At 37.5% G+C, this 70,020-nt stretch overlaps 7 protein-coding genes across 14 annotated transcripts in view; 3 read left to right on the top strand and 4 right to left on the bottom strand.

The window, feature by feature from the left end:
* LOC133879977 (callose synthase 2-like) overlaps positions 1–19,078 on the bottom strand; it is a 42,242-nt gene extending 23,164 nt beyond the window's left edge. Inside the window, exons 1-18 of the mRNA XM_062318811.1 lie at positions 18,616–19,078; positions 17,873–18,108; positions 17,000–17,100; positions 14,599–14,720; positions 14,403–14,496; positions 14,104–14,214; positions 13,878–13,994; positions 13,691–13,783; positions 13,523–13,614; positions 13,148–13,274; positions 9,381–9,518; positions 8,887–8,963; positions 8,712–8,805; positions 5,628–5,750; positions 5,417–5,534; positions 3,687–4,021; positions 3,477–3,529; positions 3,322–3,382 (exon numbers count right to left, since the gene is read on the bottom strand). Coding sequence (XP_062174795.1) covers positions 3,322–3,382; positions 3,477–3,529; positions 3,687–4,021; positions 5,417–5,534; positions 5,628–5,750; positions 8,712–8,805; positions 8,887–8,963; positions 9,381–9,518; positions 13,148–13,274; positions 13,523–13,614; positions 13,691–13,783; positions 13,878–13,994; positions 14,104–14,214; positions 14,403–14,496; positions 14,599–14,720; positions 17,000–17,100; positions 17,873–18,056 — 2,040 coding nt within the window. The 5' untranslated portion in view covers positions 18,057–18,108; positions 18,616–19,078. The remainder of the gene's footprint in view (positions 1–3,321; positions 3,383–3,476; positions 3,530–3,686; positions 4,022–5,416; positions 5,535–5,627; positions 5,751–8,711; positions 8,806–8,886; positions 8,964–9,380; positions 9,519–13,147; positions 13,275–13,522; positions 13,615–13,690; positions 13,784–13,877; positions 13,995–14,103; positions 14,215–14,402; positions 14,497–14,598; positions 14,721–16,999; positions 17,101–17,872; positions 18,109–18,615) is intronic.
* Positions 19,079–23,190: 4,112 nt separating this feature from the next.
* Positions 23,191–25,519, bottom strand: LOC133879329 (uncharacterized). Its single transcript, XM_062317853.1, has 4 exons — positions 25,169–25,519; positions 24,340–24,995; positions 23,739–23,943; positions 23,191–23,408 (listed from the first exon to the last, which is right to left on the bottom strand). The coding sequence occupies exons 1-4, from the start codon at positions 25,389–25,391 to the stop codon at positions 23,377–23,379; spliced, it is 1,116 nt and encodes a 371-aa protein (XP_062173837.1). The 5' UTR covers positions 25,392–25,519; the 3' UTR covers positions 23,191–23,376.
* Positions 25,520–25,578: 59 nt separating this feature from the next.
* LOC133879330 (uncharacterized) lies at positions 25,579–37,073 on the top strand. Its single transcript, XM_062317855.1, has 3 exons — positions 25,579–25,737; positions 36,381–36,488; positions 36,626–37,073. Exons 1-3 carry the CDS (start codon positions 25,675–25,677, stop codon positions 36,848–36,850), a joined length of 396 nt encoding a protein of 131 aa, XP_062173839.1. The 5' UTR covers positions 25,579–25,674; the 3' UTR covers positions 36,851–37,073.
* A 1,038-nt stretch (positions 37,074–38,111) lies between these two features.
* On the bottom strand, positions 38,112–49,988 carry LOC133879663 (citrate synthase, mitochondrial). The gene is made up of 20 exons (XM_062318323.1): positions 49,927–49,988; positions 49,619–49,679; positions 49,443–49,505; positions 48,727–48,768; positions 48,248–48,313; positions 48,057–48,122; positions 47,783–47,896; positions 47,225–47,288; positions 46,663–46,745; positions 45,719–45,768; positions 45,562–45,639; positions 44,961–45,089; positions 44,778–44,820; positions 44,455–44,541; positions 41,823–41,924; positions 39,942–40,049; positions 39,774–39,824; positions 38,776–38,849; positions 38,613–38,664; positions 38,112–38,523 (listed from the first exon to the last, which is right to left on the bottom strand). Exons 2-20 carry the CDS (start codon positions 49,661–49,663, stop codon positions 38,425–38,427), a joined length of 1,416 nt encoding a protein of 471 aa, XP_062174307.1. The 5' UTR covers positions 49,664–49,679; positions 49,927–49,988; the 3' UTR covers positions 38,112–38,424.
* A 1,346-nt stretch (positions 49,989–51,334) lies between these two features.
* On the top strand, positions 51,335–61,661 carry LOC133879749 (DNA-directed RNA polymerases II, IV and V subunit 12). 5 transcript variants are annotated; one of them, XM_062318508.1, is made up of 6 exons: positions 51,335–51,535; positions 54,238–54,324; positions 57,202–57,255; positions 59,381–59,500; positions 59,756–59,848; positions 61,438–61,661. In XM_062318508.1, the coding sequence occupies exons 4-6, from the start codon at positions 59,461–59,463 to the stop codon at positions 61,458–61,460; spliced, it is 156 nt and encodes a 51-aa protein (XP_062174492.1). In that variant the 5' UTR covers positions 51,335–51,535; positions 54,238–54,324; positions 57,202–57,255; positions 59,381–59,460; the 3' UTR covers positions 61,461–61,661. The 5 variants fall into 5 exon arrangements, with proteins under 5 accessions (XP_062174492.1, XP_062174490.1, XP_062174494.1 ...); XM_062318506.1 differs by lacking the exon at positions 54,238–54,324; XM_062318510.1 differs by lacking the exon at positions 57,202–57,255.
* A 2,371-nt stretch (positions 61,662–64,032) lies between these two features.
* Positions 64,033–70,020, top strand: part of LOC133879542 (probable inactive heme oxygenase 2, chloroplastic) — a 7,317-nt gene continuing 1,329 nt past the window's right edge. Inside the window, exons 1-5 of one of the 4 annotated variants that reach the window (XM_062318141.1) lie at positions 64,033–64,658; positions 64,822–65,045; positions 66,116–66,223; positions 66,323–66,454; positions 67,289–67,460. In XM_062318141.1, coding sequence (XP_062174125.1) covers positions 64,130–64,658; positions 64,822–65,045; positions 66,116–66,223; positions 66,323–66,415 — 954 coding nt within the window. In that variant the 5' untranslated portion in view covers positions 64,033–64,129 and the 3' untranslated portion in view covers positions 66,416–66,454; positions 67,289–67,460. Of the gene's footprint in view, positions 64,659–64,821; positions 65,046–66,115; positions 66,224–66,322; positions 66,455–66,558; positions 67,461–70,020 lie in introns of those variants that run through there. The other 3 variants (XM_062318140.1, XM_062318143.1, XM_062318142.1) reach the window with 3 other exon arrangements.
* Positions 68,689–70,020, bottom strand: part of LOC133879541 (beta-hexosaminidase 2) — a 2,469-nt gene continuing 1,137 nt past the window's right edge. Inside the window, exon 2 of the mRNA XM_062318138.1 lies at positions 68,689–69,771. Within this exon, the coding sequence (XP_062174122.1) occupies positions 68,813–69,771 (959 nt within the window). The 3' untranslated portion in view covers positions 68,689–68,812. The remainder of the gene's footprint in view (positions 69,772–70,020) is intronic.

The following is a 70,020-nucleotide window of genomic DNA, read 5'->3' as shown; positions in this document are numbered from 1 at the left end:
AATGCACACGTTGCAGACCACTTGATTGTGGTGAGCGGGTCCTATCATTGGGATGTTAGCTTCTTTCAAGCGGTCCACGACTGGGAGGTGGACGTCTTGGCTTCCTTCTTCTCTTTATTGTACTCCTCCAAAGTAGATCGTGATGGGGTAGATTAGCTCTGGTGGTCTCCTTCTCACAAAGGGACTTTTGAGGTTAGATCTTTCTATAAGGCTTTTGCTTGCAAAGAGGCTGTCCATTTTCCCTGGAAAAGTATTTGGCGAAGCAAGGTTCCTTTGAAAGTGGCTTTCTTCGCTTGGACGGCAGCGCTAGGGAAGATCCTTACCTTGGACAATCTTAGAAAGAAGCATGTCATTGTGATTGATAGATGTTGCATGTGCAAAATGAATGGGGAGATTGTGGATCACCTTCTTCTCCATTGCGAGGTTGCACGCACTCTTTGGAATGCCATCTTTAGTCGCTTCAGTCTGTCTTGGGTAATGCCTCTTCGAGTGGTAGATTTATTTGCTTGCTGGTGGACGGGTGGTCGCTCTCGGAGTGTGGTCATGTGGAAAATGGTTCCTTGTTGCCTTATGTGGTGCTTGTGGAGGGAACACAATGATATACAGTTTGAGGACAAAGAAAGAACCATAGAGGAGCTCAATGCCTTTTTCTTTCATTCTTTGTACTCTTGGACAGCTGCGTTCCTTGCACCTCTAGTGATTAGTTTTAATGATTTCCTTATTTTGTTTTCTTCTTCTTCTTAATTGCCTTTCTTGTATACCCCATGTTTACTTGATTGCGCTTTGCGTTTTTAATGATATTACTCTTACTTAACAAAAAAAAAATATAAAAAACATACTCCAAAATGTATCCAATTTTTTTACGATTAAAATCATCCAAAAAATGATATTTTAATACCATCATATATGTTACATCACTTGTTATCCAAAAAGTTTAAGCTTGCTTAAGTTGATAGAAAATAGTGAATTTAATTATTCAATTAATATTCTAACACTTCCTCACGTGTGAGCTCAAACTCTCCCTCAATAAGTGAAGCCCAGCACATGAAATATTTAACTGAAATTGGAGATAAATTATGAAATTAGGTTTTAAACTCAAGACCATTGCTTTGATACCATGTTAAATCACCAATTGTGCCAAAAGTTTAAGCTAACTTAAATTGATAGGAAATTGTGAACTTAATTATTTAATTAGTATTCTAACAAGGATGTATAAGTGATATTTAGTTGCCACTAATAAAAAAAAATAAGATATCATCAAATTGCCTATATTTCTCTGAAACAGCTTCTCTCTTTTTTTTGAAGAGAGAGAAGCTCCCATTTTATTTTTGAAAAAATCCCCCTCCCCTAGGGAGGTCTCTCTCTGCCTTGTGTGGTGTCTTTGGGGAAGGAGGGATGAGCTCTTCTCCCTCCCAACTCCCCTCCTCCTCTCCACCTTGTGCAGTATTTTTTCTCTTTGTCCTTAGTCCTTTTTGCTCTGTTTTTTTCCCTTTGTTTTCCTACCGAAATGGCAACATTTGCGCCGATTTTGCTTCTTTCACAGTCCCTCTCCTCCAAATCGAGCCGCCGCTCCACTCCACAATCCGTTCTCGCCAAGAGTGAGCCCCACGCGCCACCCAAGGAAAGTGGATCTGAGTTTTTCCAACTTAGATCTAGTTCCCTCCGTCCACAGCCTCACCACGCCATCGGCACCAGCGGCTGCCCTGCTACTCGACATTGTGCTCCACGTCTTCATCCGGCCACCACGCACAAGAGTGTGGCCTCCGCATGCCGAAGCGTGGCCACCACATGCCGCACACTCTTGCCAATCTCCGCCTTCCTTCCCTGCTTCATCTGCTAGTGTTGTTGTTGTTGGAATTTCTTTTTGGTTTTCTGTTATTATTTTTGTTTTTTTGTATTTGTTTTTGCTGTTTGTGGGTTACAGTCCCCCTTTTCAACCTCCTCTCGGTGGTTGTTTTAGTTTTTACCTAGCAGAGGTTTGGGTAAGGTTGAAAGGTCTTTCGAGGGTCACACCTCTACTTGCGTCCCCTTTTTGGGAGTTCAGGTAGGTAGGGTTGAAGGGTCTCGTGAGGGTAATTCCTATACCCGTACGGGCAGGGTTGAAGAGTCTTTCGAGGGTCATGCCCTTGTCTGTGTCCCTTTCATTATGAGTTTGGGTAGGGTTGAAGGGTCTCGCGAAGGTCACGCCCCTACCTTCTATTTTGGTGCTTATACCGCTTTTTGCGGCCCATTCCTTGGCTTTGGCCCAAGGTTTAAAGGACTAGGGCATTTTTGACCTCTTTGGGGTCATAAACACACCCATTTTCTATTTGTTGTTTCTAGATTCGACGTTGTTTCTTTGTTTTAGGTTTGTTATTGGGGAGCCCATCCATGTTGAACTTTTTGTTGCTTGTAACCCTTCTATTTTTTATTGAATGATGTGTTAAAGTATTGAATAATGATTAAATTTAACTCTTCCTATAAGCTTAAACTTTTGAAATAAGTGATGATTTAACATGGTATCAGAGCCAAAGATTATGAGTTCGAATCATGACTCCATCAATTTGCCCCTATTTAATTAAAATATTCTATGTATTGGGCCTCACCTATTAAAATGGAGTTTGAACCCACACGTGAGGGGGAGTGTTAAAGGATTGATTAATTATTAAATTTACCTCTTCCTATAAGCTTAAGCTTTTGTGATAAGTAGTGATTTAACATGATATACTTACAAAAATAAAAATAAAAAATAAGATACCTAGTGAGCATTTATTGTCCATCCACTACATTTTTGTTGACATACCCCCAGATAGTATAACTATATATCACAAGAATGAATACTAGTCAATACCGAAAACATATTACCATAAATCTGCAATATGCACACCAATGTTTTCCAAAATGTTACTTATTTCTCTGTTAAAGTTTAAACCATAGAGGTAATTTTAGCATAAAATTTTAAATAAAATATCTGATTATTTGGGTAAATAAATCCAACCATCAATTCAATAATCAGCACTTATTTTTTTGAAATATATAATTTAGAAAAATAAAGGCATATCATTACAAGAAGAGAAATCCTAAATACCATACCCTCATCCCCCTCCCATCTCATTAGGTTGACATGGGCAGTACTCATCAGCCCTTTAATTTTTTTTTATTATTATTTTCTTAAATGAGGACTGATTTGGAGAGTTGATGGGTACTGTCACATCAGGCCAGTATAATGGGGGTGTGATATTAGCATTACTCTTGCGAGAAATAATGATAAATAGCAACAATAAAGAAAGGCATTGCAGTGACACTAAGGTCCAACGTTCTGAAGATAGATTAATGAAATACCTCTATGTAGTAACTGAACGCCAATTTTGATACAAGCAGGAGAACCCAAAACAAAGTGTACCTAGAAATGAGAATAATTAGAAGCTAATCAGCGAGAGCATTGGTGAATCTCATTCAAGCCACGCTGACCCAAAAATTCAACTCTGTCCTCTTACTTGATAAGAGAAATTGAGCTCTCATGCATTGCCCTTCCAACATAGAGCCGAGGCTGCAAGATATCAAAAGATTGAAAGAAACAAAGAAAGAAAAATAAAAGATTGTAGAGATAATCCACGGAGTGATAATAAATTAAACAGCCACGAAATGATTTTTCAACAATGAACTTGTGTTTCTTTTAAAAATTTCAAATACATGCATCTGCATACCTGAGACCACCACATCACGAGCATCACAATCTTAGTATTTGATTTTTCAAGAAACCGACGAATGAATGGGAACAGAAACAACAGTGTGGAGAGCATGTTTGGAGATAAGTAAAGGAGAACAGCCAAAATGAACAAAGAAGGTGAACTTGGACTATTTCCAAACCAACTCTTGATGGTCTGTGCAAACCCAGGAGGATTTTTCCAACTATAGGCATAAGCTACTGGTAAAACTACGACCCATCCTGCAGCAGAAACAGCCTTCAAAATATATCTTAGCTTGACATATATTGACATGCTCTGCCTTGCTTTCCAGCTCAAAATTATATCAAGGACAGCTGCAATATTTCCAAAAAAATAATATCAAAAGTAATAACAGGAGTAAGAATTAAGTAATCAAATGTCAACTTTTTTAATAAAGCAGAAAACTGTCAAACGTGATAATTGAATGCAAAGATGTATGTGGAGGATACCATAAGCTTTCCCATATTACTGAGTCATAAAAAAAATACCCAAATGAAATTTTTCCAAGCTAAAACATGTTTGGGCAATGAGGAATTGAAAAACTTAGACAGGTATTAGTAAAACGAGCTGGAAGACTTAAAAAAACCCAAGGCCATGCAACAGTTGAAGAGATTTAATGGTTGCTAGTTAGTTTTTCACCAAATTCTCCTGTAAGACACATCTTGATATGTTCTTTATCTTGCTCAAATTTAGGTTCTTCAATTCTTCAACTCTCTTTTGTGCCCTAATAAACTACATATTTTGTTTTTGTTATTTTGAAAGTATTTGATAATTTTGAGTTCTAGGTGGAGAAGTACATTCTTGTTGGTTCCTTGTATTAATTCTTGCCAGATGCTACTTCCATCAGTAGATCAATATACCATCATTAGTGATGCATTTCTGCAAAATATCTTTGATGTCATTATACCTCAGTTGTAGCATAGGTGAAGAGAGACCAAAACAAATTATTTTTCTTCTCCACACCAAAACTCCTAAATAGCTGTATACAGTTATATATATGAAATATTAATTCCTACATAGCTGATGTTCCTTCTCGATAACGTCATTGACCTGGACATAGACACAGGTCTTCTCATTCAAAGTTGGGATTGGGTGTTGGATTTGGTAAATCTCAAAGTCTAGACACATGAGAACATGACTATTTATGTGACTGAATATGTAAGAGCCATTTATTTGAGTGTTTATTTTCATACTAAAAATCAATAGATAGCGGAACAAGTAATTAAATAACTATGTTTAATACCCTCATTATTCTCCATGTAAGTAAAAAAAATGAAGGCAACATATTTTTGTGTTTGGATACTAGCGTTGGACATGGGTGTTGTGTCCTAAAGTGTCTGGCATGCCACTTTTCAGACCAAAGAATCCATGAATCATAGATAGTCATGAAACATTATGAATCGTATCGGCAGACAACCCTAGCTTGCCATGGTCCTAGATGCAATTCTAAAGAAAACATATGAGTACAAAATTTCAAACTAGAGCAGCTGTGGCTTTCAAAATAATCAAATTTTCAGCAAAAGCATGAAATTAACGTGGAAAATTTTCCAATCAGAACTTGTAAGCATACTCTCAAAAGCTGAAATATAGAGATCAATTACAAATAGAGAAGGAGGAATAGATGGCGATAAAACTACACTTTCCGCTACAGCCATAAGATGAGAACAAAATAATGCACCAACAGAACCAGTTCAACTGGTTTTATGTACCTTGTGCAAGCTTCAATATTGCAGCAGTAATGAAGACACTCAGCACCTTCTTGAAAGCATCACCCTCAAATATGGAAGTTAAATTCCCCGACCCATTCGAAGCAATGATGATCATTGCCTAAATTGGACAGAAATTTTGAAGTTTTATTCATAAGACCAGAAAGACAAAAAATGCACGAAACAAAAATAGCTAAAGTAGAGAGAGGATTACCTGTAAAGACAAAATATAAAAACTCCACATTCTATCAAAACTTCTAAAGATATGCCAAAATGAGCGTATTTCAACAAAATTGGTTTTTGCTATCCATTGTCCCCCAGTATAACGTTTGTCATCCTGAATATCAAGAATTTCCACAATTAGGAATGTAATATTTTAACCAAATCAGGTTGACTAAATTTGGATTCTGAATTTTTTAGATTATAATAAATCAGAAGTTTGTTTTACTTGCAAAGTGTAGTTGTTAAAAAACTCAGCTTTGTGAAATCCAACTATAGAGTTTAAATTCTTCTAAGAGAGAGAACTAACAACATGGTTAACTGAGTAGCTAGGAAAAAAAATGTCAATCCAAGAGTGATATATATATATCAGCTATGTGAATCCCAAAATTAACAGAATGTTGGTTATTAAGTGAACTTGCATAACTCTGTAGTCTATGGTCTTAATCGTACCTCTATGCTAAAATGCAAGCAATAAGATTGAGAAACAAAGTGGTTGACAAACAAATTGTGTATAAAATATCCATATCATTGACTAAGTATGACAGTTACAGTAAATGTAGCATTTTAGCAGGCACTTAGAAAGACATACAAATCTATTAGTACATAATAAAGTATACAGCCACAAAATCTATAGACACATAAATCCATTTAGAACAGCATGTAAACGTATAAATATATAAACAGAAACATATAAATCTATCACTCACAACAAATTTTATAGACACAACAGCAATAGCTGTTGATAATATCTATACTAGTACTACCACTAGAAAACACTAATCGTAAAGCATCACTGCCCTTGAGAAGGACATTTTTTACTCGATTCAGTACTTCTATATCTGAATATTATATCAGCACATACATACGAGATACTTTGTACATTTCACATCCTACATTTCACATTTCACTGTCTTTGGAAATAACACTATGGTAAAATCTGAGCAATGAGTGCCTAAAACAGACTAAGAAGACTTTATGGGATTTTTAAGGCTATTCAACGGCCCTTGTCAGCCACTGCCTTATTAGCCCAGTATCAACGGCCCATTGTCAGCCCATTTATCCAGCAACCGTGTCGAAGCCGGCCACCACCCCAATGCCGAACACTGTCTAAAACCAGCCACTATGCCGAAGTAGGCCACTGTGCCAGTGTGAAACACTATCCGAGGCCAGCCAGCGTGCCGAAGCCAGCCACCATGCCGGAGTTATCGCTTTGTCGTCATCCGCCACTATAAGGTTCAGGTTGGCAACTGCCTGACGCATTGCCGACCATCGTTCAGCCCAGCTTGCCAGCCACCGCCGGGCTCAATTTCTAGCCACACTTGGTCTGGCCCACCGCTGGCCATTGTCCAATCCCGGTCCTCTGCCGGCCACCTCTCGATCCGCCTACAGCCAGCCACCGCTCCGTCGTACCTACCACCATCACTAGATCTCCTCCGCCTGGATTTCTTTTTGCGTCGCACATCATTCTGACCTTGCTGAGTTCACGTCTAGATTTCCACTCCTGCCACACAGGAGCCTGATCTGATTCATCAAGACATCTGAGACCCGAGCTCACGTTGAGATTTCTATCCTTTGCACACGAGATCCACTTCAGCCCAAAAAAAAGAAATCAATTAGTTTTCTTTCCACCTTGAGTTTGAGGGGATGTTAGAATATCTAGGATAATTTTCCATATTAGCCTTGATTTTTTTTCTTATAGGTATTTACCATAGTAGTTTGTCTGTAATCAAATCTCTAAGATTTTATTACCTGTTCTAGCCTACTTCACCTACGGCATTTTCCCTATAAATAGACCATATGGCACAATTGTATAACCATCTCATTGAATAAAGATATAATCCTACCGGGCTCTCGCCAATGGTAGACATAACCTCTAAAGGTGAACCACCCCAAAATTTTTGTGTTCTCTTTCTCTCTTCCCTTCCGCTATTCTTACATTTTACTTTTTATTATAAAATTCTACAAAAACTAGCACTGCAGCATGTAGCTTGTTTATCGTCTTTCCTCTTTCTCTATACCTTTCTCCCAAACCCTAGATTTCTGGTCTCTCTCCCCCTTGGATTCCATCTATCTTTTACTTCATTTACTCAAGTAAGCTAGCCTTTATTTTTTGCTGCATCAAAACCCCCTCCCTATTTATCCTGACCTTATAATTTTCTTCTCTGACTCTTCCTCACCTTGTTCTCACCATTTTCCATTGAAGACAGCCCTTAATATCGAGAATTTGCAGGCTCCTGCATCAGAGCTATAACACAGCTTACAGCTGCACAATGTTTCATCAATAAGGGGCTTGTTTGGCAAGTGAGGGAAAATTCTCCCACTTTATTTTCAGTTTTCCCAAAAACAATCAACTTCAAAACATTCTAACTTTATATCACATCAATAATTTTTTATTACTATTTAAATAAAAAAATTCACTACAATACAAAACTTTTTCACTTTTCCATACAAATTCTTTTTACTTTATATCACATCTATCACTTCTTACTACTACCTCCAAAAAATTTCAACTCACACACTTGCCAAACATACCCAAGATTTTGTGACAAAGGGAAGCACAGTGAAGTGAAAAGGTTTTCCTAAGAATTTGTTAGTACTTTATTGTGAATGTAAGTATTACCCCAGTCAGAGCATGCTACAACTCATCTGAACTAGGCAGTATATCATAAGTAATGGAATACTGTAAGCCACAAGTAGGAGGAAAATATTAAACATAAGTTTGAAGCATGAGACAGAAATTTTATGCCTCACACTTTGAAACACAAGCCCCAAGGGTGAGAATTGAGGCATTTTCTTGGAATCCTCAAGGCTGAGCCTTAATATTCCTTTAAAGAAATTTACTATAAGAAGAAATGTTTGAACCATTTTCAGTGAAAGATAGCTCAGCATAAAGCGGGGAAAACTCAGTTTAGCAATAAGGGACAAGATTACATGATTTTTACAATGAAAGAAGTTAAGGTTAATCAAAGAAAACAAATTCTAGTAACCAAAAGAAATAAGTTGAGATTCATATATTGAAATTCAATATAAACAAGACGGAAAACTAAGTAACATATAATTCAAAATTACAGCATACCGCATTTTTGTCAAGTCGAAGCTGTTCTAGAGGTTGGGAAAAGAATTCAGCATCAGCACGCATGGGCCAACCTAGCCGAAAACAATCAATTGACCTACAATTCACACCGACAGAATTTTTATAATCTACATTCTGTACGTAGGAACATGCATAAAAACAAAGAAACGCATAGTACCAAAAGTATTCATTTAAATCATCATAATTTCTCCATTGAGAATGCTTTGATTTTCCTCCTTTGCTCCTTTTAGCTTCCTTAAAAGTACAAAAGAAATACTTATCAAAAAAAAAAAAAAAAGGTACAAAAGAAATGGGGATACAAAGCTGTTAAATAGTAATTAGAACAATTAAATTTATTATTTCCTATCAGCTTAAGCTTTTTGGACAATTGATAATTTAATACGATATCAAAACAGTGATCTTGAGTTCAAACCATGAATCTATAATTTATCTCCCATTTCAGTTAAATATCCCATGTGTTAGGTCCCACTTATTGAAGAAAAGTTTGACCCACACGTGAAAGGGAGTGCTAAAATATTAACTAATTTATTAAATTCATCATTTCTTATCTGTTTAAGATTTTGGGAAAATTGATGGTTTAAAAAAAACAATCAATTATCAGTAGAACAACAAGATATTTTATGGACCCAACAAAACATGTAGAAACAACACCTTTGCTATCGTCTCATATATTGGAGTTACTACTTTCTTTAAAAAGGCCTCGTCATCACCACCATAGGCTGGCTTTATGGGCTCACCAGTCATTGGACTAATACTGCCAGCCAGCATCCCATACAACTCAAATGCCATCTAGAAGGATTGGAGCACAAGAAGTGAATAATTATAATTAAGTCAACAAAGCTTTAACCTTGACTACTTTGAATTGGATTCAAAATTCAATCATCAATAATACTAAGCAATACAACAAGTATATAAATTATGCGGCTAATATAAATATACAACATTTTTTAAGCAAGTAAAATATGAAACATGTATGCATCAGAACTTGAAAACTAGAGCAAGGCTAGTAAAATCCGTCTTGAACATCCATAATTTATTTTTTAAATTGACCAAAATCCCACTCTCCATGCCTATTCTTGTTGTTGGATTGAGACCCAAAATTCCATATCTCAACTAAAACAAATTTAATCAAGTGTAAAAGCTCAACATATAAAATTTGGACAAATACCAGAATGTACTAGAATTAAGTCTATAGAAAATCCTAAAATACATCAAGGTTCAATGTTTTAGAAACTTTGCGACTTAGTTATAATTCCCCAGCATTCTCCAAATGACCCCTTGTTCGCCTTCAGCCCTATTTTTTTTTTTTTTCTTTATATAGGTAAAGGAAATTCATTAAAAGGGCAATGGGTGCAACCCAAGTACACAGGAAGTATACAAGAGAGACACCCAACAATCAAAAGCGAGAAAAAAAAAAAAGAACAAAAATTAGCATAGCTAGAGACATGGAGAAAGGCAGTAGCAGAGATCCAGTCAAATTGGGATTTAAGAAAATAAGTCTGTACATCCAAGCTTGTTCTCTCTCAATCATAAAAGCTTCGCGTGTTCCTTTCTCTCCAAATGCACCAAATTAAAAAGGACAGAATTGCAATCCGAACAATATTGATATCATTATGGCCAACCCTTCTATTCCAACACGCCAAAAGATCCACTCCCCTTCTAGGCATAACCCACTCTACCCATAGCTCTCTCAGAACATCACAACGAAAAAGATGATGATCCATAGCTCTCTCAGAACATCACAATGAAAACGAAGATGATCCGAGGTTTTCCCACTCTTTTTACACATACAACACCAATCTATCACTATGATGTGACATTTACGAAGATTATCCAAAGTAAGAATTTTCCCAAGGGAAGCTGTCCAAGTCAAGAAAACCATTTTCCCAAGGGAAGCTGTCCACGTCAAGAAAACCAACCTCAAAGGAATCTTAATCCTCCAAATGCTCTTCCAAGGAAAAGGGGAGTCAATGAAGAGCCTTGTAAAAGGATTTGACCTCAAAATGGACCCTCCCGACCCACTCTAGCGGAATACAAAACATTGAAGAAAGAGGAGACAGAGTCCACCTCCCAATCATGCACCAACCTAGTGAAGTTAATGTCCCAATGAACCATATCATTGCTAACACTCCTAAGGTCAGCCATTATTGCATCCATATTCCTTGCAAGGCAAAATAACTCTGGAAATATTCCTTCAAGGGATGATCTCCACACCATATGTCATGTCAAAACCTAGTACAAGAGCAATCACCCACCTTCACCCCTATTAGAATATTAATTATGATTATTAACTGGTTTAGGTTCCTCCAATAAAGTAATTCATAACTTTTTAAACTATAATGGCTTTTCAATTTCTCCACGTCTCTTCCAAATTCTCATAGACTTCTCACAGTGATATCACTACATCTTTTAATCCTTCCAAGCCTTTGAAGGTTTTTTAGTTGCAAGTCCAAGGCTAGGAGTGACTTGAAGTTGGGCCAGACTTTGCCGGAGGCTGCCCACGACTCTGAGATTGCGAGTGTTGATGTCAGGAAACCCTCTCCGGCGAAGGGTCTTCTACGGCGAGGGTTTCTCAACCCAATTGTCTTTGTTGAGGATCATAGGTGCTCGCCTGAGCTGGGTTTGGTTTGCCCTAAGAAATTGCCGGTTGATCAGTTTTCTTCGTCAAGTTCGGACTTGTCGTCTCTTGTTGGGAGGGGATCTTAGGAGATGGTGGTTAGTGATGGGGAGGATGGATATTTTTGGGATGAGGAGGATGGAGAGTTTCCGTACCCTTTGGGTGATTTTCCCCTTGCCACCCTTTTAGATTAGGCTTTGTTAGGGGATGAGGGGATCGAAGACTTAATAGCGGATACCCCTCAGAAGGTTAAGGGTAGAAGGGAGCTTCTGAATTTGGAAGGCTCCATCAACTATGATGCAAAGGGAACATCATCTAGGTATGGGGAAGGCAAGGCTCACGCTTGTTAGTGTTTGAGGGTTTTGGGCTTTAGGTTTGTGGGACTTTTGGGTTGGTTGGGTTGTGGGTGTTTTTGTTGTTTCTTGAGTTTTGGGCGTGTGGGAGCTCCTTGTGTTTATGGCATGTATAGTTAGGGGCGCCTTATGCTTTTTTCTATAAAGTTTTTCATTACTTATAAAAAATAAATATAATATATAAAAAATTACTAAACCTCGACAACATCTCATAATTTGACAAAACCCCTTAAAAGTAAATTTAAGAAAAAAGGTCCCTATCTCCCTATCTAAAATGATAAAAAAGAAAGAGAGAAAATACCTTGGAAAAATTGGTACATACTCCCCAAAATGCGTAGACTTAACAAGCTAGATATTGCTTTATAAATTTATTAGTGACTTAGACCAGATTTCCTACATCTTCATGGAGAGGTTGGAGTAGAGGAAAATTGCTTCAGGAAAGGGTACTTGCGATTCTGCAAGTACCTGAGAGTTCGCTTGATTCTCGCTCGAGGGTCACTCGAGCAAAACTGCTATGGTAGAAAACTCAAGAGTTTGCTCAAGGTTAGCTCATTTGTCTCTCGAACAAGATGCTACGGGAGGAAAAGACAGAGAGTTTGCTCGACCTTCACTAGAGCGGATTTGCAATAATACGTTCGCCCAAAATTCGCTCGAGAGAGTTTGCGATAAGGATTCTTAAGAGTTTTCTACGATTTATTGAACAATTGTGAGTTAATGTGTTTGCAAATTCCGCTTCTCACTATGCCACACTGCATCAATTAGTAAGTCATTCGATTGCAAAACTGAAACTAACTATGAAATCTATGAGAACAGCAAAAACCAAGTACATGAAAGTCTATGGTGGCACCTCTATGAATATGATATTACGTAAAGTAGTATAAAAGAGAAAAAAAAAAAAAGAAAAAAAAAAGAAAGAGAGAGAGAGAGAGAGAGAAAGAAAGAAAGAAGAAGAAGAAGAAAACACCAAGTTAGTGAGTTCAATTACATATTTGTGACGCCCATTCAACCCCTCATATATCGTTCAAGCCACTCCTACCATATAGATCATAAAATTGCAAACAGAAACAAAAGATATAGCCCTTGACATTAAGCTTAGCATTCCCAGTATCCACTACAGCAAATTAAAAATAAATGATGCATATTTTTTCAGTTATATAATATTTTTCTATAATGAAGCAAAAGTAATTGTAAAAATTAATATTATTTCTCTATCTTAGTTTCCTCAACTTTATGGACTCGACACATGGCAATATCTCCATACTATAATTCTCTTAAGTATCTAAATCTCTCGTACAAGTCCTTTTCCTCCCGCTCCCTTATGAATAGAGCCCCCAAAAAAATAAAATTAATTCTTTTAATCTCTTTTTCTAATCTCATGAAGGTTTCAAATATACATACATGATGATAAAGGTTACATACATGATGATAAAGGTTTCAAATATACATACATGATGATAAATGTAGCAAAGGCATTCTGGCATGAATCTCAAGTTCGCAGCCTCCCCCCATATAAGAAGATATAAACCCATATATAGTAATTTTCGCTGCTGCACTTCCTGTTGAATTTTTGGTAACCTGCCAATTAAAAGTACCCACAAATGTCACAATATTATCTATAAAAAAAGCATAGAAGTGGCGGACGATTAGCATCAACTAGAAAAAAAGATATTAGGAAATACGCAGAGTGAAAATAAGGTGCTTCCTAAGAAAAACTAAAGCAAAATAAAGCAGCAGCGCAGCACTGTTGCATGCAACACTAGAACTAGCCCCACCTGGCGCTTCCAGAGAAATTATATTTTTCAAAAAAAAAAAATTAAACTCACCAAAGGCTACTTTTTCGGTCCAAATACTTGCACCACTTCTTGTAGTTTTTGAAAAGCTTCTTCATCACATCTGTGATTGCACGATCATCCAACTAAAGTGGCAAAAAGTGTCGTACGTTATGAGAACATAAAGACTGACTCAGAAGGTAAATATAAGAAGAATAAGACCTTGGGTAGCTGATCAGGCTTTGAGAATTGTCGTATGTGCACATTTGCAAGCAACAGAATCAAGTGCTCCCTTTGATTCGCGACATTATCCTTCTGCATACCAATAAATGAAACGAAGCCTGCTGATTAGGCATGAAAAACCACAAACAATCTGGTAATGGACAACAAACAATCTGGTGTAAGTCACCTGAAAACCAAACATGGCCTGAAGCCAGTCTAGCATGTCTTCATTTACTTTCTTCTGGTGATCCTTTGGCCATGGCAAACCCCTGGTGTTACGAAGTGCAGAAACACTAGCTTGAATCTGCAAAATATACAATTAAATTGCAAACTCAAATGCAAGAATTAAGGAAAATAATAATAATAAAAAAAAAAAAAAAAAAGTACACTAAAAAAAGAAAACTTAAACAAACCTCAGGATATGTCATGATAGCCTGATTTTGACTATCTGGATCAAGAGGAAGAATGTTGTAAGGCGCATATAGCTGTTTTTTCTCCTCAACTTTAGTATGAACTTGCAAGATCTACAATAGAAAATCAAAAACAAAATACTTTCCAATTAAAAGAGAAAAAAGAAAATAATTATTACATCCATCCACATATATTATACATCTACCGCAGCTCATAAGGTTTTTGACCAAAAAAAATATATTATTCTCAGCAAGTTCAGTAACAGTTTTGTCATTAAGATGTAAAATGCACTCTTTTTCACCTCATCAGCCATTTCAACTTCCTCTGTCTGGTTTACAGCCTTCAAAACCTCAAATAGGACGGCCGCAGTTTGGTATGCTTTTGTAAGTTGGGCACTGAGTTAGGAACATAAACTTAATATCAGATAAAATATCATGCAATAGAGCCAACTGTTTAAGAAGACAATCAATTGGCATCAATTCTCTCAGAGAACCAACCGATCATGTTTATCAGCAGCATTCTGCAAAGCTTGAATGTACTTTTTGTAGTAATGTTGATAAAAATTCTGCATTACGCTAGCATCACTCTTTTCTTTTCCTGCCAGTGTCGTTTCATTTTCCTGAAAAAAGAATAAAAAGAATGAACTAATATTCTATGGAGTTCCAAATGGCGACCCTTGATATAAGGTTGCTAGGGGATTAAAGCTGAAAAAAAAAATATTGATAGCTTCAAACATTCATGAAAAGTTTTCAAGGTAAAACAAACTACTTTTCCTTCAAAACGTAGAAAAGAAAAAACACAAAATATTGTGTGAAAGCAAATAAAGGAGACCGAACATCCATATCATTTAAATTCGACCATCGCACAAAAGCGATATATGAGATTAAAATCGCAAATCATGCACTGGGACAACTAAACAAGTGCTAGATGAGTTCAAAATGTTGTCTAGGCAACAGCAAATGCTAGTAAAAATTAGGTGTTTTCACAGGAGCATCAGATAATTTGGAAGTCCAATTTTTGTCTAGGTGTCTAGGTTAGCATTTATAGAAGGGAAGCTTCCAATGAGAAACTTGGATGAAATTGCAATTCCTGTGATTGGACAGTGTTGTTCATACTTCCTAAAAGAGTTTGTAAACTAAAAGACCAGAACTTTAATGCCTTTCTGTGGACTGGCAATGATAACAAAGCTACTGGTGTAAAAGTCTGTTGAGACTTAGTTTGTGTTCCAAGAAAGAAGAGAATGGTTTGAGTTTAAGGAAGGTGGAAGAGTCGAATAAAGCTGCAATGAAGAGACGAGTATGGAATTTGTTTGCAGGCAGGTTTTACTTGGGATGCATGGGTAAAGCTTTATCTTCTTTGAGAAGGAAGCCTTTGGTTGGTTAAAAGTCCCACAAGAAGCACGTGGGGATGGAGAAATATTCTCATCCGGAGGAGCAGTGCAAGAACTTTTCTGAAATTCTCAGTGGGCCAAGGAGATAACATTCTTCCTTTGTCATGATTTTTGGCACCCTAGTGAACTGCTATATTTCGGATATGGCCATAGGGTTTTACATGCCTCTGCAAGCACCATGACGGTCACAGTTTCATTATACTTCAGAATGGTAAGTGGTGTTGGCACCCAGCTACATCTAAGGAATTGGTGTCTATTCATTCCAGGCCACATGAAGTTGTTTTCAGCACTGCAGATTCAGTTGGCTGCCATATAAGGATGGTAAATAGTCGTGTAATGTAACTGAAGAAGCACTTAGAACAAGATTGTGTTCTGTTTCTTGGTGGAAGGGAAACATTCTCTACACTTTTTGCAGGACAAAACTAAAAGACAGAATTCACTTATTTTCTGAGTCCTCTTTTACTCAGCGTGTTTGCTAGACTACATTGACCAAGCATTTAATGAAGAGACAGATACAAGATTGGGACAAGGAGTTATGTTGAGCCATGAACTCCTTGAAAGAAAAGAGCTTCAGAGTTACTTTTTTTTGTAAGCTTTCCTGGTCAGCTGACATCTACTATATTTGGATTGATAGAAATTTGAGGTTACATGCTGATAGAAATGCAAGGATTGATATAGACCATTATGAATGCTGTTAGATTGAGACTTTCGAGAAGTATGGTTTTGGTCCATCTTCAGAGATGGTGGTTAGTGATGAGGAGGATGGAGAGTTTTTGTACCCTTTGGGTGATTTTCCCCCTGCCACCCTTTTAGATTGGGCTTTGTTTGGGGATGAGGAGATTGAAGACTTAATAGAGGATATCCCTCGGAAGGTTAAGGGTAGTAGGGAGCTTCTGAATTTGGAATGTTCCATTAACTATGATGCAAAGGGAACATCATCTAGCTGTGGGAAAGGCAAGGCTCACGCTTGTTAGTGTTTGAGGATTTTGGGATTTGTTGTCTTGTGGGTGTTGGGGTTTCTTGGGTTTTGGGCTTGTGGGAGCTCTCTGTGTATACGGCCTATGTAGGGTTTTGGGCTTGTGGGAGCTCTCTGTGTATACGGCCTATGTACTTAAGAGTGCCTACACTTTCAATAAAGTTTTACATTACTTATAAAATTAAAAATTAAAAAAATAAAATAAAATAATAATAATAATAATAAAAGGAGAAAAATTCCATTCAGAACTAGGTACTTTGTAGCATATGGTGTATTCCTTTTTATGTAATTGAAGTTTTTTAGTCTTTAGGGATACAAACTGTCAAGTTTTGTATATGCAGTTTGAACTGCTAGTATCTTTGTATAGTGCTGAAATAACCAATTCATCCAGGGGAAAAAAAGAAGAAGCAAATAACCATAAGTATATGACTCTTCGTTATTCAACTTTTGTTCCTTTCACAGGGATCCTTATATAACATTACATATCAGAGAAGAAAAGTAGATATGATAAGCAAGTGATATTGAAGCATACCCTTTCTAGACGTTGAAGAAGTGCCGTTTTAAATTGGCGAACACCTCGTCCACTCGATGTGGGATCTAGTCTGTGAGCTTTTTCAAAGGCATAAAACCGACCTAATTCCAGCATTGAGATTAATATGCATTTGAGTTCATATGCTTACCAAAGTTCAGAAAACATCGCATTGCATTCAGTCAGAGATATTTACGATGTTAAATTCTGCTAGGACATAATATCATATTGCAATAAACAAAACCAAATGCAATGATTTATTAATTAAAAGAAACAATAGAAGAAATAAAGAATAGAATGCATTGGTAATTAAAATGCACGTGAACTCAATTGAAACTGATTTTAGGAAACTTAAAATAAACAAAATAAAAAGAGGAGAAAATTCCAATGCTTTCTCACACAAATTACAAAGGATGATAAAACAATCAAAACAGAACGGATGTTGCAACATTATGACCAAACCAACCATTCCATTGATTATAAATCATTTAGCATAGCCTTCAGCAAATTATGAAATATTTTGATAATATGAATTATAAAGTGGCCATGGCACTCAAGTGTTGTGCAAGACCCAATGTTCACAGAATGAGGATCCCCCTCTCTTAGGCTGCCCAAATTTCAGTAAAATTCAAGGCAGCTCAATTTTTCAAGGGATCTCAATTCCCAATCCATGTTTCCATCATATACAGCTGACTCGTCAAACCGAAAAGAGAGTTAAAACCAACAAAGTTTACAGAATGTCAAATCCACTGGCTTCCAAAATTCTAATTGATCAAAGAGGACACTTAATTACGTGTGTTAAATACATATATAAAGCACACATGCACATACATTCATACACATGCAAAGCATGTAAATAATAAAACTGCAACTTACAGAGATAAGCAACTCTTGGGTTGCTAGCCTCGACTTCATTAGCCACACGGAGGATTGGAGCAATCTCAACCAAGGAAGAAGGCACCACCTCACTATCCAAACTTGGCTCTCCTAAATTCCCGGCAGTCTGAGTCCGCGAAATCCGCCTCGAGGGTTGCTGATCAAACCCCCTTCGATATGCCATCTCTAAACCCCAACAAGTCTCAACTCAAGCCACCTTGTTTACCTGTCAAAACCTGTGAAACATTCTTAAGAAAAAGAAGGAAAATAGAGAATCCCCATAAAGTCCTAATAAACAAATGATCAGTTTGGGTAATGATCACAGGAAAAGAAGTGAAATCCAAACTTAGGGTCTGCACAATTTCATTATATATGAACCCCTGAAATTCAAAAACTTCATCCAACAACGGCTGGACTCGGTTTTTTCCCAATTTTTTAGATATTAAAAAAAAAACAACAACAACAACAAAAGGAAAACTCTGCATATTATGTTCTTTTGGTCCACTTCCTTGTAACCAAACAGGGTGGAAAATAAACTTGTTTTTGTGCAATAAAGACAAGAAACCAAAGTGCAGGAAAAAAATGAAGCGTAGACGACATTACAGGAGAGGAGGGAAAAAAAAAACGAAGGAAAACTCATTCTAACAGGAATACACTGGCTGATCAAACAGAGGAAGCAAAACAACAAGAAACATAGAATTCATGAAGTCTAACTTGCCATACCCCAAGTAAGAAATACGTACCTCTGTCAATCTCAAAAGTGTATAAGATTTTGTTCTCTCAGGTGGCATATATACACAAAACTACATCTCCACTTTCAGTCAGCAACCAAAGAAGCAAAAGAGGACATTTCATATGAAGTTTATGAACTGGGTTCTCGGCTTCTGGGTGCGTAGTCAACGAGAATGAGGAACAGAGAAGTGGCAGAGAAAGACTTACCCAGTTGACATAGAAAACTGAATAGTCTCAAACATGCAACCAGTGATTGCTAATAAAATACTGGTACAAATAAGGATAGACAGTGGAAACTTACGTGTGTAGAGAGAGAGAAGAGAGAGAACAGTTGGAAACTTAAGGGTGGAGGAAGAGAAGAACAAGAGCAAGAGCAACGGAAACATGCCAAAGGCGACTCAAAAGCAAGAACGTGTTTAAAGTCAATCGCACTATTTCCTGGTTCTTTACGTCCAATAAGAAGAAGCCAGGTGATATTATTGAGCTCCTCCTTATTACTAGTTTCTAGTTTCTTCTCTTTCTCCTATGAAATAAGACATGTTTATCTTTGACATTAAACCCCCCTTAAAAAAAGTAAATTTAGTTTTAGTAGAGGAGTCTGAAAAGTTTTGGAGTAGGTAGGTAGGACTTGGGACTTAGGACATGAGATTGAGTACAGCAAAGCTTGCTTAATGCTTAAGGAAATAAATTTGAAAGAAATGAGATATATGGTGCTTGAAATATATATATATATATATATATATATATATATATATTAATTGTCGGACTAAGCCACGAGCACCTACAAAATAAGATGAGAGACAATCGGATTGGCAGGAAAGCCTTTGATGGTTAAGTCAAACTATTTTTATAAAAAACATCTTCTTAAAAGAGATTTTGGGCTATTTGATGTTTGTCATATGTACCTTTTTTAGAGTTTTGTGACCCTTCTTATATCGAATTTTTAGAAATGATACACAAACTTTTTGCTCACCCCATAACATGTCAACAAAAATTACCATAGAATAAAGTAACAATAAAATCAGCTCAAATGACTCAAAACCCAAGTAAAGCATAAAAACCCAACAGATCTAAACCAAAATCCTAATAGCCAAAGGAAAAAATACATCGTCCTCCTCAACGTCCTAGGTCATGCTGGGTAAACCAAAATCAAAATCCCGATCGAACTGGGTCTCGCTACAAACGGGGTGGAGCTCCGTCGTCGTCATCTTCATCGTTCACGCTCTCCTTCGAACTCTCCTCGCCGCCTCTTTCAACTCAGGTTAGGCGCATGGTCGTTGGTCTCTTGCTTCTCCATCGAAGAACTGGGGTTTTCTGTGAAAAGAACTGAAGGGGAAGGCGGGAATGGAAAAAAAAAATTGTTAAAAAACTCAATAGAGAATACAATTTGTGAGCTAGATTTATAGTGAGAATTTGACAAGAGATAAATTAGAGAAACAATAGAGAGCTTGATGTAGCATGCTTTTTGAAGGTATTCTCCAAATTTTGGAGAAAATTAAGTTTGAAATAGCTAACTTGATATGAATGCTCTGAGTCATTACGTTACCAACAAATTTAATTTATACAATATTAATTTTTAAGTGCAAATATCAATTATATTGTTTATGTCGTCAATATATATATACAATTAAAAGGCCTTTTTATATTGCTCGTATGTATATATATATCAAATTAATCTTGCGCACGTAACTTAATTAATAAGCATCCACCAACAAGTAGCAAACGGCTTATTTTACTCGATCTCCATCTCTAAAAGTCAATAGGTTAATTATTAGAAAATTTGTATATATATACATATACACTCATTTCGCCAATAGTATTAAAAGATGACGTACGTACATGAGATGAAATTTTGAGTCCGCCGGTCTGTCGTACGTCAATCCCCACCTTGACTAGTATGTTGCAGATCGATCGCTTAATATTTTCTCGATCGAGTGTGAAAAAGTTAGGAAAATGTTAGCATCGATCGATGGGATAATCTCCGGGGCGGCCATCTTCTGAATGCTGATTGTATATATATATATATATATATATATGATATATGACGTACGTACGTGATGTGAATGATCCGTGTCCAAGTAGTAATGGCCAATGGGCTAACTTAATATATTATTCATGGCCCTCACTGTCCTTTCTTTATTGCCTACAAAGACAGGCAACCGATTAAAGAAGATGGCATTCATATCATTTACATAATAATTCAACTTACTATGTTGTCGCTTTCTCTCTCGGGTGGAAGGAAAGATGAAGAAGAAAAACTCCACTTGGGTTTAAACACTTGATTGTGAGCCTCCTCAACTCACAACCAATTAAGGAGTCATGTCAATTTGTCATATATGCATATCCTTCTGGCTCCGATATTTTCTCTCTTTCTCCCTTTTTTGTTGATAAAATTAAATATAGCTAGATGCATGGTTTGAGCATGTTTCTTGATTTTTTTTTCTTCCCTGCCCTCGATCTTAATAGGCCAGCCGACAGCTTCGTAACAATTGTCTAATGAGTGGGAATCTAGAAATTTTTGGTTATTAATTTATTTCCATATCAAATTTAATGATTTCACAGCAGTTCTTCATATCAAATGAGAACCAATAGAACTCGAAATTAAAAATAAAAAAAATAAAAAAATGTTAAACAGATAAAACGGATCGATCAATCGATCATATGATTGTGAGTACCGAGTCTCATGTTAATTATGATAATAGTAGTACTGGTCATTTTAATATGTTATTTCTTAATTTCTTTTTCTCTCTCTTAAAAAAGAAGGTTAGTTTAAATTCTCCTCCGATCCCCCTTTTTCATGTGGCTGTGAAGATGCTTAACCGACTCTTCGAGGAGACTTGAGGATTAATTTTTTAATTAAAATACTTTACATTTGGAAATGCCTGACAAGTAAATATCAAATTGTTTTTTAGGGCAAGCACATGGGCAACCATATATTGTCGACTCAAATAAGTCTTTAAACATCATTTTAAATAATTAAGCCTTTAGTGAACTTCATAACTTTGGAAAGGTCAAAAAACAAACAAACAAACTTTGGAAAGGCTGAAATTAAAAGTGAACCGGCCATCAACTACATCTTTTTATCACAACCGGTCCTTTTGTAGCAAAGAAAGGTGGTCTGGTTATAATTCTTAAAATCATAAAATAGAGCTACAGGCCTAGCTTTCTCGTATTTTGTAATAATTGTTAATATATATATATATATATATATATATATATATATATATATATATATATATATATATATATATATATATATGTTTTACTTGAACTGTAGTCTGTAGAACACATCAGAAATTTGCATAAACATATTAAAATGAGCTTGATTGCAAGACCCACCCTTCGAGCAGGTAACAAAGTGGGCCTCAGTGTTCCGACGGTGCCGAGTGGAAGGGCTAGTGTTTTTACGTACAAGTTAGAACCATAGTAATCAACATTGAAAAAGGATTTTCTGCAATTTAGTTGCCCAAATTGCAGCCTAGCTCACAAAATATATAGGAGCTGCAGTGCCCACCGATCCTCGATATATGGTCTCGGGTGTGGGGCTTACTTGCCCCGGCCCCAAGCAGTCCAAAGTGTAGAACCTATTTATCCAGGACAGTACAGATGAGCACTGCACTTCTCTTTATGTGAGAGTATTATGAATTACATGAAATTGAGGCAGTAGATCGATCCTTTAACTTACATTGCCAATCAAAAAAATAAATAAATAAATAAACAAATATAATAAGATTAATCACAAACTCAATGGTGGTTTAAAAAAGCCACATCATTTTTTAAGGAATACAAGAAAGACAAAAGAATAACTTCTAGCGTTACTCATATATTTTTTTTTTTTTAATATAAGTAACACGTGTCACATGCACTATGACTTGATGTGGCACATTTGCAATCGTCTGTCTCGCATGCATCTCCTTATTGCTAGTGAATTTAGCCATAAATTAAAAGGTTCTCTTCAAGATTAAAAACTGTACCGGTTGTCAATAACTGGCGACGTCCGGACATGGCTAAGGTTTTATCCTTTGAACCTGGGACTTGAGAGGCATCCAAACATCAGCGAATGCATTTGCTGATAACACATTCTGTTTCAACCATACGTCTGGACATGCATTAGCAAACAGATTTGCGAGTGAGACACATTGTCCGTGCTCTCAACTTCAATGTATGTCACCTTTGGACAGCTATGGATGGATTTGCAAACGAATTGAAGCACTCTGTCTCTTCATTTAAGAGGGCACATGATTTGGACATCCACAGATGGACTTGCGAACGGAGGATGCTGTACTCGGCATTTTTCGAGACATTTTGACTCTAAATCCCGAGTACAAAACTATCCCATCAAAGTTTACATTCATGGACTTGTTTTGAGTACCGAATCGGGCAACTAAAAACGTAAAAAAGACAATGGAATAAAAGTTTGAGACCATATTTAATAATGTATCCATAAGGGATTTATGTTTTATTTTTTTTCTGATTGTACAGTTTTTGGCATCTCGAGGATCAGCTATGAAGTTGAAGTTCATTAATTCGTGAACATATAGACTACCAGCACGCACAGTAGAATTTTGTGGAGAAATAGCAGAATATGTGCAGATGGGTTGTGGTATTTATCCTTTCACTTTTCAATCAAGTAACATAAAAGCAATAAGATACACTTTCATCACAACTTTTTCTGATTGAATTCGACCTACGTACATTTAATGTACCAGTCAAATGTCTGTGTTACTCTTTAGGTGAAAGCCGATCTGAATCGATTTCAATTACCACACAACCTACGCAGCTCTAGTTTCACGTGATACCGACACTTCCTGCAAAAGAAACAACGTACAGTTGACATCAAGGAGAACTCTTTCAGCTTGATAATCTGATGGGCATTCTAACAGTAACATGCAAGTTGAAAATAGAATTCAGCTGAAACGAAACAGTAAGAGTGGCATAAAAATAAGAGAGTTTGAGCCACATAAGCCTCTAAATATGTGAATGGCTTTGCTTTTCTTTCCCTGCTTCAATCACGACGTCTATACTATGACAAAGTCAAAAACTGGTTATTTACCCCACAGCCTGATAATTGGCTAAGATGTCTACAAAACTTGAGAGCACTAAATACTGATTGAAACGAACACTATATATAAACTTGCCTTCAACTTTGCAGCGGAGAAGATGCACCTTGATGTGATTGCACGTCCATGATCAAAGAGCCATCCCACCTCACTACAAGTCTCATCATCATCTGTACTTTCTTTTATTGAACACCATAGTTGCTTGGGAAGCAATATGAGGCCACATTCATCTCTTACTGACTTCCGCACACCAGCATCTAGAAGTTCTTGAAGTAAGTCCTGGAGTAGTTAAAAAGACAAGGTCAGAATGCATACTGCTCTGGCCATAGAATTATCTATTATTCATCAAATTCATGCTTATCAACCACTTGGGGTGATAGAGCAAGAAACAATCTGCAAGTGACTAAAAGAACAATGTGTCATGTGTGAATGAGTCTTCCAATGGACTAACACTTGGAATTTCTTGGATCCTCTTCACTTTTGTCAAATTACCAATTTTGTAACAACAGTTCAAACTTCTTTCTAGTAGTGAACTCATTAGAGGCTCCCTGATCTACTCCCAGTTGTTTATACTTTATTGACTACAACAACAGATGAATTTTTTGATTAATGCACCTCAAAAACAACAAAAGGGGATATATATATATATGTGTGTGTGTGTGTGGCGCAACTCACATTCTGAATAGGATCGAAACTGGCAACAGCATGAGGACCCTGCCAAACACCAACAACTTGCAAGGCTTCCGTGGCATCAGTAGCAGCAAATCCAGAGTCTCTGATAGCACACCCACCTAACTGCTCCCCATTCCTGAAAGGCCCGTACCACTGCTCACGAAAAACTCGAACTTTCTGCAACACCATCTTCTTCTCACTATCGACTTGGACAACCTGGATTATCCTCACACGGGACTCCCGGTCTTGAGGATTGACCAAACAGTACTCCAACTCCAACAATTTATGCGCACCCAGATCCTCAATTGGCCACACAGCCACGTAGCTCCCACTAGCTTGATATGCAAAGGCAGAGACTTTATTGCCATCTTCGCCACCTCCGATACTTCTCTCATCTATGCTATACCGCGTAGCGGCATCGGCTTCGCATCCAACAGTGGGAAGTAGCTTGATTGACTTATATGTAAGAAGGCGGTCCTGACCCTCTGGTTCAGCAAGAGTGGGGCACTGAGTTTGCCAATCGAACACCTTGACCTCCCACTCCCTGTAAGCTTCAGGTACAACAGACTCAGGAAGTTCGATTGGCTTCCCTTCCTTTGAGAACTCTGCTCCATACCCATCCCATTCACCCGATGCATTTCTCGCAAATTCTGACCACGCTTCAACACATACAAAGAGAAAATCCAGTAAGACTTGATGTAACACGTCGAGACACCAAGTTACTCAGAATTCAGAAACCTTAAGCATATAAAACTAACAAAGAAAGAACTAATATTCTTGAACAATTGTTAGTATTTTCAGCAGCAGTGTCAAAGCAAAGTATTGAACTTACTAGTGGGGGTGGAGGTGGGATTGGAGTCTTGAAGTTGAACATCTGAGAGGGTGGCCTTAGCAATTGACGAAGAGGCAGTGGCAGTGATGGTGATTGGACAAATACGTTGCGATTGTGGATGGGAAGGACGATTTGAGAGAAGCTTTGAAGCAGAGAAAGCCAAGGAAGTGAAGGCTCTTTTCTGGGATATTATGATGCTATTAGCAGCTAATCCCAATGCCATTTTTCACACTCTTATCCTCTCAGAGCCACCACCAACCAAACCAGGAATGGCAGGGGATGAGAGAGAAAGAGTGTCTTGGGTTGGCGTGGGGGATGATGAAAGAGACGAAAGAATATTCCTTTAGGCACGAACGCTTCAAACGACGTTGTTTTTGTGTACCCAATCTCCACGTCGTATAAATTTAGGAGCTGAGTGAGCGTAACGCACGTGCCCTTCTTGTAATGTCGTGTACTTCGCAGAAACAGAGGACGCAGAAGTTTTCCAAGGACAAAGTAGAGAAAACATGGCAGAGGAAGGGAAAGCAGATGAGCAATTGTTTCAGCTCCTCTCCAATCTTCTCCAGCAGGTACGATTTTTTCCCCTCTCTCTCTCATTCGATCTTTCCTTCTACTATACGACAATATGATATTCATTTGCTTTGATCCGGTCTTATATGGCGCTTGATTTTGATGCTCATTTATAGGAATCAGAGTGACTATTCATCTGGGTATGCCATGAAAAGCTTTTATATATCGATTTTTGTGAAATTTAAGATCTTGGTATTTCGATTTTGTGATGTTAGGAGGTGCTTTGGAGATCTGCACTGAATTTGGTGATTTTTCTTTTTCTTTAATGTTTTCCTCCTTTTTGTCTATCTTTCAAAATAAAATTGTTTTGGCTGACATAAAATTTCTTCAGTATTTTGTCATACATTGTCATACTTATCAAAAAAACTTTTTTTGCTTGTAAATTTTCACTCTAATTGCTTAACTTTAATCACTGTATGTATTTCTCTCTTGAATCCTTAGGTTATGTACTCATAATGTCTCCTGGAAAACATTTTCTGACTATGCTTAGGTAATAAGAGTGAAATTTGGCAGTTCATGCTCGTCTACACTAGTGCAATAATTTGGTCTAGTATGCATAAGGTCTCCTTTTGTTATATTGCCACTGCAAAGGGACTGCGATGTCCAAGTACCAATGCTTCCTGTATCACAATGGTCAGGAGCTCAAACATTGGGAGTTTGGTGGAAATGGAATCAGCTAATCATGGATACGATAATCGTTGTTACTATAATATGCAAAAGGAGTTTGGAAAAATATTTGACAGTTCTATTTAAGTAAAGGAGTTGTTGAATGTGGTTCTATGATTAGTTAAGATCCAGAATTGATTACACATCAAGAGTTGAGAATTCCAAATGTACAAGGATGTCTATAATCTTTTTGTTGAGGGAACGCCTGCCAATTTTGAAGAGATCAAAAACTTAACTACAGGAAGTGGTGAATTAATGACTTTTAACATGTCTCTTGAGCTCTTTTGTAATTGTCTATCACCAGACACCAGATGAAATACTGCAAGGGAAGGGGATTGAAGTTCAGGGTGAAGTTAGGAAGGAGGGGGAGGAAGTGGCCCCATTTTAGAGTGATTATGCAGTTACGATTCTTCAGATGGCTGTGATAGCCCATGATTTTTACAACATCTTTGCATGCATGCTAAACAATTGATTGCCGTGGCATGTCTCATTTGACAAAATTATACACAATAAGGCTAATTTTATTGGCCGTAAGCCTGCAATCTCCCCTTAACCTGTTTTGACAGATGGTATTCCAAGTGGCTATTTCCCTTATGGTGTCCACATTTGGACGTGTTCAATTGAAAATTGTGAGTGAGCTTTTAGAGGAATTTTATGTGTGCATGCTTGCACAGATGTATTTGTGTTCTAAGAGAAACCGTAAGCGATTAAACTAATTGCAAAAGTTGAAACTATATTGTGGACATGCAAAATCTGAACAAAATTTTTAGGAGGCATATTTTTTATGTTAACTTCTTGCCTCTTTCTTGCTAGTTTTGATGAACCTATTAAGGCAGAGCTCTTTGACTTCCTTGAAGTGTTCAAGAAGCCAATAAGAGAGGACGACTGAGCTTCATTTTGAGGGATGACTCAACTAATCTGTATAAAGATGCATTTTCATTGAATGGTTGCTATGATTGATCATGAGCTATGGAATCGAGTTCCGGAAATAAGGACTTAAGAGTCGCTTCTTGTTACGCACCTACACTAGACGGAACAAAACCCTAGCAGTAAATCAGGGGGGCGGCTGAGATATGTATGGAATGTAAGGGAGGAGATCGTGTACTTGGGGAGCACGATTTCAGGTTTAGAAGTTCCTAGAAATAAGGGATGATAATGCCCATTAGCAGCCTAAGAATAAGGGATTATATTTCCCATTTAGTAGCAGATTTGCAGCAGACTTTTAGGAGATCAATTAAGGGAATTATACTTTCCCTAGAATAGGTTATTTCTGTACTCTTTCTATATTGATTTGTACCCTATTTATAGGGGTTATTGAGGAGGAATAAGACATGCAGAAAATTAACCAACAAACAACTTTTAAGTTGTAGAAGGCAGGGGTACCTCGAATACCCCATATCCCATCCGCAATTCCACCATAGGCAACCCTAAGAAAACCCACCTGGCGGCTCTGCCCCTCTCCAAACCCCTCACACGATCACAAACACAATCCCTAAACCAGGCCCATAACATCTTGGTATCAGAGCCAAGTTGCGAGATGTCAGAAAACCGAATCGAAAAATTGGAGAAGGAACTGGGATCAATGGAAGAGAGACTCAAGAAACAGATGGAGGAGATGATGGCAGTCCTGGTCGACCGACTCCAGGCAAACCGAACAGAAATTCATGACAAGTCCGCGAGTTCCTCTGGGACTAGCAAGACAGCGGGTCGTTCGGAATCAAGCAACTCCTTCCCAAAGGTTGCTAAACTGAACTTCCCAAAGTTTGACGGCACGGAAGACCCAACCAGTTGGGTATGTCGGGTAGAGCAGTTTTTTGAATTCCAAGAGACGGCAGAGGAAGACAAGGTAGCCCTGGCTGCCTACCATCTTGAAGGGGAAGCGCAACTGTGGTACCAGTTCTTTAAAGAGACCGAGGAGGGCGCGTCGTGGGAGCAACTGAAGGAGGGGCTACATGTGAGATATGGCCCTACGCAGTTTGATGACTTCTTCGGGGACCTCACCAAATTACGGCAAACAGGGACTGTTCGAGAATACCAGGGACAATACGAGCGCTTGCTAAGCAGGGCTGGAAGACTGTCAGTAGCCCAACAAGTCGGGGGGTTCATCAGTGGCCTCAAGGAGAGTATTAGGCCAGAAGTTCAAGCCTCCAGGCCTAGCACCCTCACTGCTGCCGTAGGACTTGCAAGATTGTATGAAGCACGCCTACTGTCACAAAGAAGAGGACCAAATCTGTTCGACTCAAGAAAAGGCATAGGACCTCCCAATGCACCGCCCCTACCATCCGCAAATTTGGTACGAAATCGAGGCCCAGCAATCCGGAAATTAAGCCCAGTTGAATTAAAGGAACGAAGGGATAAGGGTCTCTGCTTTAATTGTGATGACAAATTTTCACCGGGGCACAGGTGTAAGAAGCTTTTCTTGATTGAAGGGGTTTATGAAGGGGAGATTGAGGAGCCAAGTCAGGACGAAGAAGGGGAAGCAGGAGACGAGAATGATTTCGAAATCCCAGAAATATCACTCCACGCCATCTCAGGGGTGCCCAACCCCCAAACTATGCGCATCGCGGGTAGGATCAAGGAGGCTCGAGTGATCCTGTTGGCTGACACCGGAAGCACGCACAATTTCCTCAACACGAAGCTGGCAGAAAAACTGGGCTTGGTACCCGACAAGCACACGGCTTTTGAAGTAATGGTGGCCAACGGAGAACGGCTGTCCAGCAGGGGGAAGTGCTTGGCAGTGCCAGTACTGCTTGAAGGTACATTATTCATTCTGGAATTTGTCCTCCTCGATCTCCAGGGGTATGACGCAATCCTCGGGGCCCAATGGCTGAAGACTCTCGGTCCAATTCTCTGGAATTTCGCGTCTCTGCACATGAGTTTCATATGGCAAGAGAGGAAGGTGACACTGGTAGGAGTAAACTCGCCTAGGAACAGGGTGCTGGAGGGACCAAAGATGCAAAGGGAGCTTCGTCGCTGTCCGGAGGGTATACTGCTCCAACTTATGGTAGTAGAATTGGGTGTGGAACAGCAGTGCCCGGGAGTATGTAACCCTGACCTACAGCGGATCTTGGACGAATTCCAGCAAGTGTTTGAAGAGCCACGCGGCCTTCCACCGGTGCGCAACCATGACCATCACATCCCTTTAATCCAGGGCTCTTCCCCAGTAAAGGTGCGTCCCTATAGGTATCCCCATTACCAAAAAAATGAAGTAGAGAAAATTGTCGTAGGAATGTTGAACACAGGGGTGATCCGAGCCAGCACCAGCCCGTATTAAAGAAACAAGATGGTTCTTGGAGGTTATGTGTGGACTACCGGGCCCTCAATCGAGTGACCATCAAAGACAAGTTCCCCATTCCGGTGATCGACGAGCTGCTGGACGAGCTGCAGGGAGCCCAATACTTTTCCAAATTGGATCTCCGCTCAGGCTATCACCAAATCCGAATGCAGGAGAAAGACATCGAGAAAACGGCTTTTCGCACGCATCATGGACACTTTGAGTTCTTGGTCATGCCGTTTGGGCTCACGAATGCCCCCTCGACCTTCCAATCACTAATGAATGACATCTTTGGAAACTTCTTACGTAAGTTTGTCATTGTTTTTTTTGATGATATACTTATCTACAGTCGTTCTTGGGAGGATCACTTGCAGCACCTAACAACGGTTTTTGAGGTTTTAAGGGCTAACCGACTTTATGTGAGACAAGATAAGTGCAGTTTCGGGCAGCAGCGGGTGAAATATTTGGGTCATGTTATCGAACGGGATGGAGTGGCAGTAGACCTTGACAAAATTCAGGTGATGTTGGCTTGGCCGAAACCACAAACGTTGAAGGCACTTCGGGGCTTCCTAGGCCTCACCGGCTACTACCGGAAGTTTATCCAAAATTATGGCACCATAGCCCAGCCGCTAACCCAGCTCCTCAAAAAAGACGCCTTTGGATGGAATGACGAGGCCGAAGAATCATTCTCTCGGCTTAAGGTAGCAATGGCCAAGGCACCGGTTCTGGCTTTACCGGATTTCTCCCAGCAATTCATCATCGAATGTGATGCTTCCGGCTTGGGCATTGGGGCGGTTTTGATGCAAGGCAAGCGGCCCATCGCCTATTTCAGCCAAGCACTCCACGGCCGTAATCTCACTCTCTCGGCATATGAGAAGGAAATGCTAGCCCTGGTCACCTCATTAAAAAAATGGCGACCCTACCTTTTGGGTCATCGTTTTGTGATCCGGACGGACCACCGCAGCCTTAAATTCCTATGGGACCAGGCCATCGCCACGGAGGCACAGCAGAAGTGGCTTCTCAAGCTCATGGGGTATGATTTCCTCATTGAGTATAAGAAGGGACAGGACAACCGAGCAGCGGACGCTCTCTCTCGGCGAACGGAAGGGACTCTTTCAGCCCTTTCAGCTCCGGTTCCCCACTGGATTGAACCCATTCAGCAGGAAGTTCAACAAAATCCTGATCTGATAGCCTTGACCGAAAGGATCCAGCAGCAAGAGCTCCAGGGGCCGTGGCACTGGCAGAATGGGCTCATATATTTTAAGGGCCGGATCTACCTCAATTCTACCTCGCCCATCACAGCAGCCATCCTCAGTGAGTTCCACAACAGAACCCATGAAGGTTACCAAAAGGGGCTCAAGCGAATCAGGTCGATTTTTTATTGGTCAAAGATGAAGCCACAACTCCGCCATTTTATCAAAAATTGCGACGTTTGCCAGCGCCACAAGGCAGATAATACCAAGCCAGCAGGGCTGCTGCAGCCCCTGCCCATTCCAGAACTCGTTTGGTCAGATATCTCCATGGACTTCATCGATGGACTCCCTGCCTCCTATGGCCGAACCACTATTTTTGTGGTTGTCGATCGCCTTTCCAAATATGGTCACTTCACTCCCCTGAAGCACCCCTATACAGCAACACAAGTGGCGCAGGTCTTTTTTTAGACCATTTTCCGTCTTCATGGTATTCCTTCCTCCATTGTTTGTGATCGGGATCCAGTCTTTACGGGGAATTTCTGGCGCGAACTCTTTCGTCTCCATGGAACTAAGTTCAATTTTAGTTCTGCCTATCATCCCCAAACAGATGGGCAAACGGAGGTAGTAAACCGCACCATTGAAATGTACTTACGGTGCTTCACAAGTTCTTCACCAAAACAGTGGGCCAAGTGGCTTCCCTGGGTCGAGTATTGTTACAACACTGGATTTCATTCAGCCACTAAGAAAACCCCGTTTGAGATTGTTTACGGACGCCCTCCTCCTCCATTGCTGCCTTACACCCCTGGTACTACCAGGTCTGCCGCTGTTGAAGAGACCTTGAAGACCCGAGATGTCATTCTCAAGGAGGTACGGCAGCAACTGTTGGAAGCACAGAACCGGATGAAACAGGTGTATGATAAGGATCATAAGGAGCGGGAGTTTTCCGAAGGGGAATGGGTCTACTTGAAGCTCCATGGGTACCGGCAAAACTCGGTACAGAGACGCCAACACCCGAAACTTGCTCCTAAGTTCTACGGGCCTTACAGAATCGTCAAGCAAATCAGCCCTGTCGCCTATGGCCTGGCACTTCCACCCAAGGCCAAAATCCACGATGTCTTTCATGTTTCCGTTCTCAAGAAATGGGTAGGTGTTGGGGTCCCAATCCAAGATGATCTTCCCCCTATTTCAGAAGACCGACAGTTAACTCCACAAGCCATCCTGGATCAGCGACTCCAGCAGGGAAATCCAGAAATATTGGTATATTGGAAAGAGCTTTCTCCCACAGATGCCACGTGGGAACTCCTCTCAGATTTCAAGCTACGCTTTCCCACTTTTACCCTTGAGGACAAGGGTCATTTTAAGCGCGGAGGAGTGTTACGCACCTACACTAGACGGAACAAAACCCTAGCAGTAAATCAGGGGGGCGGCTGAGATATGTATGGAATGTAAGGGAGGAGATCGTGTACTTGGGGAGCACGATTTCAGGTTTAGAAGTTCCTAGAAATAAGGGATGATAATGCCCATTAGCAGCCTAAGAATAAGGGATTATATTTCCCATTTAGTAGCAGATTTGCAGCAGACTTTTAGGAGATCAATTAAGGGAATTATACTTTCCCTAGAATAGGTTATTTCTGTACTCTTTCTATATTGATTTGTACCCTATTTATAGGGGTTATTGAGGAGGAATAAGACATGCAGAAAATTAACCAACAAACAACTTTTAAGTTGTAGGAGGCAGGGGTACCTCGAATACCCCATATCCCATCCACAATTCCACCATAGGCAACCCTAAGAAAACCCACCCGGCGGCTCTGCCCCTCTCCAAACCCCTCACACGATCACAAACACAATCCCTAAACCAGGCCCATAACACTTCTCCGCACCAAACATCCTGCCAATAATGAATGCGAGACCCATTCCCAACTTTGTAGGAGACTAAGTTGGAGAAATTCTCCCAGCCATTTCTAATATTCCTCCAAAAGGCACATCCCATATGGCGCTTGAGTTTTCTCTAAACACCAGCCCCCTCTCTAGATCCCATACTTCTCAACAATCACCGGTCTCTATAAGGAATTATTTTCTTGCGTGGATCTCCAAAGCCATTTACCCAGTAGAGCTTTATTAAACAACATGATGTTTTGCACACCCAACCGTCCAATAGGAACTGGGGAGAAAACAGTCTTCCACATCACAGCTTATGCTCACCATCAAAACCATCTCAAAGAAAATCTCTTTGAATACGCTTCAATCTTCTAGCTATACCGGCTGGTAAATTGAAAAGGGACAAGAAGTACGTTAGTAAAGTAGAAAGCATGCTCTTGATAAGGGTTAGGCGACCACCTCGAGACAAATAGATCTTCTTCCAACTAGCAAATTTTCTTTCCATTTTCTCAATTACCCCATCCCAAATAGCTGTTGACTTGAAAGAAGCACCCAAGGGAAGACCCAGATATTTCAATGGCAAAGAAGAAATACTACAATTCATAATGTCGGCCAACTCTTCTTGATGCAGTACATGACCCACGCAACTAATTGTGATTTCCAAAGATTGACCTTCAAACCCAAAATAGCCTCAAAACACATGAGAATGTGCCCCGGATTAAAGATCTGAACTCGATCTGCATCATACATAATAAGAGTGTCATCTGCAAAAAGAAGATGGGAGATCTCCAAAGGGGTTGCATTTTGGAATTCTAGGTTTCAGTCTGGTGTCCATACACTCGTTAGCTAAAAGAACTGAGTCTAAAATTGTCTCTCCCTATAAAAGCATTTTGATTATTTGAAATAAGCAAACCCAGCACCTGTTTCATCACCTATTTCATTCTAATAGCAAGAACCTTTGCCAAAATCTGCCTGAGCGATTAAAGTAGCATTAAGGCTCTTTTCGAACAAACCATGCTCATGAAAATTATTGAAAACACTTATTAGGTCATCCTTCACTATCTCCCAACACGATTGGTAGAAGGCAATAGTAAAGCCATCTGACCTCGGTGCTTTGTCACCATACATATTACGCAATGCCTGACGGGCTTCCTCCTCTTGAAACGACATTTCCAAACCAATTCGCTTCTCCATAGTCTAACAAGGGAATCTCAAAACCATCTAATTTGGGGCCCCGATGAGCTATTTCCGTAAAGAGACACTTGTAATACTGACTGATTGTATCATTGGTCCCCTCTTGATCGGAGGTATCGGAAACATCAATGCTAAGACCGGAGATAAAGTTATTCCTCCTGTGAGAGTTGGCAAGGCGGTGGAAAAAAACTTGTATTATGATCCCCTTGTTTTAACCAAGTCGCCCTTGTTCTCCCTCCAGCTGACTTCTTGCATAAGAACTATGTTATCCAAATCTGCTTTCATGAAAGCCCATTTGACTCTCTCTCTCTCTCTCTCTTTTGCAAGAGGCCTTTCCTCTTGCAACAAATCAAGGGGCTGGATCTCCTCCATTAAGGCCTTTTTTTTCTCCTCTACATTTTCAAATACCTCCTTGTTCCAATGTTTTAAATCGAGCTTCAATCATTTAAGCTTATAAGCAAAGACAAAACTGGGATTATCGAGACACTGGTATGAATTCCATGATTGTTTCACCAAGTCAACAAAGCCTTCTACTTTCAGCCACGTGTTCTCAAATTTAAAGTAGCGCGATCCTCTATCGAGCAAAATTGGAAAATCGTCTGATAAGGGTTGAGGAAGACAATGCCGAATCATGTCTAGAAAATGCTTTTTCCAACCATGGCTTTGAAGTGAAGAGCTATTACATATCATTTTAGTCTGGAGAGTTACCTATCAAGAAATTATAGTATGGAGAGTCTTGGCTATTTGCTTGAAAGAGTGTCTGGAAGGTGAAGACTACACCTCGAATTGCTTTCTTCACTTGGATGGTTGCATTGGGCAAAATCCTCACGATTGATAACCTTAGGAGGCAGGGTCTTATGCTTGTCAATTGGTGTTGTCTTTGTAAAAAGAGTGAGGAGACCATTAACCACCTCATGATCTATTATGAGTTTACTAGCGAGATATGGAACTCGGTTCTCATCTTATTAGGAGTTTCATGGGTCATGCCTAGCAATATCCTAGAGATGCTTCATTGTTGGAAGACTCAAGGGTGAGGACACTCTAAAGAGGCCATCTGGAAAGTTATCCCCGCATTACTAATGTTGAGCATTTTGAGAGAAAGAAACCGGCGCCTTGCAAGTCCAATGTGCTACAACTAAAATCCTCCTTTTTTAGATCCCTTTTAGATTGGGTTGTAGCCTATGTTTCTAATTTTTCTTCCTCTAATGTTGTAGATCTTGTTAAATTTTTTGATTTTTGACACCAATAGGGTGGTTGCTTCTCGTATAATACTTTTCCTGTACGAAGGCTTTGCCTTTTCTTCTAATATGCATCAAAAAATACTTAGAAATTTTCTCAACCTAAGGGGTGAAAATGCAATGTTTCCAAAATTTTAAAAAAAATTATATAGTTTTTTGCCATTTCTTCTATCCTTTTGTTAAATGGGCATGTTTTAATGTTTTCTAATTGTCACCAAGAATGTTTCACCAGTCCATAACTCCCTTCTTGTCCAAATAATCTTGTTTCTTTTAAGAAATCAAAACTCAAGTGTAACACCCAAGTCCTATATTGAGAAGATGAATAGCTCACATAGAGTGTGTGGTTTATAAAGACACTTATGGGTGTCAGGTCTCACATTGCTTACTTACTAAGTAAAACTGGGATTTATAAGTGATTCTAGGGAAACTTCAAATTGACTAGTCCTTTTGGAGTGATAGCGCAAATGTGTTTAGCGTTTTCCGTGTGTCGTTACATCAAAATCCCCCCGAAGTTGGCATTGTAATCGAATTAAAGAGTCATGCAGTTACTCTCTCGATCCCCTTGTGTTTGCCCCTCATGTTGTCTTATTATCTTGATTTGATGCAGTTAACAATCAGTGTCTTGTCCAGGTTCATGAAAGTGCAATGAAATTGGTGATAAGGAAGAATAATTATCATGTTGCTTATGCCAAGGGTACACGCTGAAGAGGATTTAATGCTATGGTTGAAAAATGGATTGATGTTAAAAGAAAGACAATCTTTTTCTCATGAAGGTCATTTCTAATATATTGCTATATGAAGAATTTCAAAATGAATTTTGACATTTGAGCCAAGACATGCATGGCCAGAAGCTTTCGGGTCGTAGTGTGCAGGAAGTCTCCAGGGATTGTTCTCATTTGCATTTGTTAACATGAATATAAAACTGAGAGTTCATTGAGAGTCCTTTTTGGAAGGAACGTTATATGCTACATCAGTCCTCTTGACATTTTCTAAGCGACTTGTTAGTACTCTTTTCTTGCCTTTTGATATGTGGTGCTTTTGACATTTTGTGGAAAAGAGGGTACACCACACAATTACTGATTACTGACTAATAACTTGTCTTTTCCAGGAATTATTGTTTGAAGTTTCTATTCAAATAGTTTTTTTTATTCCATATGTTTTCCAATAGATCTTTCTCAGTTACCTGTATTGTGCAGGTGGAAGCATTGACCAATATCGAAGAAGTTGAATTGCGTTCCAAAATCGAAGCCCTGGGATTAGAAGTTTCGAAAGTTCCTTCAAAATCAGCAAGGCATCTTGACGAGGTAATTTTGACTTCCTCTTAGACCCATTTTCCCAATGTCCATGTTTTCTCTGATGCTCCTCCAACTCCAGGCAAGGAAATAAATTACATGTTATCATATTTGTTCCTTATTGTAAGTTTTAATCCTCGATTATGTAGCTGGAAATAGCCCAGGAGTTGGATAAATTGTCAGAGAAGTTGGACGATGTAGATGAGATGATTTCATCAGCAATGGCTGCAGACCCACAGGTGCAGTCACTCTTGAGTGGTACTGCTGATGTGTGGATGCCAGTAATCACTGCTAGTGCTGAGGAGCGACGTAATTTTACAGCACCAATTGATGATGATTACGCGGGGGAAGTAAAAGGGAAAACTTCCAATTAGGTCCATTGCATGTGTGCCATCTCTTCCTAATGAAATAAAATTGTCTTTTTTTTATTATTTGCTGTAGATTTATCTGAGCTTTGTCTTTTTCTCTTTGGCAAAGACTGAGAATCATCCTCCTTGGTTCTGTACAAATTACAAATTGTTCTTTTTGCTGGGACATATATTTCAAGGTTGATTTTGATTTGCATATTAATAAAGCTCTATCTCTTATCGTCTGGAACTTCTTCTTTTATTTGGTTGGTTAAATTATGTGACTTTCTCAACCTTCTCATCTGCAACTTTGCGTAGCACAAAATCGGGATGCAAAAAATGCGCACAATCTTAATGCTACCACTTTCTTTCTTTCTTTCTTTCTTTCTTTTCGTTTGGCTAACAACAATGACGACTTTTACCCATAATAGGCCATAGCCTCTAAAAAAAAAAATCAATATACTTTAGTCTCTTCAACCAACGGTCATTTTTTATTTAGCCCTATGAAACTGAAAGATGTGACACTTAGGTTTATCAAACTGCTAGACTAATCTTCTTCTTTTTTAATTAAAAAAGAAAAAAATTATAATCCCATCCCTTTACTCCTTGATGTGGCACAAACCATTTGCACCATCTTTGGTCGGCCACCACCCCCAACTACTCAATTTAGTAGTGGCGCCTACCAATAAGAGAGTTTTTTATATTTTCTATAAGACAATAACTATTTATGATTGATAATCGTAAATTGTGTAACTCTTAATTTCTTTAAGCTTGCATATAATAATAACCGCATTATTTAATTTTATATATTAGATTTAGATAGAAATCCAAAATACCAATTACCTCGTATGCAAATAATAACTGAATTTAATACCCGCAATAACCGCACGGATACAAATAGTAATCGCATGACACGAATGCGAATACCTAGAAATAATAACCACATTATACATATACAAATATTGTTAATAACCGCGTCCCATCCACATTTTTACCCCTAGTGACAGCACGACATTGTCACATTAATTAAATAAATAAATAAATAAAAATTGAAAGATCTTGCGTGGCTGTGTCATGTAAAAGGGTGGGTAAAATAGGAGGAAGGCTGACATTTTCCTGAAAAATGTGAAATAAGAATTAGCCATTTAGTCAGATAACAAGTAATGGCTATGCTACTTAAACAAGGCACACAACTAAGACAAAATGTTCCAGGTACAAGTGAGATTAGAGGTCAAGCTACTAGCTTATTATTAGACTGAGGGCGCGAAATGTTGTAGTATAATACCCATTTGGCAACTAACATCTTTTATTAAGAGGCATCCAATACAGAATGATTTGTGTAGTTCCACTTTACATTTATCGCACAAAGTTGGTCTATATCAACCAAATTTGAGGTTGGTCAATAGAGCACAACAACGCTCTTTCTAACTAAACTCAAAATTTGTAAGGGGGAACTCAAATTTCCAAAAGGTTAATTCATTTTCATCGTAATCTGACAAAAACAAGAGGGCTGACAACTGATTGTCCCTTCATTTGTTGCAAAATCCAGGCCTGTTCAGACTTTATTACAGACTAATTGATGCAACACACGCCATCAATTTTCAAGGTGACGCTGCCTTCTTGCAATAACTGTCAAGCCAATCCATTGTAACACTTTTTGGCCTCTCAAGGGGCAATCCAAGAGCTCGGTCCCATATCAGCTGAACATCACAAGGGAAAAATACAATTGAAATCAACTCAAAGGAACATTTGTGAATAACTGAAAATATAAAGTAGGGGCAAATCGAACCTGTGAGCCAATCCCGATACTTCTTGATACACCAAAAAGGACAGTAAAATATCTGCCCACGGTTAATGTTGAAACACATCATCATCTCTCTTTAAAAGTAAAAATGGCCCAATGAAAAATAATCACAGCTCAAAAAGTTCCAAAGGTAAACAAAATATCATACCTTGCTTCGGTTAAACCAAAATGGTTCAGCAGCACCCCACTATGAGCATCAACATTGGGCCATGGGTTTTTGACCTACAACCATTGCAAAATCCCAAATGCATTCAGCATTAAATCCCCATTTAGCTTGATTAGAAGAAACCATAGAATACTGATGATCTTGAAGAAAAATATTTCAATTCAGCAAATAGCTTGCAAGTCAAAGCTCTACTTTTCCAGAAAAAAAGAAGGAAAAAGTCGCTCCAACTTCTAATAGGAGAGACATGACAGACACAGAAACATAGATGGGGAGGGAAAAATAGGAGCATAGGTTGGACCACCTAAGTGTACCATTTCATTTTTTAATGGGTTTTGCAATCACTTTTACAATATTTACACAAACACAAACAAATATATTCTTATGTATACTTTCACAATCAGTTGATGGGAAACTGCAATACTTCGAAAATGTGGAGGTTGGCTCTTTTGTGCTTAATGTGGTGTCTTTGGAGAGAGTAGAATGTTAGGAGCTTTGAGAATCATGAGACTGTGTTGTTAGAGCAGAAGAAGAAAATGATACAATCCCATTATAAATATATGGAGATTAGCATGGAATTGTTTGTTTGTTCAAATTTTTCAGAGTTTTTGCCTTTTTGGAATTTTGTTCTTTTTCTATTCTTTAGGGGTTCTCTTGTATAATTCATGTGTACTAGGGTTGCGCCCCAATACGCTTATAATGAATTTGCATTACTTATTAAAAAACAAAAAAACAATTAGCTATTAATCTTGATTTAATTAGTTGACTTTGAATTTCAACCACATTATGACATTACAGAAACAAAAGATAATCTTATGGAACCTTCTATCATGTCTAAAAAGTTTTTCCCATATCTCCTGCTCTCAAGATTATTTCTACCTAAATATTTGTGAAAGACAAATAATAATGTGCATTCACTGAGTTTCAGTAACATACGTATCAGTCGATGTATTTTGTACTCACAGCAAACATTAGCAAATTACCTTGCCTAGCTCAGTAAGAATGGGAGGCACGACTTCATAAAGCTTGGAAACCTGTGATAGTCAATGTTAGATTAGCTCATTAAGAAATCAAGTACCAAACAAAATGCATGTGTGCCATTATATGGTACACCCTAGTTAAGGTTCCATTATCAGGGTATGAGGAATAACCAGCTGGAACAGCGGATCATCAGGCAAGTGCTTCAATGCAAACTCTCTCTGACATGTGTATCTTGGATCCGTCTTACGCAAAACTCCATGCCCAAATCCAGGAACAACCTGCAAATTCACAAAAGAAATAACGTGAAGTTGAGATTAAAAAAAATAATAAAAAATAATTTCAGCAGTTTGTCAGACCAAGACTTCCAACAACCCAAAAGAAAAATTAAATAAAAAATAAAAAGACCTCAAGTAGTAAGTAATTATTAATACTGCAACTTTCGCTCCCTCCCTCCCTCCGTTGACAAAATGATGCAGGATGAGAAAAGAGTTTATACACAAAAAAGGATTTTGACAAACTCTTACATAATCAGCAGCACAAATACTAAACTTGAATATGCAAAGTTACCACAGTTACCTATTCCATTTCAGTAAGCATTTTGTTTTCCTCCCTAGAATTGAATATCTTTATTTGATGAAAAGGAACCCTTGCAAAGCAGGGCCACTTCGTATACCCATACTCTTGTCAGGTAAACCTCGGATCCATGCAAAGCGCCCCCTCTACATGGATCGGGTAATACTCTGACTTTGCCAGCGGGCTGGCCCCAAGAAATTGTTTACACTTAAGGGGATTCGAACCTTAGACTTAATGGAAATGCCACCAAGACCAAGGCCCTTACCACTTGAGCCAACCCCTTGGGGTAACTAGAATTAAATATCTTAATTGACTGAAAGAGAAACTGCTGAGCATATATGGGGCATTTTATGGATTAAGCTGTAAATCCAAAGCAGCACTACTATAAAGTTGAATAGATCCAATCTCAAAGAAGACTAAGTGAGAACCATGAAATAATTTTTTGAAGAAAACAAATTCAAGGCAGAGATTCTATTGAGAATGAAAAAATAAATAAATCATCTATACAACGTGTATCAAAGAGATTTTCCTAAAAGTTACACACGAAGTGTCAAAAAGATTGAAAATTAAAATATTTATAAATAAAATAAATAAATAAATAAAAACATCTAACCAAGGCATACACAAGATTCTCCTAAAAGTTACACATGAAAATTCAAAAGATCCATAAAATTTATAGAAGGAATATGAATGCTGCCAAAAGTAGTCATCCAACCATACAGTTGAAGATGATGAGATATAAAAAAGAAACTGATACAGCGTCAGCAACAAGATTGAAAATTAAAAGAAGAAAAAAAAAATTGCTATGAAAGACAACATCTATACAAGGTGTATACAAGAGATTCTACTAAAAGTTACTCATGAAAATTCAAAAGATCCATAAAATTTAAAGAAGAAAACACGAATTCTGCAAAAGCAGCCATCCAACCATACAATTGAAGATGATGAGATATGAAGAAACTGATATTGCATCAATAACAAGACCGAAAATTTAAAGAAAAAGAAAAAGAAAATTTGTTCCATAAGACGAATGAAGAGCTATTCTCTTGTTCGGTGCGGCCATTTGGCATTTGTACTTTACATAAAGACATAGGAAGATGGAAGAGGTTCAAATAAACATTTATAGTGGTTGAAATAACCACCAGCAAGATATGCTGCAAATGGCCTGAAATTTAAATGAGTGGGAACTAGAGACTTTCTTTCTACTTTCAACATAAAACTGTATGCTAGACTGGTTATGGAAGAAACAGAATAGAGTTTTTAACTAGAATTACAACAAATAAGTGAGCAGAACCATCTACATGTAGTTCAATTGTCAATGCCAACCCAGATAAGCATGTGCTATGCTAAATTAAAACTGATGACTAAAGAGCAATAATGTTATAATATAAATTAAATGATTAAATTCATTCCTTCTTATCAGCTTAAGTTTTGGAATAAGTGGTGATTTAACAAATAACTCTTAAGAAAATATTTACCTTGCCACTTTTTAAGGTTTCCCAGACATACTTTTTCAACTGTTCTGTGGTTATGATCTCTCCACACTCATCTACTACAGATTTGATCCATAGAAGAACTTCCTGCAATCACAATATCATGGAAATCAGCAGGGGAAAGGCAATAACAATCATCTGCGAACAGAAAGGAGATCTAACCCCACGATCAGAAATTAGGAAGTGTTGCTAGACTAATCAAACTAGACATGATACAGCCAAAAGACTGAAGCAATTATGATATTTAATCCTGCTACTGCTAACTAAGTTATACAAAATGCAAAACAACCATATTCTCTTGATACATAATAAACATATTAAGAAAAAGTAGGTACACGATTTTTTTTTATAAGTAAATATTTTCATTAAACATTTTGTCGTTCGATTTTTATTTCGAAAAACCTGATTTTTTTAATGCTTATCTAGAAGAAATAAACCTATGAAGAAAAAAGAAAACACCCAAGTATACATGCAGTATACAAAAGTTTTTCCTAACCATTATAATCAAAAATTTTAAAGGTCATAACAATCTGAAAAAGTATGTAATATGCCTAATATAGTCATCCAATCACAGAACGATCTCAAATATCACAGTAACATGTATCTTACGGATATCCATCAACAGAATAAAGCATCATTAACAAAACCTTTTTTTTTTATAGGTACATCATTAACAAAACTACCATGAATGTGAATATTAACGGACCTTCAATTCACATATTTAAAAGTTATCCAGCTAAATTTGATATTGATATAAACAAGTCATGAAGCTTTTTCTAATTTCATTGAGAAGTTAGCAGATCCATAACTTTTTTTTTGGTCTTTAAGAGAATAAAAGTATAGATACTTCCATTTCAAAAAATTTACCAAGAATATACAATACTCCAGATACATAAATACATGCATATGCATGTGTCTGTCTGGCATTATTATTTCAACAGGTGAACTAAGCCAAGTACAGATTTGACCAGACACAAAACAAGTAGAGCTCAAACAGGTCTCCGTGAAATTTGGTCCAGCTTCAGTGCTTTACCGTAAGTTCAATCAATTAGGTTGGCTAATCTATGACCCAAACAAAGGCTTAACTTTCTTGTTTCACCCTTAGAATTTCAGAACAAGTTTTTACTAGAAGGCACAAAAATATTATACAAGAACATACAATGAAGATATGACAACAGTATGTACAGTGAAGTATACAATCGACATCTTTTGAGGTACGAAGAACCTATGAAGTTATTGCCACAGTATATACAAGTAACATTAAAGATTATTTGCATTAACCTTGAAGTACAAGCATGTGTAACGGATATAAGAGATAAGGGATATAAATGTAATAATGAGCTTAGTTGTTAGTTAGTTAGTTAGTTAGTTAGAAGGTATATGAGGTATAAAAGCCTAAAAGGAGTATAGAGATAGTTATCGAAAGTGTTGAAGTGTTTTCTTAGAATTGTAGTTTTTGGAGCCTTTGGGTTGAGCTCGAATCACCCATTCTTGGAGCCCGACTAAGCTCGAATTAGTCAACCTTTTATCAATTTCAATATTCAGTTTATCCATTCCATTCTTTCATTCTACAAATCCATTAATATCCATTCCAATTTCATATCAATTTCCATCTAAATCATAGAAAATATCCTATAAATAAGAAAGTTCATTACAAGTGAGTGTTACTTAAGGATATTTCTTGTAATTTTCTATAAAGAATAATGAATTCAATGGATGAAGGTTGTATTGAAAATCAATGGAAATGGAGAATTACAAGTATGATCTGATTCGAGGTAGATCGGACCTCCCATTATCACTAATCTAATCGCTAAGCTATTCAAGAACTAATCACTAAAGCTAATGCAAGATCATAACAATTTTCATCCCTTTCTCTAACAAGAAGCAGCCTTTTATACAATTCTCCTCAACCCAACTAACTAACTGAATTGTAACAGTCGCTCAGCTCAATTGCAGTAACCAATTCAACTACTAGCATCCCATGGCCATTGTGAAAATTTTTGAGAGGCCTTCTGATGCGGTGAAGTTGTTTGATAAAAAGCTAAATAGGAAGTTCCTTAATGGTGTCTTCTTTCATTGGTGTGGCAGATGGAGTTTTGATCCAGGTCGAATTCCTCAATCAACCCAAATGGAATTGTTCAGCAACTTTAACTATGGAAAGAAGAATCTTGTATGGGTTGAGAATCTCACATTGATGGTAAAGCCGAAGCAGAAGGTGGTGATCAGTCAATTTGTGTTTCACTATTTGACTGAAAATGGTGTTCAAATTGTGGTTTTCAAACATAGATGGAGATGGAAATTTCATTCAGACGTTGGAGAAAGGGAAGTCTGAGAGTTGGTAGAAGCTTCATGAAGATGATAGATGTGTTTGATAGTTTCGACAAATGGAAGAGATAAGTTGAATTCAAAGTCAAATTGTACATTTATTGTCTTGATTTTGTAAAAGTAGATTCTTGTTGAATCTCTACATTTTATTTTATTTTTTATAAGTTGTATCATCTCTACATATTGACAGTTACCAATAAGTATTATTAAAAGAAAAAGAAAAAAGGAAAGATGTAGCAATTTCTTCTAGAAGAAAAGATAATATATAATGTCACAACAGAAGATATCATACCTGATTAGCCAAACCATGGAGTGGTCCAGCCAAACCATTTAATGCAGCAGCAAATGAAAGGTAAGGATCTGAAAGTGCACTAGCAACCTGAATTCAGTTTGACATCAACTGAACATCAGCATTTAGCAGGATAAAATGTTTAAGATGAACAAAAAAAAAGGTCATAAAATCAATGAATATCACAAGTTTTAGGACTGATAAATATATTTTGGGATTCTTATTACATAACTCCAGTATAAGTCAGAAAATTCTGCATTTTAAGAAACGCCATAAAATAAACACTTCAAATAAAATGCTCAGAAAAAAAAAAAAGGGTAACTTACCAGGTGGCCAGTGTGAGCACTGACATTGCCACCTTCATGATCACTGCAAAACAATTTTGTATGACATGTTAAAGTCACCTGAGTGTTCTCTGTATACCAATATGTTATAGTGAAGATGAATCATATAAAGTGATATCAAATGTAATCTATGTCATGTTTTAGAAGAAATAAATATATACAAACCTGTGGATAGTGACATAAAGCCTCATAAGCTCTTGCATTTTGGGACTATCAAACCCCAACATGTGCGAGAAATTTCCACCATAATCCAGTGAGTCATCCAGCGGTATAAATTGTCCATCTTTGTATATCCTTCACAGACATACAAACAAAATTAATCTCAATATGATATAAGACAATTCAAAAACACTATCAAGTAAAAAGTCCGTGGAGACTGGTCAGATATAGACATCTATCAAGTCCAAAAGCTACTTAACCAAAAAAAAAAAAATACAGAGAGAATAGGGGAGAGTCGCACCCATAGGGGGGAGAGAGAGAGAGAGAGAGAGAGAGAGAGAGAGAGAGAGAGAGATCCATGTCAAGAAGTCAATGATTATGTTTGACCATATACAGGCCAAGTTCGTTTCATTCGCAAAGATACAGATACTTCGTTTGTAAGAAACAAATTTCACCTATGCTTGCATTTAATCATTTACAAAAGCTTTTATAACCCTAACCCTTAGTTTACATCATTCTAGATCCAGTCCAAAATATACTTACCAAAAAAAAAAAAACAGACCCAGTCCAAAACGCAACATAAATCAGGAATCAAATCCTTACTGACCTGCGATACACATAAGCAGCCACAACTGGCACTCGAGCAATCAAATTAAGAGAGTCTTCGTATGTTGGCTCCCAGTACCTAGAGACAAAAGTATCGACATGCTTGTGTAACTTAATAGGTCAAATAAGAAAAACATACACAGTTCAAAGAACATTACTTTGATCTATGAATTCCCTTCTCATATGCCTTCTGGAATTCACTCTGAACCTGAAGACAGTTTCAAGTCATTGAATACTTGTAAGTTTCTCGTCTACGTTCAGAAACTCAACAAAACCAACCAAAAGTTTAGAGAGAAGTCAATTTATCATCTTCCAGTTTAATTATTGAGTTTCCCATTACTTCATTTATGAGTTTCCCTTTATAAAGAGAAGAATGAAAAGCAAGGAAAAGAAAACTAATATCTACTCCAAAATGAAACTACACAAGATAAGCAGCTCATGAAGAAGAACCCCAAAGAATCATAAAGATTGAGCAATAGCTCTAACACATGAAATTCTGAGGTAAGAAAATTGGCCTTCATCACATAGACCACTACTTCATTTATGAGTTTCCCTTTATAAAGAGAAGAATGAAAAGCAAGGAAAAGAAAACTAATATCTACTCCAAAATGAAACTACACAAGATAAGCAGCTCATGAAGAAGAACCCCAAAGAAGCATAAAGATTGAGCAATAGCTCTAACACATGAAATTCTGAGGTAAGAAAAGTGGCCTTCATCACATAGACCACTAAGATCAAGCAAAACAAAAACACATCAGAAGCTGCAAGAAAAATAGAAACTCTTCTAATAAATTTCAGTTGATTACCCCTGAATCAGAGAGCAATCAAGTTGGTCCTTTATAAACTCTCTTTGATGAAGAACGATAAAGAAGGGTTTCAAAATTACTATTTGGGGAAATGAATTGAAAAAAGAAGCCCAGAGATTCTATAGATAAGGAGGAAATCAAAGATTCTATTATGATGTTGCAACAACCAGAGTCAAACCAAATGCTCGGTTATAGTGATGCAAATTTTAATTGACAGAGAAGAGGCTGACTTACAAAAGAACCAAAAAAGTAAAACATTAAAAAAAGAAATTATGTTCAGAAGTCCATTTATCAACCTGGAGGGCCATAACACCCGTTGCAAACTGAGTCATTGGATGAGCTGTAACAGGTAGAGCATCAATGGCCTTGAATGCATAATCTGCAACCAGAAATGATGCACAATGAACTTGTTTGCAATGCGCCTGACGACAAGGGAGCATTTTGAGTTGAAAGTTGGCAGAGAAACTTGAGTGAACCCAGCACAATAGATTTCAAGCCGGAAGGATTGTATATATAAAATGAAAATAACATACATGCTGTAATAAAACGCTCAGACGTAGTCATTCCTGGTTGTGATGAAACTAGCACTTGGACTTTTTTCTTATCATACATTAGAAAGAAATATTTAAAAATAGAACAGGTTCAATTAAGGATTCAGCAATAACGTTGTGGTGTTTTGATGATGATTAATATAAAGAATAATGCAAATGCACTCAATGAAAAAGATATCATCCCAACCACTTGGGGTTGACTTATTACCGAAGCTATCAGTAGAAAATCGAGTTATGACCATTTGCTATTCTATATAAGTATAACTAAATTATAATTAGTTCAATGTAAGAAAATACGCTACAGAACCTGGAACGCTTGCACGACTTCGCAATTCCTTGGATAACGCATCTACTTGCTCTTTGCTTGGTACCTGAGAAAAAAAAATGTTGGGAGTACACCAAAACCTTTGAAAACATTAAGGTTATATTTGGATGTAGTCTTGCACAAGTCGAAAAACTCAAGAATTTTTTTTATGAATAAAAAAAATATATTTTTTTTAAAAAAAACTACTCCCGAAATTTTCAAATTTTGAATTTAAATTTATGGAAATTTCAATTCCATTAAATTTTCATTATTTGGTTGAGTATATTCAAAAATTAAAAAAGTACATAGATTATGCTAGTTACAAGTTACAATGATGATGGTAATGACTCTGGAAATAACTCGACGATGGTGTTTGAACGGTGTTGAATGGTGTCATGGTGGAGGTGGTAGTGATGGTGACAGTTTTGCTCGCACACCTTTACATGTAACTTCCCCTATTTTCTAATATGGATTGTATTCTCCATATATCCTTTTGATAAGTATATTCTCCATATATCCTATATATCCTTGTGTTTTGTCTCAAACATAAGAATCACACACCTTTCCTGTCAAAAGAAGCCAGAGCAGACCCTCAGGCAAGGGTTCTCCTTCGGGCTTTGCAGCTGGTAATAACTTCTGACATTCTGGGATTGACAAACCTCTAAAGCGAATTCCCTGTAAGATCAGAAGCCAACCTTTCAGATTTATAACAGATAGAACTTGAGTCATGTCCAATATTTCATCAATTAATCATTAAAATTCAAGCAAAAGAAGATATATACTTCAATGAAATTCATCATGAAAACGATCAAGATTTGGTAATTGAAAGGTATACCTCATCTGGGTCAAGTAATGAAGTTTCCCACAGTAACCCTGTCATTCCTCTCATTCCACCAAGCACCTTGCCAATTGTGATAAACAAATAAATCAATGAGAAGTTACAAAAATACTATTATATCTCGTTTCTGCCATTGATATTAGATAGAAGCAATAGAATGAACACAAATGTTACAAAAGCATATGTACCATATCAACGGTGATATTTCCAAGTTGAACCTTTCCATGTTCTGCCTTAAATTTCTTCAGGCGCTCCTGTAACCAAATAAAATTAAAAAAACTGAGAAAATGAACTTATAATGAAGATTATTTCAAAAATACTTTACAAGCCATGATCACGAGCATGATCATTTGTAGCATATTCAACTAGTCTAGAATTGTAACACCAAAACACACTCTAGTCTGATACAGGTTGAATCCTTAGCAATGAAAAGGGAAAGGATTCTTAATTAGCTCTCTCATCAAACGCACATGCCATTTACAGCACTACACAAAATGCAAGAATAGGAGATCAAACAGATACACACGTTGTATCACAACTGGTACTCAAAAGCAGAAAACTGAAAACAGAAGAATACTACTAATAAAAACCTAACAAGTTTATTGGACAAGAGGGGAGGGAACAGGAATATGAGTTACAGTCAAAAGTAAAAATTGGTAACACAAACCTGTTGCTCAGGAATCAACTCCTTCAACTCAGAATGAAGGTCCTGTTTGGCAAAAATGACTAGTATGAGCAAGGTTATGGTAGAGAACGTTTCAAAAACAAGCAATTACTTCCAAATACAAGCAAGCGTTGACCAATAACAACCCACAAGATATGCTCAAAAGCTTTACCACTTTCATACACTAGCATGTAGATAACTTTTAACAGTCAGAGCAGTTTTCGTAAAGCAGTGGAAAAACAAGTAAAATACATAGCGGTAGAAGGACAACCTGAACAAGTAGAATCCAGTTCAAATGGGTTTTCAGAAGTAATCCTAGGTTTAGAATCAATTGCTGTGTATTACTGTACCCTAATATGTACCATATTATTAGTTTTCATGATTTTCTTGATATTTTTTATTAGTTGTCTCTCTTGTATACTTCCTGTTTATTTGGGGTACTTCGCTTTTTTTAATGAAATTTCGATTACTTGTAAAAAAAAAAAAAACATATATATAGCATACGGCAACCAACTGGGTCTAAGGAGCAGGTTGCAAAAATACATCAACTAAAGGCACTAAAAATTGATTCAGCCTCAAATCATTACAGTATTAAATAGCAAAAAATTGCATGAAACACACATCATACAACCGGCAATGCTTCTTAGTAGGAAAAGTTGAGATGTTAATTGTAAATGAACTCACAAAAATAAGAAACGAGAGAGAGAAAGAAAGATTACAAGATTAGAGGAGCTCTGTATTTGGAGCCATCTAACGGAACTCTTGAGAGTAGACTGCTCGCCCTGCAAATTCAAGTAATCTTCAACTTCCATTTCAATCAAATTCGAAGAAGTGCTAGCACAATCAATCTGAAATATCTCTCAATCCTCGTGGCAAAGGAAAAAGAGAAACTTACAATGCGAGAGCGCAGCTTGGAAAGCAAAGACACGCCTCTGAACATCACTCTCTACGCTAATCTGCGCGCAAATAGATTAAGAGAATTCGCATAAATAATCAGAATAAATCTCCATTCCAAAAAACAAAAGATCGCGGAGTATTCTGGGGTTTTGAGGGATCATTTGCGATCAAAGATGATATGATAAAATTAATAGCAGTATTAGAGACGATTTGCTAAAAAAAAAACGAAGTACGGTGCTAGCATATAGAAACGGTTGGAAATTTGCAAAGAAGAACAAAATGGAGAATTCCGGAAAGGAGACGTACCGATGGCCGAAAAGTCAGAGAATGCTGTCTCTAGGTAGAGAGATCTTGTAAATATATATATATATATATATATATATATATATATAGTGGTTGGAGCAGTAAAAATACGAATAGAAATAAGTGGTTAACTTAAGCCTATACAATGGAGTAAACAAATCACCTCCTGTTTTGCTATTTATATCCAGTTTGCCCTTCACAATAGTGCTGACCAAACGCAATGTTCGATTCCTTTCGAATAATATATTTCACGCAATCGTCACGTAAATATCCAACGAAGTTAACGCAGTAAAATTTAATAACTATTAGATTTTTTTTCAACAATAATTGATTCAAAAATTATTAGATTCTACGACATCAATTTTGAGAGAGATTTATATGGCATATAGCATTACTTCATGAATATATTAATCTGAATAGCTAATTAGAGAGACTCTTAACGAAATCTATTTATCTAAGTTGGTGGTTTCCTGCTTTTGAAAATTTATTTAGGTTGTCCAAACACTTTGTTAATATTTCTCTCATTTATTGGCTAAATTAGTTACAATTCAATAACCAAGTTACATTTATCTATTAAAAAGAAAGAAAAAAAAGTTACAGCCAATCCGTACTGGTATTATTCCATGGCAGTATGCATGTGACCTTGTCGTTCTTAAAGTCATGAAAAGGGATAGTTCGAAGAAAGAAAACACACGCAAATGGGCATAAGGGTACCATCGTTATTCAAGGGGAATGCAATGGCAAAGCAAAGCCGCCTAACCACGAGTCAAAACTCGGCGCTAATTAAAAAAAAAAAAAGAGAGAGAGAGAGAGAGAGAAAATACTTGTCGGTGGGTGTAACGAAATTGCATGTGTAAATGGCAATGGCGACTGAATTACGAGCCAGTTGCCGTACTTTGACTTGTTACGTTTTGAAACTTTTGACTTTATGCGGTGCAGTTTTTGTTCTGGACCTAAAACAATAGAAGGAAGGACCAGTTCAGGGCTTTGAATTCCAACAAGGACTTTAAAAATCTCACACTCTCTTACAAAACGATCCTTATATTTTCCTAATTTCTAAAATGATTATCCCGGATATATTTACCATGAGATGGTACCAAGATGATGTGGAGCTTATTCATTTAAAATAAAAGTATAAATTAGAGCCAGTTATAACTGGACCGAAACAGGATTCGGGCACTAATCGAGCTCGGAAAACTGAAAAACCAGAATCCGGGTAGGTACTCGATTTTTTAAAATCGAACACCCGAGGTACCCGGTCCCGGGTACTTGTTTTAAAAGACCCGGTTAAACCCGGGAACGGGGACCGGGTCAGTCATTAACTTAATTTTTTACTTTTTTTTTTTTTTGGTAAGAAAAAAAAAACAACCTACCTTTCTTTAGTATTACCTCGGTACCCCCCCCTCCCCCTCCCCATATCCGCAAGGCACCAAGGCCATAACCCTAATTTTTCGTATTTTCTCCAACTCGTCTCCAGACCCAGTGGCTCCGTTAATTGCGTCCAACTCGTCTCCATCGTCGCCGTTCAACTCCAACGCCGCCAAGCCCGTCTCAGTGAATCCGTTCAATTACAACATCTCTGTGTTTTTGGATCAGTTTGATCTCGGTTTGGGTGAATCTCTCTCTCTCTCTCTCTCTCTCTCTCTCTCGCTGTCTCTGTCTCACTTTCTCTTTCTCTCCATGTGTGAAACTTGTTTTGCCGCCTATTTCCTCTGCTTGTGGCTTTGTTTGTTTATCTCTCTCTCTCTCTGTCTCTCGCTCGCTCGTCTCTGTTCTTACGATCCAATGGGTATACTCGTCTCTGTTATTCAAAGATTGAGGGTGCTTATCTATTGCATTAATGGAAGATTATTACTTTTGTTCATAATTTGTATCCAGATTCATTTTTTTGGTAGATTTTTGGTATCTGAAAGCTTTGGAAGTTTGGATCTGTTTGGTTTTTGTGGGTATGATTTTGATTTGCATATTGGGTCGACCAATGATCGAATACAATTTTTTTTTTTTTAAAAAAACCCGGTCCAGATACCCGGTTTACCCGGGTTTCTTAAGAAGAGAAATACATGCTTGCTTTCTTACTAATGCTATTAATAAATCATGCGATTTTCACATATCACTTTATTATAATAATTTGTATTTGTAGCTCATATATGTCCTTTAGTATATTGATTTGTAAAAATGAGCTACAAATTAGTTATGAATCATTCTAGCTAACTTTTGTCTATCATGATGAGAATGATTTAAATGATTTAAGAGTATTCACAGTAGCTATCCAACTATTTTTCCTAAATATAAAGAACCAAACTACTTTTTATTCATTATACAAATACACTCCAGTTTTTACTTTTTTTTAAGGGAAAATTGCACCGTTGGTCCCTGTGGTATGCCATAATTATTTTTTACTCCCTATGGTTTAAAAAATTACTAGGAGGTCCTCGTGGTATACAATAATTACAAATCGATCCCTGGCGTCAAATTCTGTTAAATTTTTTAACAGATTCTGTCAAATGCCACGTCAGCGACACGTGTCGCCATCTTATGGCGACACGTGTCCATCTTAATAAAAAAATATAAATTTATTAAAAAATAAATAAAAATACTTTTTTTAAAAAAAAAAAAAAAATCAAAAAAAAAAAACTGAATGGGTGGCCAAGCCACCCATTTGGGGGTGGCCTTCGGGCCACCCCTGGAAGATCCGGGGGTGGCGCGCAGCCACCCCAGTGGCCTGGGGGTGGCCGCGCGCCACCCCGGAGTTGTCTGGGGGTGGCGCGCGGCCACCCTCAGTTGCCTGGGTGGCCATCGGGCCACCCCCTGTGGCGCGGCCACCCCGGAGTTGTCTGGGGGTGGCGCGCGGCCACCCCCTGTGGCTTGGGGGTGGCCGCGCGCCACCCCCTGCGGCCTCTGCGGGTGGCGCGCGGCCACCCCCAGTGGCTGGGGGCGGCCAGGCCACCCTCAAATGGGTGGCTTGGCCACCCGTTCAGTTTTTTTTTTGATTTTTTTTTTTTTTTAAAAAAAAAGTATTTTTATTTATTTTTTAATAAATTTATATTTTTTTATTAAGATGGACACGTGTCGCCATAAGATGGTGACACGTGTCGCTGACGTGGCATTTGACGGAATCTGTTAAAAAATTTAACAGAATTTGACGCCAATGATCGATTTGTAATTATTGCATACCACAAGGATCTCCCAGTAATTTTTTAAACCACAGGGAGTAAAAAATAATTATGGAATACCACAGGGACCGACGATGCAATTTTTCATTTTTTTAATCATTTCTTTCCTCTTTTTTTTTTTTTTTTTTTTTTATTTCTCGCTCTCCCTCTTTGTTTTTCTCACTCACTCCATCTCTCTCTCGGTCGATTGCAAAGCTGAGGAGAAAGGGGATGGATCAAAAGCCAAAGTTAAACAAAAAAAACATTTTCGCTCTCACTTTCAGTCTTCTTAAGTTCTTAATACCCTTAAATTCATTAAGAGCCAGAAGGACAAGGGGGAGGAGGAGACCATCTCGGTAATTTTGACATCCTACTTTGTCTATGTTTCCCTCCACCAACAATGAGAGTCCCACCATTTCCGATGGTAGTGGCTTCGTCAGGATGATGGCATGTGTGGTGAGGAGGGATGTGGCATAGGTTTTCACGGGGATGGACTTTCCACTATGACGAATACTAGCAATAGCAACGAAAACTTAGATAAATGAAATTTGAAAAAGCGAGAGAGTAGAAATGGGATGGATTTCTTTTGTGGATTTATGAATGCAGTTGTTGTTTTTTTTTTTAATAGGATGATATTTTCTTTCATTTTTTCATCGTCTATTCTTGGTTGAGAATTGGAGAGAGGGAGAGAGATAGAAAGCTACGAGAACGAGACAGTGCATAGGCGTTGAAGGGCTAGATGTACTTTGTAAATAAATAAATGAATGAGTAAGTTACAGTGCTACTCAATGTACTATATGGTTCATAATATTTTAAAGAACGTATGAGGAAGTTGTTGTTGCCTATAGGGAGAATGTTTCTTAATATTTCTCTTATATTTAGTGAATAGATTAGGCTATGAGGTATGTGCTGTGAGTGCTCTAAAGAAATATTGGTGGAGTAAACCCACCCAACCAATTAATCACGCTTTTCATCTCCTCCATGGCCCCACAAATAGGATCAATCTCCAACCTTCGTGAGCTCCACGATCTCACGAGCTTTTCTATTGCGTGGCACCACTTGAATACCAATTAGAAATCAGATACAACATTATTTATTTATTTTTTATTTTTAAATATGAGCTTTACATTGGCGTCTCTGCTTTTCCCTCGCTCTCTTCTAGTGCTAGGGTTGAGAGTCGCCACTGCTTTTTTCTTATTCTCCATCGGATTAATCATACGCTGGCTCACTGAGTCGACTCTCCAGCTCGGTAAGTACTCTATTCAATAGCATCAGGCGTTTCGTATGTTTTGATTACAGTCTCAAATCCCTGCTTTGAAAACTTTGATCTAATATTTATGTTTATGGTTTTGCCATTGAGTTGATTTATTTCGTGATCAGAATGACCGAGTCAGTGTTTTACGCTTGTTTTGAAATTATGCTTTGTTTGGTTGCTTAGAAAAGGTAGGGAAGTATTAATTCAGAAACCTTTGGATGTCCGATTTTTCGTTTTGAGATATCAAAATAACAAAATAGGCTTCGAAACTTTGGGTTTTATCCTTTTTTGTTCTTTCGGGTACTATTGTAGCGACTAAGATTTTAATCTTTGGATATATGAGTTTGATTTTTGTGAGATTAAAAATTAGATTATAATAGTTTAAAAACAAAATAATAATTTCGGGAGTACTTAGTGAAATATGTGGATTTTTATGAAAATGAAAATATATATATATATATATTTATTTATTTATTTTCTTTTTTGATAAGTAATAAATTTTATTAAAAAAAGCATAAGGTACACTTATGTACACAGAAACAGACAAAACTACCCACAAAAAACCGCCCCAAGAAGAAACCCCAATAGACTCAAGAAAACCCTCAACCCTAAGACCCTCATACTCAAAGAAAACACAAAACAATCCACAAGAGGAAGCCCAAACAGACCCACATTAACCCTCAACATTGGGACCCTCAAACCCAAAAAACTTAAGGAGCAAACACTAGCGAGCTTTAGCTTTGCCGTAGTCAATAGAGTTATTTAGATTCCACAACTTCCTCATAGCTTTGTTCTTTGGACGCCCAAGCTTAACAATCTGAAGAAGGTTCTCTCTAATGGCATCTATAAACTCCAAAGAGGGATCCTCAACCTCCTCACCATTCGACACCCCATTCTTGTCATCGGGAGGAATGTCTAAGGAGCTACAACCCAATTAGGAAGGAGAAGTAACCTTTGCTGCAGACAATTGAGGATCAACCACAAAACCCTCTTGATCACCGACTTGCGCCGAAGAAACCTCTGGCGGTTGCAGGTGAGGGACTGGAGGAGAAGAGCATCCTCGAAACCTCGAGGGCCTGGACTTCAAAAAACCCCGCCGAAGAAAACCCCCATATGCACTTGTCGTGTATTAGGTCTTCTTAACAGATTGAGACTTGTCCATCGCTTGAGCCAGATCATCGACAACTGGACTTGAAGGAGAGGACTGAAAAATCGAGTGTGCTTGGGTCACACACAGTGGCCTATACTCCACATCCAACCTATGAAAATGAATATAGGTTGATGGAACTTAATTCATTTCCCAGATTTTATTAACAAGGATTTTATATTAGGTTATGATATTATTCCTGGAATAATTAAGTAATAGAAGATTTTACTTTGTGAAAATTTGGTCCTATTAAAATAGTTTGGACTAAAATGCTAGTGATAATATGATTCTAGAACTGAAAATAAGTCTAAGGGAATCAAATTAATAATGGCTATGTTTATAAATAGAATTAGATTTAAATAGTAAATTAAGAACAATAGTATTAGTAGTGATAGAAATAAGATCAAGCTTAGTTTTATAACTATGGGTTATTATGAGATTAAGCATAGTCATGGGTAATTGGTATAACCAAGAAAAGGATTTAAGAGAAAAATGGATATTAGAATTGGGGCAAATTCGTATATATGATAGTTAGGGGTTAAATAAATAAGTTTTGTTAAAATGGGGAAATATTTTCTCCCCATTGTCGTGGCAAGGCTAGGGCTACCTTTCCTTCTAAAAAAAAACGCCCCATCTCCCCCTTTCCTTTTCTTTTTCCCTTTTCTTCCTTTCTTCCTCTTATCTCCCTCTCCCTTCTTTCTCTCTGTCACGCACACGCGAGAGGGTTTCGGCCATGGGTTGTTGAGAGGTAGAATCTCTAACTTTCCTTTGTATTTTAGTTTTACCCATTGATTATTAAGCCCGAAATCATGTTAATTGTTTGGGATTGGTTTGGGTTTGATTTTAGGGTAAATTGTGATTTGGGTTGCCTATTGTTGGAGTTTTTCTCTATGATGCTGTGGGTGTTGGCCGAATGCTCTGGGCTAATGATTTGAGAATGTTTGTTTGTTTGTTTGGGTGTTATTCGAATGGCTTATGGATGGGTGTTTCAGTTGGTGGGGGCCGAATGTTGTTTTGGAGAGAAATTAATGGTTATTGAATCCTCTTTGGGAAATGGCTGAATATATGTATGTGAATTGGTTTTGTGAGTTTTGTTGAGTTAGAATTGTGATTTTGATTATGGGTTTTGATGTAAGTTGATTATTAACTTAAGGGTGGATTTCAGTGGTGATTTTGGATAGTGTTTTGTGGGTCACGTTATTTTTGAATTTTATGGCCAATCAATTGTGCGTTAGTGGGTTTCTCTTGGTGGGTAGCGTTGTTGTTTGGTTGTTTTCTTGGTGAGTTGTTGGTTTGAAGAACAGAATTTGGTAGGGTGTTATTATTTATTGTTGGAGTTGTGTTGTGCCATTTTGTGATGATTAGGAGCTTTTGGGTTTGTGATGTTGGTTGTTTTGGTTTGATTTTGTAGAAGTCAAAGGATGATATAAAATTAATATTTATGTTGATTTAGTATGATAAGGCAATGTTTAAGTTAGATAAAGTACAGAGAATTTCTTTGATTTTAATTACGGTCGAACGGTCTTTATACTCTATAGGATTGATTAACTAGACTTTAGTATTGGTGGGCTAAGTATGGGATTAATAGGATTAATTAAATAAGTCTTAGTCATAATATGCTAATATTGAGTATGTGAAAGCAATGAACAAACAACTGATAACAATAGCTATTGTGGAGTTCAATGGAAGTCCTAAGCTAATGGAAAGGATAAATTAAATTGCAGACTATGAACTAGGACTTACGTGGGATACCTTGACTGGACTATTGCACCAAAGAGGTAAGTGCAAACTTGCTGACCTTACTACACTCTTTTACAAAAGCAGGATAATATATATGATGAGAATGCCACGATATTGCTTATTTTTGTTCAAATGTGAACAAATGACTAGTGTTCCATGTGAATGAATTAGTATTGTTCAAGTGCAAAGGAATTACTAACGTTCAAGTGTGAATGAGCTACTATTGTTCTCTGAATGAAATATTATTGTCCTAATATAAATAAACTGTTGTTTACCTCGCAGGTAGTATCCTTGATATCTGATCATGTTTCGTTTTCTATGATTTCATGTGTTATGATATTGTGTTTAATAAGGATTGTTATGAGAACAGAATGGTTGTTGGTATTATGAAAATGTCATGATGATGCATACTGTCACGATAATGCATAATATTATTCAAATGAATAAGAGATTAATAATATTGAGACTACGGGCCCCATCATTGTGGGCTATGGCCCATAGTATTGTTAACTTAATAATATTGGGACTACAGACCCCAGCCTGGTCGAGTACGGGCCCCAGTGCTAAAATTAAAGTGAGAAAGTTAATCGTGGGGACCACAGACCCCATTATTAGTCGTAAACGTAGAGGAGTACGGGCCTCTAGTCAGCCAAAGGGAGTATGGGCCCTTATGTGAGACATGAGAAAGAAATGAAAAAGGAAATGAATAAATGAATGCATTGCATAAGATTCGTACGATATATTGATGGTTATGATCTTCTTTTTTACTTAGATGTACGCGAGATGTAGGTGTTTCGCAGAACCGGATGCGAAATGCTTATATGTGTATAGCTGGGTCAGATGATAATAAGAAAATGCCAAGGAAAAGATAATACAATTTATGTTTGCCAACTATGGTTTACGTTACAGGGAGTATCCTTGAAATCTGATTATGCTTTGATGTTTGATAGTCTTGGAGGTGTTTGATAACTGTGATTTACAATATTGGAAGTATCTTTATACTATGGTTATGCTTTGATGTGTGACAGTTTGACTGATGTTTTGACTCTTGAAGTTTACATTGCAGGAAGTATCCTCAATTTTTGATTATGTCTAGATAACTGTTGCTTCATTGTATCAATTATGAACTGGATGAATGTTGCTCACTTTCCACACACTAAGGTCATAATGATTGCACTTACTGAGATTGTGGACTCACGTATCTGCTTGTGGAATTGTGGATTAACTTGTGGTGATTCATCATTCCATAGTTGTTTTAGGTTTAGATTAAGTTGGTCTATTTTAGATTTGTATGGATGCCATGTGTGGCATATTGTAGTAATTATGTGTAGTCATTAAGTTTAAGTTATATTGAATTTATGTAATGACTTAGAAGCTCTGGTATGTTCTATTGATGAGTTTATAAGGTCAATTTAAATGCAAAAATTTATTACAGGCATTTTCTGCAGCGTTGATTTATTTAAGGATATAGTAGTAACGTCTTGTGGTAATTTGGAAAAAATTTCACTTGCAACTATTTATTTTAGTCGAGGTGTTACAACTGTACTGTGCTCAGATGCAGAGAAGATATTATTTTATTCTGTATCTTATTTTTTCGTTGTAAACAAACAGAATGGTGGGGTAAGGGTTTAGTTAAAATTTTGATTGTGATGATTTGCTGAAGCGATAGACTTGTTTTCAACTGTGACATGCTATTTGATGGTCAAGGTGATTGGTGTGCTGTTACTTGGTATCATTTTTTTTTACTACATCTGTCAACTAAGATTGAAAATAATATTTTTTCAACTTTTAGAAAATGTGTCGGTAATAAACCAGACCAGTCTCATATCTGGGTTTTGGCTTTCCTATATTTTAGAATTGGATTTCACTTGTTTTCTTGGTTATTAAGCTGACCGTTGGGAAAATATGGGAAATATCTACCAGAATTGGATTTCATATCTGAATTGGGTAACTATTGGGAAAGATGAATGTTTGAAATATGATTTTTGGAAAGAAAATAATAGAAAAGGAATGAGAAATAGTATGTAAGAAAATTAGAGTAAAGAATATAGTCTGTTGAAGTGTATATTGAAAAAGAAGTAGGTAAAGTAGAGAATGTTGCTTTTTGGATAGCTAAAATAGAGAATATTGTTCCATATGCTATAATTTTCTTCTCTTTTGCAGACGCTTCTCTCCTCCAGCTCTCAACGTAACATTGCCAAATTTCTTCATTTCCCTTTTCTGTCATTGACTATTACAACTTGATGGATCCCCAACCTGAACCAGTCACCTATGTCTGCGGAGGTATCTCTACTTTTCATTTTTATTCTGTTTGGTTGCTCAGAAAGCATGAGAAAAGAAACAGTTTTAAGACCCAAACCTAGTGCTACCTATTTGGCAGAGTTAAGTTCTACTTTTTCTGTTTCGGTTTTTTGGCATCCAAACAGAGCGTTCGAGTCGATTTTTTTTTTTAAGCTTTTGTTTGCTTTAAAAAATTTTGTTCTTGTTGATGTTAAGTGTTAGTCTTGAGATCGATGTGATTGTGATTATTGGCTGTAGACTGTGGGATGGAGAACACTCTGAAGTCAGGTGATGTGATACAATGCCGAGAGTGTGGTTACCGCATCTTGTACAAGAAGCGCACCCGCCGTAGTAAGCTGTTTTTTTCTTCGTTAATTATGGCAATGGCACCAGCTCTATAGTTCTTATTTTCTTTTCTTTTTTGTGTATGAAATTTGTGTTTTTCAAATTTGGATTGAAGACTATGGCATGATGAAAGGACCGAGTTTGGGAAATTATGTTATAATGATGCAGGGATTGAATTTTGGCTTTGGCTCATTTATTTGAGTGCGATAATTAATTTGAAGAAATTTAACTTTGATTCATGTAAATTTTTTGATGAATTGTAATATTAAGAGTTTGTGTTTGTTGAAGACGTGTGCATTTTTGCTGTTTTAGAATTTGTAGGATATGGTGATAGAGAGTTAGGAAGAAGGGTTTTGAAGTATTTATCGGAAGTATCACAATACTTGCATTATTTTAATGGTAATTAGAGGATATCTGGTAGGTGCTTCTTGCTCAGTCATGGTATTGGTTAGAGTAATTAGAGGGTATATTCAGTAGCTATTTCAGATTAATTAGATTTTTTTTTTTTTAAATCTCAGATTAAACAGAGTTTTTTTGTAAGTAATCGCAATTTTATTGAAAAGCGCAAATGCGCAATCCAAGAATGCATGAAGTGTACAAGAGAGTCACCTAATTAGAAATAGAAAAAAGATCTGAAAAAATTGTAAAGTTCTAAATACTAGAGTCAAAAGCTGCAGCCAGAAGAGTAAAGAGAGGATCATAAGAAGATGTGTTATTTAAAGAGCTCAAGCCTTGGGATTCCACTTTGGGTCTCTGAGTGGTGTTGAGGATCAAATTTTAGAATTAGTTAAAAATTGCAGGGTTCTACAAACTTAAAAAAGTAACAGTTAATTACCTATGTATCTTTTTAGAGACCTAAAAGGTTTTACAGAAAGTGTTAAATGCTGATATTTGTATTTTGCCTTTGTTGACCCCTGTTCTAGAACATGGGGAAGTGTCCTTATTCAAATCTCCTCTTTGTAAAAGAAAACTGTGCAATGCTTCCAATCAGTTGTCTCTGGTGACCTGGCTCAGCCAATGAGAAAATATTTCTTACCCTGGAATGTGAAGGCATTCACTTGTATCCTAACTTTGTATCTAGAAAGGACTAGATCACCATATTGCCTTGATTTGACACATGGGGCATCTTTTAGTGCCTCTGATCTCAGCCACCAAGTTATAACCCGTAGAATGAACACTTGTAACGGGATATAATATCTCATTAATTACTCTCATTCTACAGTACTGCACTTCTTTAGGACGATATGAATAATTTTGAAGTTGATGACCATAGGATCATATGTACCTGCTATTCATCTTTATTAATTTAACATCAGGCTTAGACCCTATGATAATCAAGCCTTCAAAGAGGTCATAAGTTTGTGGTCATGAATTCAATTGCAACTACTGCGATATGGTTAGTATTTCCATAGTGCCGGGTGGAAGTTTTGACCCCTGCTGTACATCTCGGTGTTGCCTTATTTCTTATAGTGGTGGTGGAATATATATATATATATATATATATATATATATATATATATATATATATATATATATATCTTGTCTCTTAATGCGTGTTCAAAAACATAGAATTAATATACTCCTTGCTTTTGCAGTTGTTCAGTATGAGGCACGCTGAAGAAGAGAATTGGGAAGGCGTGTGTAGACAAATTGCATATGATCTGTCATTGTCTTCCGGCTGCGCATCTAGCTAATTTGGTGTTAGGTTTAATTTATTGTTAAACAAACAATACTGTACTTTTCCATGCTACATAAAAATACTATTAGTACGTAATTTTTTGTTCTTAAAGACATTTTCCTTCTCTGGACTTCTGCTTAACTGATGCTTTTCTTCTTCTACACGAAATGCTATCTATTGTAGACTTGTAGTATGGTATTCATCTGATTTTTCTCGGGGATAAGCTTAAAAGAATCCGTCCATTTTTCCTCATATATGGGATATATGGGACCATACTGTACTCCCCCCCCCCCCCCCCCCCCCCCCCCAAACCCCTTTTGTTTTCTTTGGGCACCTATCGGAGGGCCAGATTGCGTACATAAATTTTAGGAAGTAGGAACTGACCAATCTCATGTCTATTTTTCATAATATAAATTAAGTTTCAAGGCAGTGACAAATAACTCTGTTGCGTTCAGAAATGACCGAGGACTTGTTTGGTAGATCATCCACAAAATTTTCATTTTCATTTTCCTTCTCCCAAAAATATCAAATAAAAAACATTCTTACTTTTTTACACTTTTTACATCACATTAATAATTTTTTATTATTATTCAACCAAAAAAACCCACTACAAAACAAAACTTTTTCACTTTTCTATAAAACATTCTCAAATTTTCTATCACATCAATCATTTCTTATTACTATTCAAATAAATATTCAAATTCACAATCACTTACCAAACAAGCTTCGACTCTCTCTACTAATGTTTGTTTGAACTTTTAACAAAAGCTGCTATCAAATCACTACTAGAAAAAAATAATATTATTTAATAGATTATTAAATTATCATATAACTTGATTGTCTGACTATAAAAATCAGTATTTGGATAAAATGAAAAATTAATATATGATTTTTATTGTCATGACATACCATTAACATCCCACAATTCACCTTTATTTTATTTTATTTCCTTTATTTTATTTAATAAAGGGACAAGGGAAATAGGAAAAACAAACTAAGCAGGGTGAGCTCCCTAACAACAAAATTTAAACAAAAAAAGATAATACAGATAGAAACACAAATAATAGGCAATAATTTTAAAAAGGTTTCTGGCCTCTCTAAGGGCCGCACAAGGGTAAAATAGCTCAATTAGGAGCTCCAAATGGTAAAGGAAGTACTGTTAAGAACTGAATAAGATCTATCAACGAGGAACTCAAACAACACAAAGCAACAAAAAACACAAACAAAGGTGTAGAAAAACGCTAGGAAAATTTCAAAACAGAATACTAGTAGATGGTGAGGCGAAGGATAGTAGTTAGTACTGGCACGTGTAAGCCACTCGCTAGCACGTGATATGCACCACCGACAATCGTTGTCGGGATGCAATGGACCACCATGAGAAATTGGTGACAAAAAAAAAAAAAGGCGGTGAAAGACATCAGAAACAGTGTAGGACTTCCCAAATTAGAAGTCTCATATGTAACATCCCAAAATTTACACCCATTTAAGTTCAAAATGACCAAATTTACGGTCCCTACCAGTCAATATTAAAGACCCCCCTTGTTAGAATATGACAATATTAACACCCCTTTTACTTGTAGAATACTCACAACCTTCCTAACTGAGACCCTTCACTATCGCAGCCCCTCATCTCCCCCTTTTCGACTTTATCCCTAAAATCTCTCTTCCTCCATCCTCCAACTACTTGAAGCTCTCATCCTCTTCTTAACTACTTAAGCTTCCAAAATCTAGCAGCATGTTTCTATGCTTATGTCACAACATATCCGCTGCAAAATCTGAGGGAGGTCGCCGACAAGCCCCTTACTAAATTAATGAAATGGAGAGAGGATCTTATTCTCTAAACTAATGGTTTAACGCGTAACAGTCTATGGGTTTCTCTTTTTTAGCAAAAATATATCAGGTATGGTAACTTCTTATCATCTCTTCTTCAATTGTTAGTTATTTTGTTTTAGAATTAATAGTTCCAAGTTAGAAGATTACATAAATAATAGTTTAGGGTACTTGGTTTTTTTTTTTTTAAAAAAAAAAATCGTATCATTGAGATGTTTAATGAATCCCCATGGCATTGAATTGAATAAAGACTGAAATCCAAAGCTTAGTTAGGAATTTTTAAATCAGGGTGCCAATATTGATTTTATATACATTTAACGATGCACTGACTTTAAATTTTATCGTAATTAATTAGTAATTAACTTGTCAACCATACTTTTAATTATATTATCAATTATGAAATGTCACGTTAATTTTTAAGTTTTTTTTAACAATGATTGATTCAAGGATTGGTTAGAACTAACGCATAAGTATTGTAAGATAAAAATATAGTTTCTAGCATTTATTACTTTGATATTTATTACATTTTTTTTAAAATGTGGTAAATATTAATAATTTAATTTTAAATATTTATTTAAATCCCACTTCACAGAACCCAAATTTCCCCTGGGCCCCGTAATAATCAACCGTAGACCTTGATAAAAGACAGCCGGATCTTGGAGTCCATTAACATCAAGCCCAAGTATAGACTCCGCGTCTCGCAGAGAGGGTGGCTGTGAGCTGCAGCCTGCAGGGAAATTCAAAGCTGAGAGCACCATCATCCTCTCTCCTCTAAAACGATGTCGTTGATGGAGACAACAACCATGCGACAACCTCCTCATCATCTTCTTGCACCGCTTTCAGTTCCAATTCCACCGTCGTCTAATGCGTTGAGAATCCCAGCGAACATGATTCAGAGGAAGGAGATTTGGAAGGGAAGAGCCCTAATCCAGTGTTGCTCTGACTCCGCCACGGCGTCCACATCGTCACCTTCTTCACTGCCTCCCGAGAATGCTCCACCGGTGTTAAGGAGGAGGAAGAGGTACAGGAGGCAGTACCCGGGAGAGAGCAAAGGCATCACCGAGGAGATGAGGTTCGTCGCTATGAGACTCCGAAAAGCTGACAAGAGTAGCAATGACGATGATGACCAAGACTCATTCAGTGAAGACGATAAGGAAGAGGAGGGTAACGATGATGTTGGTGGTGGTGGTGGAGGAGGAGGAGTGACGTGGCAGCCCATCATGGACGGGTTCCTGAAGTATTTAGTTGATAGCAAGCTCGTCTTCAACACTGTGGAGCGCATTGTCGACGAATCCAGCCACGTTGCCTGTGAGTATAGTTAGTTTTATAGTAACTATAATTATTTTCAAATTAAATTATTTTTTTGGGAAAAGTATTGATTTAACAAATCTATAATGAGATAATGATGCAAGGACATAAGCGTTGGGGGTTCTTATTGCTTGTGAGAATCTAATTTATGATTTTGCTATAGATGCCTATTTCAGAAAAACCGGATTGGAACGATCAGAAGGTCTTGGGAAAGATCTAGAGTGGCTTAGCCAACAAGGGTTTGCAATTCCGGACCCTGGCAGTCCGGGAGTTTCTTATGCCAAGTATTTGGAGGAGCTTGCAGAGAACAGTGCCCCGTTGTTCCTGTGCCATTTCTACAATATATATTTTGCACATGTAGCAGGAGGTCAAGTCATAGCAAGACAGGTACGTGTGAATTTGTGTTCTTACCCCCATGGTTTGACAATTTGATGTTATGTTGGACAGATACTTGTGCAGTTTCTGTATCTGACCTTTTCGAAACTTTATAATTGCTTTGCTGTGTATTTTATAAAATCATATCTTACTATTAATTCAATGAAATGTGATGAAAGTAACATCTTTTTCTTTCGCTGGGCGTGGAAGCCTTTGTTTTGTTTCATTTTGTTTTTTTTTGTTTTTTTCCCTCTCTGTGCGATGCTCACAACTGCATCTGAATGTCAAGTTCAGGAAATTCCATTTGGGAATTGTGCTGATAATTTGTGTTATTGAAAGTGGGAATTGGTTATGAGGAAGTTGCCTTCTTTTCTGCTTAAGGCAAGAGAAATTTGGAAAACTATATCAAATCGAACAAATGGTGGCACAGAACCACAAGCTTATCCATATTAAAGAATGAATCTGTTGAATCTTTACCATGAACCTATATAATTTTGAATGTGTTGGAGTCAGTGGAGGGATTATGGTTGCTTCCAAGAAGACCGATAAACAAATTGTCAGGAAAAAAAAAGGATACATGTATATGTGGAAGTAGTAAGTTAAGATGGGAGACACAACTTTAGATGATATGGTGGTTGAAAAGGTAGGTTAGTGGAATTCATTGGTTCTGAACCAGAAACTGTACCCCAAATAATTAAAATATGGTATGGAAAATGATTATATACTTCGGTTGGGGTTGTGCTCCTTCATTTATCTAGTGTAGATTCAAGTTTAAAGTTGTCAATGGGTTTGATTTCTTTATGGACACGGGCACACACATATTTATTCTCTTGTGCATATGCTTGTTATTTTTTTGTATTACTTTTATCTCAAATTACAAGTCCTTTATCGACTCCCATGCACTTGCTTAACATTTGGACAAAGTGGGTGTTTCTTTTTCTTTTTTCAATGGATGATCCTTGATGGGTGGATAATCTGCTTGAACGTTTCCTATTTGGATTCGTGAAACAAAGTTAAATATTTTGAAATGGCTATGTTTCTCTAGCATGTGAATTTTATTATTATTATTATTTTTTATTTAGGCTTCTGAGAAGCTCTTGGAAGGAAGGGAACTGGAGTTTTACAGATGGGAGGGGGATGTGCCAGAGTTGATGAAAGATGTTCGTGAGAAGCTCAACATGCTTGGAGAGGTTAATACATGTGCTGTCATGTCTAACTGGTTTGCGTTGGCTTTTGCTAGAAGATTTTTTGATACTTATCAGTTGGGTGTTTGAAATGCTTTGATGCAGCACTGGATTCGTGATGAGAAAAACAAATGCCTAAAAGAAGCAACAAAGTCATTTCGGTTTTTGGGGCAGATTGTCCGCTTGATCATCTTATGAAGTCATCTAAAATTTACAGTTCTGATAGTTTGTTAAAAGGTAAAGCTGCAACTTCAATTTACAGTTCATCATTCAATGGAATAGTTAGATGTGTTGCTTATTATTTTAAGCTTGCTCTATTACCTTGAACCTTTTCTTATCAGCTTGATAACCTTGATAATTTATCCCATCAGAAAGGCATACTGGATTGGATGTTTGATAATCAGGTGGCTGGATCTCCCGCACCATAGAGTCATAGACCACACTTCAATTCTATCATTTTAAATCTCCATTGCCCGAAACCAACAGATTCATTGCAGAAATCAAAACCCACCGATTGCTAGCGTATCACAGGTCTTATCCTTCGGATCATATATTGAAATCCAATCGACAATCTCCCAGCCATTCTGATATGCAAAGACCTACCAGTCATTTTTTTTAGTCAATTCATTCCCATCTCAAGCAACTTTATCTCAACAAAGAAAAACCACAATCCCCGGATTGAAAGCATGGCACATCTCCCAGCCGTCGATGCAAATCCCTCAACTGCCCCGCCCAAATCTACAACTCCACCCGCTATATATTACTTACCGCCCACGTCCTGAATTTCACACCAAAATTCTCAAAAAATCTTCTCCCTTAAAGCGTTGAATGATTGTGTTGGGGTTGCCTTTACGACAAAGGACTTAAATGCTCTAATTGCTTCTTTTGGTAATTTTTCATGGTTTTTTTTGTTAGTGAAATCCTTGTATAAATTTGAAGACAAGTAATAGGAGTTCTAATGTAACGTGTTAAACCCTACAGATATATTACTTTTGCCCCGTCTAAATATTCACAATGTAATTACCTTCTTACTTCCTAATTTTTTTTTTGCCCCTTTTGTATTATTTGCAGTCTTGGAGGATCTACGTGGGAATAGGTGGTTTTGGGAATTTTTATCATCCACAAGTAGGCGGTTTTGGTTAATGTCCTATATAGTCTGAGTCTACCAAACTTCATTATCGTTGCTTGGTCACTTATAAATTTAGTTTTAACAAAGATGAAGAAAGATTTAGTTGCAGCTATATTCTTCATTATTGGCTCAGTCTCAGTCACATGTTTCACACAACTTGCCTCATCCATATGCCGACTAACTTGATTCTTCACATCATCGTCATCATATAAATATTCCTCCAAAGCACGGGCTCAGCTCGCAAAATTATTACTTTTAACTGGTTCCAGAAATGTCTTTCAGACGCAGCGGACACAATAAAAGCATATTAAATGGAGACTCTTTACCCAAGTGAAGCTGTTTTGAGATAATTACCGACCTTTTAAAGCATGACCCAGTTGGAGGATATTGTTCAATCCGTTAGAAAAGGAAGAATATAATTACCCTGTTGAACTGTTCCAATAAAAGCAAACCCAACAGTTGTTAGACACCATGAGAAAGCTATAAGATTGTAAAGATAGCTCACAATTCTCACCATGACCTGTTTGTTCTTCACCTCTCGAACCCGATTTGTAGGCTATAGTGATTTCTTTTTGGTGGGTTCGGTGACTCAGGAGTCAGGACTCAAAAGGGACAAGGGAGAGGTTTTTGGCTACTGTGACGAGAGACCTATAGACCTAAGTTCATTTCAGTCGACAAACAAAATACAAAAGCCCTTAATTTTCAAAAGTACAGAAAGAGGTAACTAATATTCCTTATTACCGACAGAGATTCCCAAAACTGGCTATTCCAACGTTCTCCATGACTGCAGATAATACAAAAAGAAAATAAACTTTAAAGGTAATTAAATTTTGGGTATTTAGAAATGGCAAAAGTATTATGTTTAGCACAATTTAACACAATTTAGAAAGGGCTAATGTAATAGTAATGTCTGTAGGTTTACCACAATTTATCACACGAGAGAACACATGTTACTTGTTTTGAAATTTATACAAGGATTCCACGGGAAAAAAAGAACACACGAATAATTACCGACATAAGCAATCAAACATTTGTACATCCCCATCAAACAGCAATTGGCCCATTTTAAGTCCTTTGCTATAAAAACAACCCCAACTCAACCATTCAACGCAGAGAGAAGATTTGGTGTGAATTTCGGGACGTGACCGGTATGTAATTTATGCGGACCAAGTTGAAGATTTGGGGTTTCTGGGATTTGGAACGGACGGCAGGAAGATGTTAAAATATGTCTCAATTGATGATTATCAACCTAATTTGCTAATAACCCTCTTAAAATCTAAGTACGTTGAGCATAAAAGTTTATTTGTAATAGATAGTAGTTGTAGATATTAGATATTAGATATTATTTGATGAGATAGCAGATCCAATTGCCATATATAATTGGGGTTTTTTGCTTCTATCTTGACAATCAAATGAGGGAGTTACTTGTTAACATACAAGAAAGATAACATCCTGTTCAGAAAAAACTAGCTAACAAAGGGTTGAACTGTGTTGCACATGCCAGGGTTCCTAACGCACCAAAGTGGCTGAAGTGGTTCAGCTCCAATACCTCTTCGTACCATTCTATACCTCCACTCGTTCAACCTATCCGTTGCCTCTGCATACCTCTTCATACCTGTCTCTTCATCCCGGTTACCAGACCACAGTGTCTCTCCCATTGCTGAAGCTCTTGGCCAAATTCTTGCATCTAAAACTGTAGTGTCTGCTTGTTCGGACCACAGTGCCACCTCCCCACCTAGCACTAGCTTGGCCTCCTCCTCACTCAACCCATATGTTATATCGTAGTTATATATGGTTTGCCATGTTTTGAAAGGTCCACACCATGAGCCACCATTTCCTGAGTTATCTCCTGCTTGTTGATCATATTGACTGTCATTCCCTAGAAATTCACCGTGTCCACAATCGAGATAATAGAACTCAGAGGATGACACTATGACCCGGTATCCAGAAGAAACAATCCGTTTGGTATTATTATGGCCATTGTTCCATGTTTGTAAGATGGTGTGCTCTCTGGGAAGAACTGTAGCTGGCACCTTCACGTTGTCATCCAATAGAACATCTTCCCAATAGACCACGGTTCGGTTAAGGGATAGAATATGAGGGAGAGTTGAGTTGACAAAGATCTCGAGGAGCTGACTGAGAGTTCCACCATTTGATAGGAAGGATTGGATGGCTGGATCAGCTTTCCAACAACCAGGGATGATCTCATCTGCTCCAGAGTGGAAGAATGGCTCTGGGAATAAGGTGGCCACATCGTTGATGACTTTTTTCAGGACTTGGTAGGTCTTGGGGTTCAAGGGGTTCAAATGGCCGGTTCCAGGTTCAGAGGCAAGGCGGTCTTTCCACTCGCTTCCTGCTGGCCACCAGAACATGTTTGCACATGTCACAATCTCGGGGTAGGCTTCTGCCCATGATCCTGTATGGCCTGCAATCGAGTAAAAAACCAACCTTTTCAATTTTTGTACACCTTCCAATAATTAAAACATGACAATGAAACATGCCTCAAATTCAAAGTGAAAGGATTGAGTTTGGAGTCACTGAAATAGTTGGTCATACAGGAGCCTAAGTAGATGATTGATGTTGTAATTGTATCACTTGATATGACTATAAGATACAAATAGAAGGTTTATGTAGAAAATTGACTAACAGAGTGAGACGAATATGGTAATATACA

This window comes from Alnus glutinosa, chromosome 10, assembly GCF_958979055.1.
Source record: "Alnus glutinosa chromosome 10, dhAlnGlut1.1, whole genome shotgun sequence".
NCBI lineage: Eukaryota > Viridiplantae > Streptophyta > Magnoliopsida > Fagales > Betulaceae > Alnus > Alnus glutinosa.
Note: the sequence above shows the minus strand (reverse complement) of the source record. Positions and strands in the feature narration are given on the sequence as shown.

Excerpts from the sequence above, each read along its gene's own strand:
- LOC133879329 (XM_062317853.1), bottom strand. The coding sequence starts at position 25,391 with ATGGCATTGGGATTAGCTGCTAATAGCATCATAATATCCCAGAAAAGA. Across the intron at positions 23,944-24,339 it reads GTTTCGATCCTATTCAGAAT|GACTTACTTCAAGAACTTCT; the intron begins GTGAGTTGCGCC and ends TAACTACTCCAG. Across the intron at positions 23,409-23,738 it reads CGCTGCAAAGTTGAAGGCAA|TGTCGGTATCACGTGAAACT; the intron begins GTTTATATATAG and ends TTTTGCAGGAAG.
- LOC133879330 (XM_062317855.1), top strand. The coding sequence starts at position 25,675 with ATGGCAGAGGAAGGGAAAGCAGATGAGCAATTGTTTCAGCTCCTCTCC. Across the intron at positions 25,738-36,380 it reads TCTCCAATCTTCTCCAGCAG|GTGGAAGCATTGACCAATAT; the intron begins GTACGATTTTTT and ends TGTATTGTGCAG. Across the intron at positions 36,489-36,625 it reads CAGCAAGGCATCTTGACGAG|CTGGAAATAGCCCAGGAGTT; the intron begins GTAATTTTGACT and ends TCGATTATGTAG.
- LOC133879663 (XM_062318323.1), bottom strand. The coding sequence starts at position 49,663 with ATGTTCAGAGGCGTGTCTTTGCTTTCCAAGCTGCGCTCTCGCATT. Across the intron at positions 48,314-48,726 it reads AGTTGATTCCTGAGCAACAG|GAGCGCCTGAAGAAATTTAA; the intron begins GTTTGTGTTACC and ends ATTTGGTTACAG. Across the intron at positions 47,289-47,782 it reads GGCTTCTTTTGACAGGAAAG|GTACCAAGCAAAGAGCAAGT; the intron begins GTGTGTGATTCT and ends TTTTTTTCTCAG.
- LOC133879749 (XM_062318505.1), top strand. The coding sequence starts at position 59,461 with ATGGATCCCCAACCTGAACCAGTCACCTATGTCTGCGGAG. Across the intron at positions 59,501-59,755 it reads AGTCACCTATGTCTGCGGAG|ACTGTGGGATGGAGAACACT; the intron begins GTATCTCTACTT and ends TATTGGCTGTAG. Across the intron at positions 59,849-61,437 it reads CAAGAAGCGCACCCGCCGTA|TTGTTCAGTATGAGGCACGC; the intron begins GTAAGCTGTTTT and ends TTGCTTTTGCAG.